General features: G+C 40.4%; 1 protein-coding gene and 2 pseudogenes across 2 annotated transcripts; 2 read left to right on the forward strand and 1 right to left on the reverse strand.

Moving 5' to 3' along the window:
* The first annotated feature begins 21,144 nt into the window (after positions 1 to 21,144).
* On the forward strand, positions 21,145 to 49,548 carry LOC117963007 (PRKCA-binding protein-like; annotated as a pseudogene).
* Positions 49,549 to 51,036: 1,488 nt separating this feature from the next.
* LOC117407897 (uncharacterized) lies at positions 51,037 to 59,954 on the forward strand. 2 transcript variants are annotated; one of them, XM_034013131.3, is made up of 10 exons: positions 51,037 to 53,226; positions 53,620 to 53,838; positions 54,169 to 54,331; positions 54,779 to 55,125; positions 55,272 to 55,373; positions 55,554 to 55,861; positions 55,968 to 56,149; positions 56,405 to 56,577; positions 56,930 to 57,144; positions 57,933 to 59,954. In XM_034013131.3, the coding sequence occupies exons 1-10, from the start codon at positions 52,937 to 52,939 to the stop codon at positions 57,974 to 57,976; spliced, it is 2,043 nt and encodes a 680-aa protein (XP_033869022.3). In that variant the 5' UTR covers positions 51,037 to 52,936; the 3' UTR covers positions 57,977 to 59,954. The 2 variants fall into 2 exon arrangements, with proteins under 2 accessions (XP_033869022.3, XP_058871501.1); XM_059015518.1 differs by having other exon boundaries at positions 53,623 to 53,838.
* Positions 59,955 to 69,525: 9,571 nt separating this feature from the next.
* On the reverse strand, positions 69,526 to 71,654 carry LOC117407875 (monocarboxylate transporter 3-like; annotated as a pseudogene).
* Between the last annotated feature and the right edge of the window lie 435 nt (positions 71,655 to 72,089).

Consider the following 72,089-nt stretch of genomic DNA (forward strand, 5'->3'; position numbering starts at 1 on the left):
ATAAATGGGATGGTTTCTGACAGACCTCTCCAATTGCATGAATCCTTGCTTTAGAAGAAAGAAGGAGTAAGCCCTTTTTTTTTAAACTATTTTCCTTTTGAAGTTTTAACTGTGGGAAAGGAAAGTTTAGCCAAAGGTGTCATTTCCCTAAAACACAGAATAGAGTGCAATCACCTTTCAAGTTATCATGAAATGTATGGTGCACTAAAGCTTTCCTGCCATCTGGTTGCTTCACTAATATTGAAACCAAATTGTCTTCATACTAGCTCAGTCTATGAAACCTAGCTAATTTTTTAGCTATCCAGTTTCTCTAAAGTATATGTTTATCCAACAATGTTTACTATAATGCATTTATTTTACAATTTCACTAATACATTTTAGGACCAAACGGTACTTTAAATGCTGAAACTTGCACAGCACCTGTACTCACACCCTAATAAAAAAAGTTAGCTATACCTTTATTCTTTTACATTCTTTACAAACAGTTCACAAACCACGTTCACTTTTATGTATGAGGCATCTGAACTGAAGAACAGCTCCATATAAGTAGAAGGTTTTGTTTAGGATGTATTATTTAGGCTACTGGAAATACCCACAATGCAGCATTGTCCACCGTTAGGATACTGAAGCCTGAAGGACCACAGATGGAATTCTGAGCAAACCACATTGCTCATAGAATATAGAGGAACCTGTTTGTATTCATTAGTAAAAAAAAACAGAGCTCCATAAAATCACAAAAAACACACACACACACAAAAAAGAAACATTTTCAATGTTATTTTTTTTAAGCCTTCGATGTGGACATTTAACTGCACGAGAAGGGCTTTACCAGGCGGCAAAGCCCTCTTCAGGTTCTATTGCTTAAATAAATTAATTGTGTGGCTTATTTATTAATTGTTAAACCATGTATTTAGTTCTCCAAAATGTATTAGGACAGATGAATACATGCAGAATGACTGTCCTTATAAAAGTTTACAAGAATATTTTTTCAGTTTTCCCCATGGTTTACCCTGGTTATCTATGTTTATTTATATGCTTTACCATAACTTGCTGGTCTTTGCAATGCTTCCCTATGCTTTACCATGATTTCACTGTGTGTTATTATACTTTGCTGTGCTTTTACTATCGGACACTTTTATAAGCGTGGAGGTGGGGCATTTGTTGCACATTTTGGACCTTTAATATACTGGAATTAAATATATAGCCCTTCCATCTTTAAATACATGCACAATAAATATATATATATATATATATATATATATATATATATATATATATATATATATATATATATATATATATATTTTATTTATTTAGAATCTCCAATTATTTTACCCCCGATTTTCTCTGTTCTGAATGCCCCTTTATCTAATCTCCATTTGTGACACCTGGTCCTTGTTTCTATTTTCAGTTCGAAAAAGCCCCTTGGGTCGACATTGTGAATAGCTTTTAGAATTTTGAATGTTTGAATCAGATCGCTGCGTAGTCTTCTTTGTTCAAGACTGAATAGATTCAATTATTTTAGCCTGTCTGCATATGACATGCCTTTTAAACCCGGGGTAATTCTGGTTGCTTTTCTTTGCACTCTTTCTAGAGCAGCAATATCCTTTTTGTAATGAGGTGACCAGAACTGAACACAATATTCTAGGTGAGGTCTTACTAATGCATTGTAAAGTTTTAACATTACTTCCCTTGATTTAAATTCAACACTTCTCACAGTATATCCGAGCATCTTGTTGGCCTTTTTTATAGCTTGTCTAGATGAAGACATTTCTGAGTCAACATAAACTCCTAGGTCTTTTTCATAGTTCCCTTCTTCAATTTCAGTATCTCTGTGGCAGGATGGCTCGCAGTGGTGAGGTGTGGTGACGTTACGGACAAGGAAGTAACTGAAATCAAAACAATGGATGGGCGGGTGAAGTTGAATGCTACAGCACTCGGTTGAATTTATTAACCAAATAAACAAAACAAATGATTTTAACAAAACAACAAAACAAAAGGGCACGAGGGCCAAACGAATCAGACAGACAAACAAGTAAGTGTTGTGCTGGCTAATCCAGCACGTTTTAGCAATTGTTATTTCTGTCTCCTCTCTATCTCCCCGTACCTCCTCTCTGCACCCAACATCCAACCCCTGCAGCACGGACAGCTGCAGGTTCTTATACTCTGGCCGAGGGGTTAACTTAGCAGCAGCTCTAGAAAGAGTGCAAAGAACAGCAACCAGAATTATCCCAGGTTTAAAAGGCATGTCTTATGCAGACAGGCTAAAAGAATTGAATCTATTCAGTCTTGAACAAAGAAGACTACGTGGCGATCTGATTCAAACATTCAAAATCCTAATAGGTATAGATAATGTCAACCCAGGGGACTTCTTTGACCTGAAAAAAGAAACAAGGACCAGGGGTCACAAATGGAGATTAGATAAAGGGGCATTCAGAACAGAAAATAGGAGGCACTTTTTTACACAGAGAATTGTGAGGGTCTGGAACCAACTCCCCAGTAATGTTGTTGAAGCTGACACCCTGGGATCCTTCAAGAAGCTGCTTGATGAGATTCTGGGATCAATAAGCTACTAACAACCAAACGAGCAAGATGGGCTGAATGGCCTCCTCTCGTTTGTAAACTTTCTTATGTTCTTATGTTCTTAACTAGCTGTTAATTATCTTATTACCCCTCGGCCACAGTCTGCACGCGTTTGGTAAGGATGCATGACTATCAGCTAGTTAAATAATCAGAAGCTGATCAGTCATGCATCCTAACGGGGTTTTTAAATATAAATATAAAAAACAATAACAAAAGACGCGGCGCTTCATCCGCGCCGCAAACAAATACAAATAATAATAAATAGGTGCGGGACACTCCGCCACAGGGACCCAATATCAGATACGTAGAAAAAGCACAGATTCCCATAAAAAACTATTAAAAATGAATAAGTTCTTTAATTTCCCATTTGAATTAGGCTGCTATAGGTTTCACATTAAAACAGTGACCGGAGGTGCTGACTTCCTCAGCTGTCCTGACAGGTACCTTTGTAAGCACTGCTTCAAGAAGGCAGGTGTTTCTGTTTCTGCCTTTTTGGTGTATGTGTTCTAATAAAGCTATAATGCAGGGGTCTCCAACCCTGGTCCTGGAGAGCTACTGGGGCTTCTGGTTTTTGTTTCTGTTACTTAATTGAACCAATTGATTAACAGGTGTTCCAGATCTTTAACCATGGTCCTGGTCCATGCCTTGGTACTCTCCCGCCTAGACTACTGCAACTCCCTCCTGGCTGGCCTCCCTGTGTCCGCCACCCGTCCGCTCCACCTCATCCAGAACTCCGCTGCCCGCCTGGTGTTCTCTCTGCTTCGGTTAAGGTTAGGGTTTCAGTGTAGGGAAGGGATTATTCATGGTTTTATTAACAATAATATGATACCCAATCAGAGTGCATTGTCCTGACAGGAGAATTTTGTGTTACCTTTGTAAGGATAGCCTTCTTGAAGCTTTGTTGCCAGTCTCAAATGTTTTGAATTTAAGGGTCCTGATTCTGCCGTTACTTGCTGCAGGTGGTACAGTATAAGAAACGTTGTCAAGGATTCTTATAGACCACAATTCCAAACAGAATTGGAATTATGTATCTTTTTTTTGCTTTGTTATTGAAGGTTTGGATGAAGGTAGGATGTTTAATTCATCTTCTTAAACATAGTCTGTTTAAAAAATACGACGCATGCACACAAAAGCATCTTAATACATTATGTTAGGTTTCGCCTTAAGTATGAATATTAAGATTTTCTTCTATTAAGTTTTATTTAAAAAAAAAAAGTTTTCTATTCGAAACAGTTCTTTATGATTAATCTATCTTTCTCTGTCTGGTTTCGTTGTTCAAACGTGTATAGGTTAATTCTTCACATGATGTGCTTTGGTTGCTTACACTGTATCTTGCAGCAGAGCATTTTTGCTTCTTCGCAGTGACCTGAGAGTTTACATTAAATGTAATTTATAATTGTTTTGCCTTGAAGAAAAAAAAAAATTATATATATAACCATACAACAATCTATCATAAACTTACCAGGCGTGTCAGACTATATACTGAGAATCATATTTCTTAAGCAATTATTACTAATAGAATAACAAGGTTGGTTACTTTAATGTAAATTATTCATTTATCAATGATAAGACGGGCTAATAGACACAGAAGCCTGGCAAGCTGGTTTATAAAGGGCCCAGGTGCCTGGCAGCCAACATTGGTTTTATGTTGGGAAATATTTTTAAGAAAAATAAAAAACTGAAATATCTTGCTTGCATAAGTATTCAACCCCTGTGCTGTGGAAGCTCTCAGTTTACACCGATGAAAGAAATTGCCCCAACGAGGACACAATTACCTTCCCATTGGCCTCCACCTGTGAACCATTAAAGTTGCTGTCACATTTTCTGGATAAAAACCCCACTGTTGAAGGATCATTGGTCAGGCTGTGAATCTGAAGGAAAATGAAGACCAAAGAGCATTCTACAGAAGTTAGAGATAAAGCAATACAAATGCATAGATTAGGGAAAGGGTACAAAATAATATCCAAGTGTTTGGATATCCCAGTGAGCACAGTTGGATCAATAATCAGGAAGTGGAAGCTGCATCACACCACCCAGGCACAGCCAAGAAAAGCTGTCCCTCAAAACTCAGCGCTCAAACAAGAAGGAGACTTGCGAGAGAAGCCACAGAGAGGCCAACAATCACTTTGAAGGAGCTACAGAGTTCAGTGGCTGGGAGTGGAGTAATGGTGCACCAGTCAACCATATCAAGAGCTCTGCATAACACTGGCCTGTATGGGAGGGTGGCAAGAAAGAAGCTGTTACTCAAAAAGTACCATCTGAAAGCACGTCTGGAGTTTGCCAGAAAGCATGAGAGTGACCCAGCTGTGATGTGGGAAAAGGTTTTGTGGTCAGATGAGACCAAGATAGAGCTTTTTGGCCAAAACTCAAAGCGCTATGTGTGGCGCAAACCTAACACTGCCCATGCCTCAAGACACACCATCCCTACAGTGAAGTTTGGTGGTGGCAGCATCATGCTGTGGGGATGCTTCTCATCAGCAGGGACTGGGCATCTTGTTAAAATTGATGGAAGGATGGAGCAAAATACAGGGAAATACTGCAAGAGAACCTGCTTCAGTCCGCTAAAAAACTGAAGCTTGGGAGGAAATTCACCTTTTAGCAGGACAATGATCCCAAGCACAAGGCCAAAGCAACATTGGAGTGGCTCAAGAACAAAAAGGTGAATGTCCTACAGTAGCCCAGTCAAAGTGCTGATCTCAATCCCATTGAGAATCTGTGGCACTATTTGAAAATTGTGGTCCACAAGCGTCGTCCAACCAACCTGAACAACCTGGAGCAAATCTGCCAAGAAGAATGGGCCAAAATCACTCAGACACTGCGTGCAAAGCTGGTACATACTTACCCCAAAAGACTTAAAGCTGTTATTGCAGTGAAAGGTGGCTCTACCAAATATTAATGTGTGGGGGTTGAATACTTATGCAAGCAAGATATTTCAGTTTTTTATTTTTCTTAAAAATATTTCCCAACATAAAACCAATGTCACCTTACAATAATTGATTTTGAGTTTCAGTGTTTTAAAATAAAATATCAAACAGAACAAAATTTCAATGTACCATTTGTAATTCAGTAATATGAGAGAATTGGTCAGGGGTCTGAATACTTTTGCAAGGCACTGTATATATATATATATATATATACACATACACATATACACACACACACTTCAGTTGTTCAGATGTTTATGTGACGTAAACAAATTATATCCAACATTACTTTGTTTCTCCTTTCATTATACGATTTACAGTGTTTTGAATACAGCCGTGTGCCAGTCTGGCTCGCAGTGGTGAAGTGGATGACGTCACGGACCAGGAAGTAACTGACACCAAAACAGTGGATGGGCAGGGGAAGCTGAATGCTATTGCACTCAGCGTATTTAATAACAAACAAAACAAAAGATCTAAACAAAACAACAAAACACAAAACAAAAGTATCTCTGTGGCAGGATGGCTCGCAGTGGTGAGGTGTGGTGACGTTACGGACAAGGAAGTAACTGAAATCAAAACAATGGATGGGCGGGTGAAGTTGAATGCTACAGCACTCGGTTGAATTTATTAACCAAATAAACAAAACAAATGATTTTAACAAAATAACAAAACAAAAGGGCACGAGGGCCAAACGAATAAACAAACAAACAAGTAAGTGTCATGCTGGACAATCCAGCACGTTTTAGCAATTGTTTTTCGAATGTTGCTCGCTCTCTCCGCTCCCCGTACTCTCCTCTGTACACCCAACCTCAAGTGCAGAGAGCTGCAGGTTTATATACTCTGGCCGAGGGATTAACTAGTTGGTAATTATCTCATTATCCCTCGGCCAGAGTCTGCACGCATTTGGTAAGGATGCATGACTGTCAGCTAGTTAAATAATCAGTAGCTGATCAGCCATGCATCCTCACTGGGTTTTTAAATATAAAATAATAAAAGACACGGCGCTTTTACCCGCGCCGTAAACAAAAATACAAATAATAATACATAGGGGCGGGACACTCCGCCACAAGCCGTCAGAAAGATGGCAGCAGGGCTTCTAGGTATGAGTATATCTCTGGTCCTTCTAGTGTTAACCCGCAGTTCTAGAGAAAACCGCATTTTCAACCCCTGAAGGGCTGTTTCATTTTAAAACCATGCTGTTTGGGCTACATGGTGTGCCCACTGCCTTTCAGAGCCTGATGGACCAGGTTTTAAGCCCATATTATGAATATGCAGCAGCGTATATTGATGATGTGGTTATTTACAGCTCCACCTAGCGAGAGCATTTGGCTAGGATTGCAGCCGTCCTTCTGTCTCTAAGGGTAGCCCGGCTCACAGCTAATTTGGGAAAATGTGTTTTTGCCAAAACAGAGACTCGATATTTTGGATTTTTAATGGGGAATAGAAGGGTGAGACCTGTAGTCACTAAAATCCAGGTTGGTAGACGCAGCAATCCCCAAAACCAAGACTGAGGTGAGGTCCTGTGGCAAAGTGGTAAGTGGTAACAGGTGTATGACAGGTGCAGTGCAGACACAGTGATTCCAAGAACGCACAGACAACAAAGTACGGGTGAAAATGTTTTAATGGTGTATAATCCAATGGTCTGATGACCTGCCAGTAAATAATAAAGAGCTGGCAATACACAACAATGTATATTGCGCAGTGATGAAACAAAAGGTTGCAGTCCCGCAAATGAAAAAACACGGTACAAAACACACACAATTAGACACACACGATCACTGTTCCAAAGTGAGTGCTCTCAGTGCTTGTGGTGAAGTACTATATAATACGTGCTTTTAGTGAAACAGGTGCTGCTAACAATGTTTATTCGTGACTGTGGTGCAGTGGTGATTAGGTTTCGTGCTGTCCCTTGGCGACAGCTCCGGATTTGTGTTTAGCCGTCTGGTGATAACAAACACAGACAATTACTAAACAGACAAACAAAGAAAACACTCACAAATTATTTTCTTTTAATTATTTTGGGTAATCTCCCGGTCCTTCCAGTTTCCTCGTCAAAACCCAAGCGAAGGAAAAGACTTACAATTCTCCAGCCCCTTTTATGCGATTATGCATGACCCCTTGGTAAACGATTGCAGCTGACTCTATTGCCTGCAGCTGCTACCTCGTTTACCTTCCAGGTCAATACATTCTCGCACTGGAGACTCGTCTTTTTCCAGGCTGATTGACTTCCCGACCCAGGGAATGAACTGTCAGGACAACCTGTCCAAAGCCTTTCCCTTTCGCTACTATGTATCCTCACAGGTCGAGAGGGAGATTTACGACCAGAACCCATTATATTTCCATCACAGGTCCCTACTGGGATTAGCCGGTTATTACCGCCGCTTTATCCCCGAGTATGCCACAGTGGTTAATCCCTTTAGTCAACCTCACCAAAAAGAGTGCACTAAATTTAATTAAGTGGTCAGGAGAATGTCAGGGAGCATTTGATACTATTAATCGAAGACTCTTCCAGGCCCCCACTCTCATCACTCCAGATTTCATCAAGAGATTCACTCTCCACACCGATGCATCGAATGTTGGTTTGGGTGCGGTCTTGTCCCAAAAGGTAGACAGAGTTGAAATAGAATGATATTTGGTGGTAATCTCCCTCCCGACCTGTGAGGGGGCCAAGTAACGGGAACAGAGTTCCCTGGACTGTTTGGCCTGACAATTAATTCCCAGGGTTAAAAGGAAGTCGGTCATCTAGAAAAGGGGCGGAACTTCAGTGCACTAAGCCGCGGATTGGAGGAGCAGCTGCAATCGTTTACCAAGGGGCCACGTTGTGAGCGGTGATAATAATTGGGCAGACTAAATTGGGGAGAAAACCGGGGGTAAAAAATTGGTGACGACTAAATTTTAATAAAAAACAAACAAACAAACAAAAAAAACATTTCTGAGTGGATTGCAATTGTCTGTCTCTGAAAGCTGGATCACTCCTGCACCTGTACACCGCAAGCCACCAGGTGAAATATATAGTTTGAGTTTTATGTTGACTTGATACTCCACACCTTTTTTTTGTTACCAACTTGGCACCTCTGACTGCAATCCTATCTTTCTCTGGCTGATCCCTCTTTCTACCTTGGTTATTTTGTACATCGGAAACTTTTTGGTCCGATTTTAAGTTTGAGAGGCTCTGTGTAATTTTGTATTTCATATTCATGTTGTATACACTTATTATGACAGTTGTTTTATAGAGATTTTTGTTACAGATTTGATGTAATTTAATGTTTTGGTTACAGGCTTTTTTTTTTTTATTCAACATTTGGTAAGTTTAAAACTGTAAAGAAACTAAAAGTCATGAAGCTTTCCAATGGCAACATCTTTGTTGGCGACTGAGCCCTCCAATACTGTGATCCTGTCAAAAGGGATCATCCTCACTGCCAGCTTGCCGATGCCCACACCTAAATCAAAGGCTTCTCCCGAAGACAAAAAAAAAAGAAAACGCTACTACTGTTGTAACAAGCAACTTTTAACTTACAAAAAGAATGCCATTACATATTTCTATAATCTCAATTAATGGATTTCTTTCACAACAAATACTCTGTATAATGTTATGCATGTAACATGTGAATTTAGCTGATGCCTGAATTCAAGACAACTTAGAATGGAAAAAATAGATAGATAGATAGATAGATAGATAGATTTAAAATTAATCTGTTTATTTTTTTATTACCATTTCATTTTCTTGTTGAAAGAAAGAGGGAGAAGGCTCTCCACTTCAGCAAATACTTCTGGTGTATCCATGTTATTGGGCATTACAGCTGGTTGAGGCATAGACTGTGCTACGGGTGAGTGCTGAACTGACACAGTCACTGTGCTGGAGGAAGGAGGGCATGTCTGTGGCAGTGGGGAAGCAGTCTCTCTTTCTAAAGAAGCTGGTGCACTACATGAGGCATCAAAGGTTGCTGGTGTAGCATGAGCTTTTTCAGCAAGATTTTTCACTGAAGGAAAAAATACAAGACCTTGTAAATAACACTGCTTTACTTGATTTAAATAAAGTATTCAGTAATTTGATCAAACATAATTAATTATTCACAAACAATAATTAATACTTACCAGTGAACGAAGTACACGTCTTACATTTTTTGGGAGGCATTTAATTATGAAATTATGACAATGGTAAGCTAAAAATGACATACTGCTAATTATTTTGATCAATCACAAAGACACCTGCCAACAAACAAAACACTAACACAATATTACAGTTTATTAAAAACGGCATGGTATTCGGCTTTGATGCATTTCAATAGAAAAGCTTTGTTGCATACATTTTATTAATATTGTAGTTAGGAGAGACATTATTATCAACCTGCCAGGCACATGTGTCCTTTATAAACCAGCCTGCCAGGCACTTGTGTCCTTTATAAACCAGCCTGCCAGGCACCTGTGTCCTTTATACACCAGCCTGCCAGGCACCTGTGTCCTTTATACACCAGCCTGCCAGGCACCTGTGTCCTTTATAAACCAGCCTGCCAGGCACCTGTGTCCTTTATACACCAGCCTGCCAGGCACCTGTGTCCTTTATAAACCAGCCTGCCAGGCACCTGTGTCCTTTATACACCAGCCTGCCAGGCACCTGTGTCCTTTATACACCAGCCTGCCAGGCACCTGTGTCCTTTATAATTATTTGTTTATTTAGCAGACACCTTTATCCAAGGAGACTTACAGAGACTAGGGTGTGTGAACTATGCATCAGCTGCAGAGTCACTTACAATTACGTCTCACCTGAAAGACGGAGCACAAGGAGGTGAAGTGACTTGCTCAGGGTCACACAGTGAGTCAGTGGCTGAGGTGGGATTTGAACCGGGAACCTCCTGGTTACAAGCCCATTTTTTTAACCACTGGACCACACAGCCTCTTTATAAACCAGCCTGTAAAGCACCTGTGTCCTTTATAAACCAGCCTGCCAGACACATGTGTCCTTTATAAACCAGCCTGCCAGGCACCTGTGTCCTTTATAAACCAGCCTGTAATGCACCTGTGTCCTGTATAAACCAGCCTGTAAAGCACCTGTGTCCTTTATAAACCAGCCTGCCAGGCACCTGTGTCCTTTATAAACCAGCCTGCCAGGCAACTGTGTCCTTTATAAACCAGCCTGTAATGCACCTGTGTCCTGTATAAACCAGCCTGTAAAGCACCTGTGTCCTTTATAAACCAGCCTGCCAGGCACCTGTGTCCTTTATAAACCAGCCTGTAAAGCACCTGTGTCCTTTATAAACCAGCCTGCCAGGCACCTGTGTCCTTTATAAACCAGCCTGCCAGGCACCTGTGTCCTTTATACACCAGCCTGTAAAGCACCTGTGTCCTTTATAAACCAGCCTGTAAAGCACCTGTGTCCTTTATAAACCAGCCTGTAAAGCACCTGTGTCCTTTATAAACCAGCCTGTAAAGCACCTGTGTCCTTTATAAACCAGCCTGTAAAGCACATGTGTCCTTTATAAACCAGCCTGCCAGGCACCTGTGTCCTTTATAAACCAGCCTGCCAGGCACCTGTGTCCTTTATAAACCAGCCTGCCAGGCACCTGTGTCCTTTATACACCAGCCTGCCAGGCACCTGTGTCCTTTATACACCAGCCTGCCAGGCACCTGTGTCCTTTATAAACCAGCCTGTAAAGCACCTGTGCCCACTATTATAAACCAGCCTGCCAGGCCTCTGTTAGCCCATCTTATCATTGATAAATGAATAATTTGCATTAGAGTAACCAACCTTGTTATTCTATTAGTAATAATTGCTTAAGAAATATGATTCTCAGTATAGAGTCTGACATCCATGGTAAGTTTATGATAGATTTTTCTTCAAGTCAAAACAATTATAAATTACATTTAATGCAAACTCTCATGTCATTGTGAAGAAGCAAAAATGCTATGCTGCAGATACAGTGTAAGCAAACAAAGCACATCATGTGAAGAATTAACCTATACACGTTTGAACAACGAAACCAGACAGAGGAAGATAGATTAAGCATAAAGAACTGTTTCGAATAGAAAACTTTTAAAAAAAAAATAAAACTTAATAGAAGAAAATCTTAATATTCATACTTAAGGCGAAACCCAACATAATGTATTAAATTGCTTTTGTGTGCATGCGTCGTATTTTTTAAACAGGCTATATTTTAAGAAGATGAATTAAACATCCTACCTTCATCCAAACTCTGTTCTATTGCAATACCTTGTCGCGCAGTTTTCACTTTGAAATTGAGTGAGTGGAAACAGGCTGCTTGTGCACTTGTAAGGCGTGTTTCTTTGTGATGTAACTGTGGAGGCGTGTTTTCGCGGAGGGTGTGTTTACTATCATCCTAACAGGCAGACCGAGGTATGACACAGGCCAGGTTTTTGGGATGGAACCACATAACAGTCTCGCGTTTTGATTGGTCCATGTCTGTCACATGAATACGTCGTCACACAAGTGGAAAAGCGTGCAGGCATTTTTAACATTGTGATCAGATAGAGAGAGTGATCTGCTTTCCACAACCTTACCATTAATATATAATGTGGTATTACGCTGTACTGATATAACAAACTATGGGTAATTACTTTATATGAATTATCATGTTATGCACGAATGTAAGAATTGGCTTTCTGTGGTGGTGTACTTTTTTCTTTCAACTAGCATATATCTATAATCGTTTTTGCGATATATTTTAATATAAAACATATACGCTATTGCAGTTTTGTTAGAGGATACATTAGTTTATCTCTAATGTAATCGCAGTTTTACATATAGACTGCCCCTGTTTTCATTTACGTCGCAAATTCTGGGCCGATTTGGTTTGCAGATAACGTCCCAAATTCTGGGCCGCTTTGGTTTTCAGATAATGTCCCAAATTCTGGGACGATTTGATAACATCCCAATTTCTGGGCTGTTCTGGTTTTCAGATAACGTTCCGAATTCTGCATTTTTGAATTCAGGCCAGTTTTTGAGATATTCTGCTTAGCTGACAGACGAGTTTCTAAGTCATGCATGCACAGTTTAGCATAAACTGGACCGTTAATTCATTTAAGAGTACCCCTTAGTACATGAATCAAAGTTAATGTATTTTTTACTCTCCTCAGAAAACATTTAGGGAAAAAAAAAGGACATCTCATTTGCTTATGTAATGTCCATCAATATATAGTGAGGCATAGGGGTTTATCAGAACTTCTGGGTTTAAGAGACCAGTGCCCTTCAACAACTTCAAATAAATCCTATTGTATTGTATTAGTCAGCATTTCCCTTATCAATTCCTGATCATTTATACTGTAGGTCAGGGGTTTTCAACCTTTTTTTGAAAGTGTACCCCTTCTATCTGGAGGTTTCAGCTCGAGTACCCCTTTACAATTTTCGCTCAACTGAACGGTACCTCAGTTACAATAAAATGGAGAATAATCTGATTCCTCCCCCCCCCGCCGTTTATTTAATAAATCTGGGTGACAAACTGCTGGTTTAGGACAAAACAACAGTAGGCTTAATTCTTAAAACTTTTAACTACAAGTATTTGGATGCACAGAATTAAAAAGACAAGTATTGGGTTAGGAGCACACCTATTTTTTGTAACTTTGACGGCCTTTTTTAAATTTTGACAGCCTTTTGTAAAAGTGAAGGCCTTTTGATACCCAGCATACACTGCAATATCACTGATATTCTGATAGGACAGCAATTCAAATGAAGTTTGTAATTAGTTGTGTTCCTCAAATACACAATAAAAAGTGATATTTATAGGGTATACAGTTATACAGCGATACAGTGGTTTCGGACATCTAAGAACAGGTACTGCGAGCATCTGGATTCATACTCAGAGGTACTCTGTAGCCTCCTGGGACATTCACAGCTTGTTTGACACCCTCTTGTAGTTGCCTGTTGCTGCATATAAAGCAAAATGCTGTTTGTCAATCTCTCTTTTTTCTCATAAATCAGTCTTTGCAAGAATCATTCCAAAAACACTTGAATCAGTTAGGCACTACCAGTCTGACACTACAGGCCTTTAACTTGCAGTACCAATTTGCAAGTTGCTAAGTGGTTGCGTTCCTCAAATTGGCACTGCAAAGTGATATCTTAAAGAATAGGGTATATAGTGCTTTTTTTCGCCTCTCATCGCTTTTGGTGCAAAACTGTGCTCCGATACAGTCAAGCTGATACTGTGATCACAAAACACTTGGAATGGACTTAAATTGGTGCTTCTGTACTCTTTTCAGATGCACAACAATCTTAGTTAAAGAAAATGGGTTCCTTCGAGTTCGTAAGACCCACGACCGCCATTAGCTGAGCCTTACCCCAATGGTGTTTTTATAATGGCATTTACCATAGGGAAGGGGGTGGTCTCTTATCGTACCTGTATCTCCATGACCCCTGGGCCAACAAACTCAGAAGGACATTCGTTGCGTGCACAAGAGTCTTAGCTAAAGAAAGACATCGGCCACGGGTTCAAACGCCACCCCACCGCCAGATGGTGGGCATTGCCCCAAAGGGGTTTTATAATAGGATTTCCCATAGACATTTTTCAGGGTGCTATATCTCGGGTTCCGGGGGTCCCCGAGACTTGAAAATCGGTACGGAGGTCCACCTCGGGGCCCCTGTCGATCCCTCCAAGCGACATGTCCCCAGCTAGAAAGGACACCAGTTTAGACTTTTTTTTGCCAACCTGGAGCTCAAAAGCTATTGGAAATGCAACCTTGACATGACATCATGCTGAAAATGTGAAAATTTGTTGAAAATGTAGCATGGCTACAATGTGAAAGAGGGACCCCAGACATGACCCTAGGAAGTTCAACCCAGTTTCTAGGCCCCGGGGTCATGGAGATATGACCCCAAAAAGGGTAGTTTTGGGACATTTTTGATGGGGCATATCTCGGATTCTGTGGGGGTTAGGAACTTGATTTTATTTTGCGTTGGGGCCCCATGGGGCCCCGCACCAGCAATCACTATTTTCATGGTTCAAATGCCAGGACGGCTTGGCAAAGTGAATTTTTTCGTCATGACATGAGTTTTTGGGTGAACCACCACACCGTTTTAGGGGGTGGTTTGGGGTGCTCCCCTGAGTCTATATCACTTTGAATGGTGGTTCTACGTGCTCGGGTTTGAGAGATATGCCTGAAAATGTGTTTTATAACACTGCCATAGACATGAATGGGGCTGAATACCCGAAAATATATTTTGCAAAGAATGGTGGTGTGTGCCTGTAGGGGTTGCATGGTGGTGTGTGCGTGCAGGGGTTGTATGGTGGTGTGTGCGTGTAGGGGTTGCATGGTGGTGTGTGCCTGCAGGGGTTGCATGGTGGTGTGTGCATGTAGGGGTTGCATGGTGGTGTGTGCATGCAGGGGTTGCATGGTGGTGTTGCGTGTAGGGGTTGCATGGTGGTGTGTGCATGTAGGGGTTGCATGGTGGTGTGTGCGTGCAGGGGTCACGTGGTGTGTGCGTGCAGGGGTCACATGGTGGTGTATAAATGTAGGAGTTCAGGTTTTGCGCACAAGAGGGGCGGGGAAAAGACTGGGAAGGGTAGGGTAAAATAAAAATTACTACAATCATTTATTTTCACTTTCGACTCCCAGTCTCCTTTCCCTCACTTTATGATTTTATTTTGTGATTATTTAATTATTGTAAAAATAAACTGCCTTAATCTACTCACAGTTGCAGTCTCATTTCTGTCCAAAAAGAACCTGAAACACTACAATATACTGATGGACGTTACATAAGAAAACGAGATGTCCTTTTTTCGGAATACCACGTTCCTTCACAAAAACGTGTTTTAATATTAGCCTTTAATAAAGGAAAACGACTGCTTTAATTAATTTTCATGTATCTATTTCAGTGCAATGTAGTTTCTTCATGTAATAAGAAATACGTTTTTTTAACAGTTACATTTTTGTTTTTTTCATAAAAAAAAAAAAAAAAGATTTCTGGGGAGAGTAAAAAATACATGAACTTTGATTAATGTACTAAGGGTTACTCTCAAATGAATTCACGATCCATGTGCTGATTCCCCAAAACTGGGCTGAATTCGGAAATGCAAAGCTGCCCAGAATTTGGGACATTATCTGAAAACCAAAGCGACCCAGAATTTGGGACGTTATTTAAAAACCAAAGCGGCCCAGAATTTGGGACGTTATCTGAAAACCAAGGCGACCCAGAATTTGGGACGTTATTTAAAAACCAAAGCGGCCCAGAATTTGGGACGTTATCTGCAAACCAAATCGGCCCAGAATTTGCGACGTAAATGAAAACAGGGGCAGTCTATATGTAAAACTGTGATTACATTAGAGATAAACTAATGGATCCTCGACATATTCATGTGACAGACATGGACCAATCAAAACGCGAGACTGTTATGCGATTCCATCCCAAAAACCGGGCCTGTGTCATACCTCGGCAGAGCTGCCTGTCAGTTACCGTTCGGGGCAAACTTCTCCCTTGTTCATCACTTCCCAGCTCCATATTCTGGGCATTGTATTGTGGGATTAAGGAGGGATGTGTTAGACTGTGTCTTCCGGTGTTTCCCAGGAAATGACGAGCCATTACAAACAGAGTCAACCTGACAGGTGAGTAGGAATGTGGGGGCGATGCAAAAAAACAAAAACAAACAAACTAGAAATTATTAAGACAAAAATATAGATTTTATGAAATAAAAGACATTTATTCTTTCGGTATCTCCCGCGAACGTGTCAACGTATTGCACGAAAGAAAACAACGGTAAGAAAGGTGAAAATAAATAACGATATCTTTCTTTAGTGACACATCAGCTGTGGCAGGTGAATAGGCATCTGTCATTTTTTGGTTAATATCCAAGGCCTGTGGTGCTACAGAAATCTCGTTCTGTTTTCCAAGAAAAGTGCTAAAATAGTAAATACTAGTGTGTTAAATGTGATGCTAATTACACACACACACACACACCTATCTATCTATCTATCTATCTATCTATCTATCTATCTATCTATCTAATTTTTTTAGATTTCAACAACAAACAAAAAAAATAGGTTATTATTAACAGTTTTTACCTAACTTAAACATATCTAAAATTAAAATATATAAAAAATGATTTAAAACGTGTAGAAATGCTTTTTTATGCACCAAATCCTGCTACCCTTTCCTTCTCGGCGGCCATCTTGGATTTAAGTGTTGCACTCTACTGACTTCAGCTTTCTGAATTAAATAAATAAATAAATAAATAAATAAAAATAAAAGAAAAAGTTTATGCTAAGCTTGATCGTGTTTTTAAATTGAAAGTTAGTTTTTCTTTTAATGCAACAGCCTGCCCCTAAAAACGCATCTCTCCCATTTGTCAGGACTGCCCAGAAGGCGTGGCACCTACAGACACGTGTCTGTGCAGTAAATCTGTACTTCAAAAAATGGATAGGGGTCATTTTTAAATGCAAGGTTTTTGTTTATAATGTATCGCAACATAACATATTATAGCTTGTTTAAAAGCGTTTTTATTTGTCTGTTAAGAAATTATAACTATTCCAGTTTTGCAATATGTTATAGTGTTTGTTTAGGGTTCAAAAGTCATCATAACAATGTTTTACATGTTAAGAATTTGTAAAGAGTGCATTTGCCACTGAAAAGGCAGGTAATGTGATTATTTGTATATAAATAAAGGGTTTAGCATTTTTAATTAATATATTAATCTAATTTAAACTTGTGTAAATTGTTACACAATTGCAACTTTGTCATTTCTATAAAGTTGATATATTTAAAGCATAATATATAATTTGGTATCATGGTATTTGTTGCCGTTGAGTAGTTTAAAACAACAATGGTTAAAATAAATAAAATAAGTATTTAATTAATATGCAAATGACCACTTTGAGACGTTTTGTTACATGTTAAAACTACCGAGCCTAAAAATATTCAACCTACACAGGAGATATGAGCTCAAACGGCAGTCTAATGACAAACACACACACAATCATATGTCAGATCTATGTGATATCCCCATTATCAATAGTTTTTAACTGTTTACCTATTATACCAACTACTGTACTAGCGTATTTTAAATGACCTAGTTCATGTTCATCATTGCTGGAGCCGCAGCACTGTTTCACCCCCTCCCCCCTCCCCCAGTACAACGAAAGGCAGTTCGTCTAAGCTTAATTTCACGCATTTTATTTCTATTTTCAATTAATTCCCTTACGTTCTAGACCATTTTTGTTTAAAATTTAAGTTATTGATTTTTAAAATTATGGATGAAGTAGTGATTAAAATATCACAAATCGCATATTTCAAGGGTCGATCATTTTGTCTAGCAACGGCAAATACATATATTTCGTGTATAACTCCATTGCTCAAAATCTGTACATATAAATTATCATTTACATTTTTATAATTTAATAACTTTAATAAATGTAATAACTCTATTCCTAATTCCGTACAATAAAGCATTGCTCTGTTGCTCCCGCATACTACTCGCTGTTAGAACGTTGGTGTCTAACGCTCCCCAGCATAACACTGAGCCTAGTAGTACTGTTCGAAAATTACAGCTCGTCACGAAAGTGCGTACAATGTTAACGCCTTAATATCTAAAATGTCGACCATGATTGGCTCTTGATTTAAATTACGTTTTATTATAGACACATTCAACAACCAATAGTTTAAGTGTCAGCTCGGCCCTGATTGGTTTAGGTTTTGAGATCATCGCGTAAAGGAAAAAAAACGAAAAAAACGCCCTTCTATATGACGTACATTTTAGGGCCTACACTGACAAAAAGTTTAGGCTGTCTACTTTTAATTTATTACACAAACATGAATCAAAATCGACAAGTACTCATCAACCGTGAGTTTAAAAAAGTGTAGAAAAATAAAACTCGGTGCCGCGGACCCGTTCGAAATGCATATTTTGCACTATCAGGAAAACAGGTTGTGCCGTGATGCGTTGTTTTGAGATCACTACGAGAAAGTACTACAAGCAAAAATAAATTACATTGCACATGTTATGTCGTCTTCAGTTACTATACTATACTGAAAATGTGTGTTTTAGATTTAATTTAATGCTTTTATTCATTTTCTACCAGTTTGAATGTGCTTGAGACCGTGTTTTTTTTCAGAAATGGCAGTTTTTAAAGGGAAATAAAACAAAAACCGTCAAAGTATGAGTATGATGAATGTTATTTATGTTTACCGGAGTATTTATACTTCTACAAAATACAGAAAGATGGTGCTTAACTGATTTGTTTTTAATTATACAACGAGTTGAAAACTGCCAAGTTCATGAGTATCACAGAGCGCTCTGAGCAGTGTTGGCCATAGAGGCAGGATCGCCAGGTGCATCTTTGGGCCATTATCTATCTATCTAAACAAACAACGAATGAATACAACATTGTGCCTCCTTTCAGACTGCACAGCTTGCTTGTGTTTGAGCGGTATTGCGCCTCAGCGGTGATGACTGCTGTGTAGTTTGACTGCGTTGTGACAGGTTATCTCATGTTGGGTCCAGCCACAGTGCATACTTGTCTGTGTGTATGTACATTGCTTCAGTTACTGAGACAGGTATCCAGCTGCAGTACCCTGTGCCTGTACGTATTGTACAGTGTATGTGTTGCTGTAAATCTTGTTCGATTATGCACTAAAATGCATGTCCTTTGTTTACTACGTTATCTTGTTGTTTAACCTATTCGAAGTCCTAGGCAGACCAGCTACTGTAGCTTTAGGGACACACACCTTCTAATGCCTTGACAATGTTTTGCTCACATAGAAATGTTACTTAACCAGGATGTAACCCTCTTTCAAAATGGATCCTGGCACATGTTAAAATTATATTGTTTTCAATTAGTATAATTAATATCCAAAATAAATAAATGAATACATGTAACTATAATCACAGCTTAAATTTACAATTTACAAACAGTACATTCAATTGCAATGCAACAGTATTGGTCACTGATAAAGCTAGTTGTTCGAATGCTGTTTTAATAAAGCGAAGAGATTCAGAAGAAAGATCCCTGATGTGCTGAGGCTTGTTTGTCCATGTTTATTCTCGTGTTGGGGTTTAAAGGTACCAAACGTAACTCCATTGTGATTAGTGTGTGTGGTCCAGTGGTTAAAGAAAAGGGCCTGTAACCAGAAGGTCCCCGGTTCAAATCCCACCTCAGCCACTGACTCATTGTGTGACCCTGAGCAAACCACTTAACCTCCTTGTCTTTCGGGTGAGACGTAATTGTAAGTGACTCTGCGGCTGATGCATAGTTCACACACCCTAGTCTCTGTAAGTCGCCTTGGATAAAGGCATCTGCTAAATAAACAAATAATAATAATAATATTTAGAACATAAGAAGAGTTTGAGAACAAGGCCATTTGGCCCACCAAGGCTCATCCCTTGTTAAACTCTGCTCAGATGCCTCATTCTGCCATTAAGACGTGTCCCTTGTTAAACTCTGCTCAGATGCCTCATTCTGCCATTAAGACGTGTCCCTTGTTAAACTCTACTCAGATGCCTCATTCTGCCATTAAGACACGTCCCTTGTTAAACTCTGCTCAGATGCCTCTTATGCCCTCTTGTTCTCCCTGTGCTAAATCTGAAGTAGTGTCTTGGATTAACTTTGTCTGTACCAGAGTCTTTTGAGTTAACTATAACTAAAATATCCATTAATACAAATGAATCATAGTCATAATAGTAACTGTAACTTCAACTAAAAATACTGTCAAATGACAACCAAATAATACCGAAAACATTTTTTTCAAGAAATAATTTAGTTATTTTACAAGCTGGGGCATAAAACTGACATTTCATTTCCAATCCATCCCGTAGAGGGCGCTCACACTCTGAACAGCAGTACAATTCTGTGTTCATTCGTGTGGTAAAAGAAATAGTTGCACACAAGCAGTGGGGTACTTGTGAAAGCATTTGCCCCCCTTTTTTAATTGTTATGTTTTGGTAGAATGCCATGTGTAGCTGAAAATCTAGTTTCTGCACCAGCATCTCAAGCCTATGTGAAGAGAATATTTTACAAACATGCACACCTTTTTTTTTCTTTTTTTAAAGTAGCCTCTTTTAACTATTTCTGTAAGCACATGTTTTTTAGTTCCTAAGCACCGTTCTATTTATTAACTGTAATAAAAACTAAAAGCTAATAGTTAACTGTAAATTTAACTCAAGCAAATTGATAACTATAACTGTAATTGTAACTAAAAAAAAAGAGTATCCATTTATGATTTTAAAGACTTCAAGTTCCCACTTTCACTTTTTATTTTTTTTATAGGCTGAAGAGATTTATTTTAACCTATCCTCATGACATTAAGTCTTGGGATCAGCCTAGTCTTTTTTGTAGTGACGTGACCAAAACTACAACTTCTAGGTGGAGTCTAACTAGGGCATTGATCTTAATATAACCTCTCTAGACTTGTGATACAGTATTGAGAAAAAAAATCATAATTCAAAGGACATCAAATGATAAATGTAGGCTATTTCAGTTGTGTTTCAATAGTATAGTTCTCTATTGTAGTTTTATTATGTCTGTATCATTCACTGGTGGTATGCCATGTGACCCCTGCCCTGGAGAGATCATCCTTTCTCTTTGGGATGATTCACTCTCCATTGCAAATGTGTTCCACACTGTGAAGGTGTCTCAGTCATTTTCTATATTTTTTGCAGAAGGAAGGTTTTTGTATATCAGGGACGAGGAGAATCGCAAGATGTTTACCGATCTGGATTATGAACTAGAGGAAGATAAGCTGTAAGTAACAGGTGCTACAGTAGTGTTAAAAATATAGAACTAAAGAAACACATTGTAATAATGGCACAGAATTGGGTGTAGGGTTAGCAAATTTAATTTTTTAATACGTCATAGAAAGGTGTTCTAAAAATTCAGTTACCATCTTGCCTCAGAAAATAGCCCCATTTTACAAAAACATGATTCATAATATTTAATATGATGATCTTTACCCATGAGTTACAAAAGGAGTGCAACATTGTAACTAGTGCTGGGGAAAAAAAAAAAAAAAACTGTATATTGTACTTCAATTGGGAATATGCAGATATTTGAAAGACACTATAGATGAAAAGTTGCAGCTGCTTCCTGCTCTCTGCTCCCTCATCACTTCATGTGTTGAAGATCAAACTCAAATAGTCCAACTTCAGTCAGACCATGGTGTCTGATCTTAACAGTGGCGGGTATAAACTAGGGTTGAGTTTGAGAACTCGAAACAAAAATCATTGCTGGAGCACTTCATTTACAAGACACTCTGATATATTGTGAGAAGTGTTAAATTTAAATCAAGGGAAGTGATGTTAAAACTTTACAATGCATTAGTAAGACCTCACCTAGAATATTGTGTTCAGTACTGGTCACCTCGTTACAAAAAAGGATATTGCTGCTCTAGAAAGAGTGCAACGAAGAGCAACCAGAATTATCCCGGGTTTAAAAGGCATGTCGTATGCAGACAGACTAAAAGAGTTTAATCTATTCAGTCTTGAACAAAGAAGACTACGCGGCGATCTGATTCAAACATTCAAAATCCTAAACGGTTTAGACAATGTCGACCCAGGGGACTTTTTTGAACTGAAAAAAGAAACAAGGACCAGGGGTCACAAATGGAGATTAGATAAAGGGGCATTCAGAACAGAAAATAGAAGGCACCTTTTTACACAGAGAATTGTGAGGGTCTGGAACCAACTTCCCAGTAATGTTGTTGAAGCTGACACCCTGGGATCCTTCAAGAAGCTGCTTGATGAGATTCTGGGATCAATAATCTACTAACAACCAAACGAGCAAGATGGGCCAAATGGCCTCCTTTCGTTTGTAAACTTTCTTCTTTTTATTTATTTCTTAGCAGGCGCCCTTATCCAGGGCGACTTAAAATTGTTACAAGATATCACATTATTTTTACATACAATTACCCATATATACAGTTGGGTTTTTACTGGAGCAATCTAGGTAAAGTACCTTGCTAGTCTAGCTATACGAGGCATTGAGACAATTATTTCAGTTTTTGCAGCCAGTGCACAGGCATCTTCCCACAGGTTGTTATAAGTGCTGTCTACTCTTTTGTCCCCAAGCAGTGAAATTAAATTGCTGACTTGTTGACTGACTTTCACAAGATCACATGGTGGGTTCTGAAGAGCATTGCTGAATGGAGTGAGATACTGCGGTAATCCTTGGCACACAATAATACAGACCAGAAATTCAAATGACTCCATTGCTCTGGCTATGGGTACAGTGGTGCCACTACACTTGTGTTCTGCGTCTGTTTTTAAATGATCAATGGTGGCAAACACATTTTCATAGTTCATGATGACCTTGGAGAGGCATGCATCATGCTCAGACCAGCGGGTGTCAGAAAACGTCTTTATACGCGGCTTAGGGTCACTTTTATTCAAAAAACACTGCTTTCTTTTTGGAGATGCAGTCACATAAGAACATAAGAAAGTTTACAAACGAGAGGAGGCCATTCAGCCCATCTTGCTCATTTGGTTGTTAATAGCTTATTGATCCCAGAATCTCATCAAGCAGCTTCTTGAAGGATCCCAGGGTGTCAGCTTCAACAACATTACTGGGAAGTTGGATCCAGAACCTCATAATTCTCTGTGTAAAAAAGTACCTCCTATTTTCTGTTCTGAATGCTCCTTTATCTGATCTCCATTTGTGACCCCTGGTCCTTGTTTCTTTTTTCAGGTCAAAAAAGTCCCCTGGGTCGACATTGTCTATACCTTTTAGGATTTTGAATGTTTGAATCAGATCGTCGCGTATTCTTTGTTCAAGACTGAATAGATTCAATTCTTTTAGCCTGTCTGTATACGAAATGCCTTTTAAACCTGGGATATTTCTGGTTGCTCTTCTTTGCACTCTTTCTAGAGCAGCAATATCCTTTTTGTAACAAGGTGACCAGAACTGAACACAATATTCTAGATGAGGTCTAATGCATTGTAAAGTTTTAACATTACTTCCCTTGATTTAAATTCAACACTTCTCACAATATATCCGATAAGTCTTGTTGGCCTTTTTTTATAGCTTACCCACATTGTCTAGATGAAGACATTTTTGAGTCAACATAAACTCCTAGATCGTTTTCATAGATTCCTTCTTCAATTTCAGTATCTCCCATATGGTATTTATAATGCACATTTTTATTGAGAATGTAACAAGTTTGCTTACTATACCAGAATCTAAGTCATTGATGTAGAAAGAGCAGATGACCTATTATTATTATTATTATTATTATTATTATTATTATTATTATTATTATTATTATTATTATTATTATTATTATTATTATTATTTATTTCTTAGCAGACGCCCTTATCCAGGGCGACTTGCAGTCGTAAACAAAAACACTGATCCCTGTGGTACAAAGGAGTCAACGTAAACTCCTAGGTCTTTTTCATAGTTTCCTTCTTCAATTTCAGTATCTCCCATATGATATTTATAATGCACATTTTTGTTGCCTGCATACAATACTTTACAATTTTCTCTATTAAATGTAATTTGCCATGTGACTGTCCAGTTCTGAATGCTGTCTAGATCATTTTGATTGACCTTTGCTGCTGCAACAGTGTTTGCCACTCCTCCTATTTTTGTGTCGTCTGCAAATTTAACAAGTTTGCATACTATACCAGAATCTAAATCATTGATGTAGATTAGGAATAGCAGAGGACCTAATACTGATCCCTGTGGTACACCACTTGTGTTTGCAGTTCCAACTTCTCTTTCTGTGTACTTTGTTTTTGGTCCCTTTTAAAAGCTCTGTAAAGTGACTTTTTTCAATGAATTTTTTTTTTTAATTGATCTATTAAACCATTTTGACCATTTTGTTTTAGATTTAGATTTGTCTACTTTTGGGATGTAATTGTTTTGCGCCTCTTGTACTATATTTTTAAAAAAGCCATCCTTTTTCTGTGGATGTTTTCTCTATTTTACTACAATCTACGTCTGTTAGTCTCTGTTTCAAACATTCATAGTTTGCTTTTCTAAAATTGTAAACCTTAGCTTTAGTTATAACTTTTGGGGTTTTAAAAATACTTCAAACGATACCATGTTGTGATCTGAGTTTGCCAATGGCTCTCTGAACTCTGTCTTCGTTATTTGAAAAGACTAAATCAAGGCATGCCAGCCCTCTAGTCGGTGCCTTGACAAATTGCATGAGGATGCAGTCATTTGTCATTTCCACCATTTCAATTTGGATCCAGACAGATTGACGGCCGTGTATTCCCTCCTCCCTTCTCTAGCCCCACGAAACATTCAGAACATAAACAAATAGACAACGCACAGACAAGTCCTGCTGCAGAGTCCCTTCATATATATAATATCTATTTGTGGATCGCACAAGATTACTGAAATATTAGGAACCAGTGGTACGCACAGCGCGTAGCGTGTGCTCGGCTGCGGGCGCCCATGCAAATAGACTTGCAAACAGTGTCACACATGTTGGTTTCCTCAAAGTACTTTTAATGATTTAAAAAAAGCAGCATCAAATAAACAGACTCCCAAGTGTCCTACAGTAGAGACCAGGAGGCTGCAGGTTATCTACTGTGTTAAAGAAGTAATAAAGCGGTAATAAAGCTAATAGAAAATGTGTTTTAAAGCACCAGTCAACACCCCTTTAACAGCTCAGACTGTGACAAGCTCACTGTATGCGTGTCTCTGAGCTGGGGGCTTCACTGGGGTTTTCTGTTGCTTTGTCAGGGGGATCCCCACAGTCCCTGGGACAGTCACCCTCAAGAAGGACCCTCAGAATCTGATTGGGATCAGCATTGGAGGAGGAGCTCAGTACTGTCCCTGTCTCTACATCATCCAGGTAAGGAGTGTCCCATCATCATCCATCAGGTGAAGCTCAGTCCCTCCCTGCATTTCAAGTGCTTCACTTCCAGGACAGTGGTGTCCATAGTTAAAGTTTAAATGGAAGCCGTATGATTTTTCAAATACGACTGGTAATTATAAGGAGGGCTGTAGATCGCTTATTTACAGTCTTAAAAGGTATTTCAAGGTATTTCACGATTTAAACATGTTGTCACATTGAAAATTGATCATTTTCTCTACAGTTATTATACAACAAATGTTCCTAAATATTTAAATGCATATCTGAAAAACAGTAAATGGTAAATTGTAGAATATGTTATGTACACCATTTCTCACTAGAACCGCTGAGATTTCAGACTGCATACAACCGCCGCACCTGCAAAATGTGCGGCTCCATTTTAAAACAGCTTCGATATGAAAATGAAAAACAAGCAATCCGATACAACTTAATATTTTTATTTATGAACATCATACGTAACATTTTCAGAGCAGAAACACCATATTTACATTGAAAATTAAACATTTTAATTATTTTTTTCAAAAAGAGCACATAAACATGAAAACTGTAATAAAATAAACTTTACGCAAAAAACTTCTGTGTGAACAGGTGTAGAAAACGGTGCACATATAAAATTATAAAACATAAACAACTAGTTATAAAAACAGCATAAAACAAAAATAGAACAGAACTTATGCAATGTGAAAGTGCTTTGAGTGAAACAGAGTTCAAAGGCTCCGTCTGTCTGTTCAAAGTTCTATTGCAGCTTTCTAAGTATAATCTACGCGGAAAACACGCTTTTCAACTGTACCAGTGCATTTGTCACAGACTGCCTTTTCACAACAGGCACAGACATCAAAAGTTCTGTTTTTATTGCATTTAGCAACCTGGCATTGTCTTTTATTCCGTGTGCCAGTGGGCGCAGCGCTGGCTGAAGGTTGAGGGGCATTTGCCAGCCGGCTTTCGTGTCTCTTATTAAAATGTTTCTGCCGTTGCTCCAGGACTAGCTGCAGAATTAAGTTCCTCCGGGATATTGTGTTTCCGGTGCACTCCTTGTACAAAACAAAAGCCAGGTCCAAAACATTATAACAAACAGCCACAGGCCACCTGCGAGAACCACCTTTGACAGAATACTGCCGTGCCATTTGATCAAGTACATCCACACCGTACTTCGTTGCGTTGTAAAATGCAACACTCTCTGGCTTTTGTTTAGCATGAGTCCCGATCTTCACTGATTTGTGCAGAGAGCTTAGAATAAGCATTTTTTATTTTTTTACACCTGTAAGTAGCGTAGCTATATCACACTGTATTGTGATTCAATGTGTAGTTTTTGACAACTGCTAATAAAATAAATAATAATAATATATGATGTGTAGAACTCGACGGGAGTATGTAATACGTTTTTTTCACAATGACTTTGATTTTATTACAAATCCCAGACTAAATTGTCAGCTATATTGTATTGATTTCAATATGCTGCATAAACTGCGGGTCTGCCAGTTGAAGAAGCAAGTGCTTATAACTTATTAATTCTTTATGATTCTGCAGCTGAAACACCGTATGGGTATTTTGTTCAAATATTTAGTAACACTTAAGAACGGACATGTACGAGATATTCACATACACGGAGATATTTAAATTTGAATTGCAAAAGCCGTTCAGAAAGCCGCTATGGTGATGCTAGTGTTAAGAAATTCTAATTTCACCATCAGTGAATTATCAAACAAAATAAAAACATATATACATGTAAAAATAACAGAGAATATTTAGCAGAAATATTTACAGTCTTTGATGCAGCTGGTGTCTTTTCTCTGCAATCGTCTTATGCTGCACCCCTTGTGTCACCAGCGTCCACAGATGAGCCACCCTGGTGCATCCTGCTGTCTCCTGCCATTCGCTAAGCTAAAACCTGTTTAATATGTTCCCTCACTGTGGCAGAATGTGGTGCGTTCATGTTCACAGCACTGTGTTGGAGGGCTTCTTGTCCTAGGTTTACGACTGGTTACAAAGATTTCAAGTACATTACACCCTCGCTATAACAAACCTTTTGGGGTCTGTAACAGGGCAAGGTGCCCTGTACATTGTTTTCTGTATTTTATTTTAGAACAGAGTTCCCCTCCGCCCCTGTGCAGTGTATTTTGTATTTATTTTGTATTGGGATTTAGTATTGTATTTTATATGACGGCCAAGCGCTGCAGGTTTTGTTTTTGTCTTTATTGTTATTATTATGTTTAGATGACGGCGTAGCCGTTTGTTTGTTTTTTGGTGACGTGGATGGGAAGCCCCATCCACATAGTAATTAATAAACTCGTGCAGATTGTGACCGAGGGGTAATAGAATAATTAATTGCAAGCTAGTTAAACCCATCGGCCACGATATAAAAAGGCTGCAGCTCTCCAGCTTCGGGGTGGGTGTTAGGAGCGGAGAGAGCGAGAGTGGAGAGAACGGAGAGAGTAAAAGGAGTTTAAAAAGATACAGGATCAGTGAAGGCTATAGCTCAGCCTGACCTGTGTTTTATTTTGTGTTCGAGATTTGTTTTGTTTAACCTTTTTATTTTGCTCTGTGAGCACACAGTGTGTTTTTGTTTAAATATTTTATTTATTTTAGTTTTGCAAATAAAACGGCAAACGCCACCTTTACCTGCAGTACTCCCTGGTGTCAGTGTTTTCCCATCCCTGCTTCTGCCGTGACGTCACCGCTCAGTCACCCTGTCACAGGGTCCAAGCCTTTTGTTCGTTATATCGAGGGGTTCGTTATAGCGAAAGGACAATTAAAATGAACAAACACTGTTGGAGTAAGTTAATGAGATTATATTGTGAATACAAGTAGAATTACATGTACTTTGTTTGTTTCATGTATGCAGTATTCTGCGTTTGCTTTATCCAATTCGTTAAATAATTAAAATGCCGTACAAAAAGCCTGCGTTACTCCGTTTTTCAAATGATCAACATAAAATTATTTTTGTTTCAGAGGCAGTTGCACAGTGCGCACTTCTTCTAAGATAAGAGTGGACTTCACTGTGAGGTAGCATCCCGTGAGTACAGACTGGGATGTTGACAGTGTGTGTGTTGTAACAACAATCCTTAACCCTGTAAGAATTAGTCTTCAGTCGATTCAGAACCAAACTCGATATTTATTGCACTAATAAATGATCAAAGACAATCTCCTGATTGCTAACTAACAATTAACAGGTCGCTGTGGGCCATGATCTAGGCTGCTAAAACTAATTAATTTTTACATGACATGCCTTTTAAACCTAGAATAATTCTGGTCGCTCTTCTTTGCACTCTTTCTAGAGCAGCAGTATCCTTTTTGTACAAGGTGACCAGAACTGAACACAGTATTCTAGATGAGGTCTTACTAATGCATTGTGAAGTTTTAACATTACTTCCCTTGATTTAAATTCAACACTTTTCACAATATATCTGAGCATCTTGTTGGCCTTTTTTATAGCTTCCCCACATTGTCTAGATGAAGACATTTCTGAGTCAACATAAACTCCCAGGTCTTTTTCATAGATTCCTTCTTCAATTTCAGTATCTCCTGTATGATATTTATAATGCACATTTTTATTGCCTGCGTGCAGCACCTTACACTTTTTTCTATTAAATGTCATTTGCCATGTGTCTGCCCAGTTCTGAATGCTGTCTAGATCATTTTGAGGTACCTTTGCTCTGCAACAGTGTTTGCCACTCCTCCTATTTTTGTGTAGTCTGCAAATTTAACAAGTTTCCTTATTCTCCAGTCTGTCGGTACAACCCCTGTGTCAAGAGACTGTTGCATGAGCTTTCTCTCGAGTGGAAGACAGTGAAGACGTCGTGCGGACAGAAACGCTGGTCTAAGTTAAGACCCCCCAGAAAATTGTTTCGTTAAACAGACTTAAGACTCCGTCATAACAAAGTCTGCAAAAGCGACTTAACCAATTTTTTGGTCTTAGACTTAAGTCAGCTTTGTGAATACGGCCCCAGATTTCTAAGTGATGGCACTGGTGACCTTTTTCACATGTGCGTTACTCATATGCAAGGGTGGGGTCAATGACCGTTACTGACACAGTATCCACAGAGCATTCTCCCAGAATGAAAAGAATGACTGAAAACTTGTCTAATTGCAGACGGGTTAGTGAAGAGGCTGGAAGAGCTGGAGAGAACAGCAGAGCTGTACAAAGGTAGGCAGGAGTTCACTTGTATATGAGAACAGCAGAGCTATACAAAGGTAAGCAGGAGTTCACTTGTATATGAGAACTGCAGAGCTTTACAAAGTATATATATATATATATATATATAAAGAAATACTAAATTAAATTGTATAATGTAGTTTCATTGTGACGACGGAATAGCCCCACCTATAATAATTCAAACTGGAAACAATGCAATGTCAATCAGTTATGTGTGTATGCATGTGTGGAAGGGTTAGGGTATTCACTGACACAGGAGACAGAAGATTTTATTTGGAAACACCGCACAGGTGCCCAGATTTATTTACTTTTCTTATTACTTGTTTTATTTACTTTAGCCCGCAGAGGGCGCTGTTGTCCGTGGTCTGGATACTGCCGACAGTAAACCAGGACCACGGGGTTACCAACACAGGTATCCAACTCCGTGCACCTTCAAGTGCTCAAAAGTAATAATGAAAACAGAAGGCGAAAGAAAAAGGGAAAATAAAACACAGTAATAAAACTACAAACAAAAGTGCTGCTTATGCAGTGCCCCCACTGCCGCTAAGCCGGTCAGCACGGGTCTCCGTCCTACACTCAGCTGTGCCTATACACTGGGGTTGGCCAGGGTTCCCCGTATCTATACACGTCCCCTCGGGTAGGTAATTATTTCTTTTCTTTTTTTTTTTAATTATTTTTTTCAGAAGGCTGTCCCCTCAGTCGGGCTCGCCTGCTCCTTATTTCACGCTGGCCTCTTCCGCCAGCGACACTGTACTTTCCCCAACCCGGCCACCCGAGCGCATAACCAAGCCAGTTCTTATGGGCCGAGCAGTCGCCCAAGGCCCGCCCCTCAGCCACTCAGAGAGAGGGAAAGCACACACACACTCTTCCCCACCTCTCCGTGTCATCGCCATGACCGACAGGCGGATCCCACGAGACTGCTGCCCTCTACCTGCAGTAATACGGATGTGCCAGACAGTCAGTCCAGATCTCCCCTGTTACAGCATGGTATTAATGAAAAATGCTTAAGTTTTTTATTTTTATTGCATTGTTTGTACCTGTGTTTTTCTAAACTTCTGAGATTTGCTAAATTTAATTTATGAATGTGTATTTATGTATGTGTTTGTGTTGCACAGGGCTTATGGAGCACACCAAGAGACTACTGCAGGCTTTCTTTGAACTGTCCCAGACACAACGAGGTAGGATTCATAAGTCATCTTGGATCTAGTGAGGTTTTTTATTGGTTACTGTAGTGGTCTCCGGCTAAGAGAACAACTGTTGGGAAGCAAGCGAAGTGTTCTCTAAGGTTAGCCACCAGACACAATATGAATCATAAGAACATAAGAAAGAACATAAGAAAGTTTACAAATGAGAGGAGGCCATTCAGCCCATCTTGCCTGTTTGGTTGCTAGTAGCTTATTGATCCCAGAATCTCATCAAGCAGCTTCTTGAAGGATCCCAGGGTGTCAGCCTCACAATTCTCCAGAAATGTTGTTGAAGCTGACACCCTCAATCGATCAGTCAATCAATAAATAAATATGTATTACTTGTCATGATGCACATGCATCAGCATAGGAAATGAACTGAATAAGTAAAAGAAAAGCAATAGGCTAGTGTATGTTAATAAACTATAACAATAAAAGTAACTGACAAACTAATGTTTAATAAACTAACTGTCAAACTAAAGTAACACAGCACCCCTACACACGTTAAATGCAGCAGCAGCTCTAGATTAATTTTGAATATATGTACAGGACCAATATTCAAGACATTTAACAAAATGGTGAAGCAACTCGCCAGAATGGGAAACACCAAATTGCTCAGCGACTTGTGTCTGATTTCAGTTTTTTTTCAAGAGCTCGAACAATTTCCAACATTTTGTAGCAAGAGAAACCGCGGCGCATTTTGCCATTTACTTACATGCTATTTTGTAGCGCTGAGGTGCACTCATGAAAATCAGAATACAAAACGAGTCAATGATAGGACGGCGGTTCTGGAAAGATTTAATAAACCAATCGGTGTGCCTCAGACACTCGTGATGACAAGGCATTTTCAAAAAGACTGAATACACCATTTGAATTGAAGTTTGATGATGGTGAGTTATCAGGTTACAAAATAGTACTGTATCAGTTGTGAACAAATCGCTATTGGTGCCATGAAGGTGTTCTTTTAAGCAAAGTTCCTGTTCCTTTAGCCGATGCATTTACAATGGGAACAATCTGTTTCACCACAAGGGTGTTGCTATACGCAGAGACGACTGTATCCTGTAACAATTACCCACTTTTCCTGTCATATATTTATTTTTTTCTTTTGAAGTAAAACACTCCAGCTCAAAACAAACACGTTCTTCCTGGTACTTGTATGTTTGGGTTGTTTCCACAGTGTCCTCTGTTGTTTTTCTGTCAGTTTGATTGAGTCTAGCCTGCGGTTTTGTATAGGTTTTACTTGGAGTTAATGACTGAGTGTTTTGAAGTTGTTGATGAGATGCACTGCTGATCTCTTGTTATGATCTCCAGCGTTTGGAGACGTGTTCTCTGTGATTGGAGTCCGGGAGCCCCAGGCTGCTGCCAGCGAAGCCTTCGTGAAGTTTGCAGAGGCACATCGCAACATTGAGAAGTTCGGGATCCGACTGCTCAAGACACTCAAGCCTGTGAGTAGAGAGACAGGGATACAGGGAGGCACCTGTATGTGTGAGTCTGTGAGTAGAGAGACAGGGATACAGGGAGGCACCTGTATGTGTGAGTCTGTGAGTAGAGAGACCGGGATACAGGGAGGCACCTGTATGTGTGAGTCTGTGAGTAGAGAGACAGGGATACAGGGAGGCACCTGTATGTGTGAGTCTGTGAGTAGAGAGACCGGGATACAGGGAGGCACCTGTATGTGTGAGTCTGTGAGTAAAGAGACAGGGATACAGGGAGGCATCTGTATGTGTGAGTCTGTGAGTATTATTATTTATTTCTTAGCAGACGCCCTTATCCAGGGCGACTTACAATCGCAAGCAAATACAAATACATTCAAGTGTTACAATATAAGTCCTACAATAAGAACAAGAAATACAATAATTCTCAAGTGTGACAAACCACAATTCAATAATACAGCAGATAATAGTGAAAGTTACATCAGGATATGATTAAGTACAAAATACTACAGATTAAACACTTGGCAGATTACAATATTCTGAGGTACAGGATTAAATGCAGTAAAATAGGGGGCAGATAAGAGCAAAATAAAGCATATTTAAATGAAGGGTGATAGTGTCCCAGGATACAACAGAGGAGTTCTACAGGTGCTGTTTGAAGAGGTGAGTCTTAAGGAGGCGCCGGAATGTGGTCAGGGACTGGGCAGTCCTGACATCTGTAGGAAGGTCGTTCCACCACTGCGGAGCAAGGGTGGAGAAGGAGCGGGCTCGGGAGGCAGGGGAGCGTAGCGGAGGTGGAGCCAGTCTTCTAGTGCAGGCGGAGCGGAGAGGTCGAGTGGGGGTGTAGGGAGAGATGAGGGTCTGGAGGTAGCTGGGTGCAGTCTGATCAAGGCATCTGTAGGCTAGTACAAGAGTCTTGAACTGGATGCGAGCGGTGATCGGGAGCCAGTGGAGCGAGCGGAGTAGTGGAGTAGCGTGGGCGAAGCGAGGTAGAGAGAACACCAGGCGAGCAGCAGAGTTCTGGATGAGCTGGAGCGGACGGGTGGCGGACGCAGGGAGGCCAGCCAGGAGGGAGTTGCAGTAGTCTAGGCGGGAGAGTACCAGGGCCTGGACCAGGAGCTGGGTAGCATAGTTGGTGAGGAAGGGTCGGATTCTTCGGATGTTGCTCAGGAAGAATCGGCAAGTGCGTGCCAGAGTGGAGATGTGCTGGGAATAAGAGAGGCAGGGGTCCAGGGTGACTCCAAGGTTCTTAACTGAGGAAGAGGGAGAGAGTGTGGTAGATTCCAGAGGAACAGAGATAGAGAGATCAGAGGAGGGGGAGGAGGAGGGAAAGAAAAGGAGGTCAGATTTAGAGAGGTTGAGTTTGAGGTGATGCAAGTGCATCCAGGAGGAAATAGCAGACAGACAGGTAGAGATACGGGAGGAGATGGTGGAGTCAGAGGTGGGGAAGGAGAGGAAAATCTGAGCATCATCAGCATAGAAATGGTATGAGAAACCATAGGATGCGATGAGGGGGCCCAGGGAGCGGGTGTAGAGAGAGAACAGGAGAGGACCCAAGACTGACCCTTGGGGGACTCCAGTTAAGAGAGGACGAGGTGTGGAGGTTGCTCCACGCCAGGTTACCTGGTAAGTGCGGTTGGAGAGGTAGGAGGAGAACCAGGCCAGAGCAGTGCCAGAGATCCCCAGGTCAGCAAGAGATGATAGTAGAATAGAGTGATCAACAGTGTCAAAGGCAGCAGAGAGGTCGAGGAGAATTAGGACAGAGGAGAGAGAGGCAGCTCGGGCACACTTAAGTGAGTTGGTGACAGACAGGAGGGCGGTTTCAGTGGAGTGAGCAGAGCGGAAGCCAGATTGGAGAGGGTCAAGCAGAGTAAAGATAGGGTGATATTCAAATCACAATGTTCATATTGTTTCCTCATAATTTTTACATGACTGGATTAAAAAAAAAATCTATACATAGTTCCTAACCCTATAGGTTGCAGTGGGATTTTCTGATATATTATGGTGGCAAGCAGGACACATGGAGTCATGTATAGTGATGGTTTATACATCGTTCATAATTCAGCCTCACACTGTGCAGTTGCCCATTGTATTAATAATAATAATAATAATAATAATAATAATAATAATAATAATAATAATAATAATCTTTATTTATAGAGCGCCTTTCATACCACAAGGTTCAAGGCGCTGCACAAAAAACAAAAAAGAAGGTAACAGAACACAAAGATTAAAATCAAAGTTAATAAAACGGCATGAATTGATGAATAAGTTAAACAGGTTAAAAAAATAAATAAAAAAAAAACAACAAAACAAAAACACATCATATATCGCAAAAAGAGAAAAGACACAATTTAAAACAACTAAAAACAACAATATATAAAATCAAAAAGCTAAATTATAAAAATAGGTCTTAAGCCTAGATTTAAAAGTAGCTACTGTAGGTGAACCTCTGACATGGTCGGGGAGAGAGTTCCACAGCTGCGGAGCACGAACACAAAAAGCAACCTCTCCTTTCCTCCTAAGCCTCACCCTCGGAATACAGAGGAGGCCACTATTAGTCGACCTCAATGCACGCCGAGGCTGATAAAGAGACAACAACTCTGAGAGGTAATCTGGTGCCATTCCATTTAGTGCTTTAAATGTAAGCAATAGAATTTTAAAATCAATTCGATATTTCACTGGAAGCCAGTGCAGAGAAGCAAGTATGGGAGTAATATGTGCTCTCCTTTTGGTTTTGGTAAGGACCCTTGCAGCTGCATTTTGCACAAGCTGTAGCCTTAATAAAGCTTGGCTAGTAAGTCCAGAAAAAAGAGCACTACAGTAGTCCAGTCTACATGAAATAAAAGCATGGATTACTTTTTCAGCATCAGATAAAGACAGAAATGATCTAATTTTGGCAATGTTTCTTAGATGATAAAAATATACTTTTGTAATCATTTTAATATGCGACTCGAAACTTAAAGTAGAATCAAAAACACCCACATTTCTCACTTCAGACTTCAAATTAGGAGTTAAGTCCCCCCAAATGTATTTTTGATAAATCAATTTGTTGCTTAGAGCCTACTATCAACACTTCTGTCTTATCAGAGTTTAATTGCAGAAAGTTTAAGGACATCCAAGTTTTGATGTCAGTGATACACTCAAATAAGGCTGATGTTGTGCTAATGTCACCAGGTTTCACAGAGATGTATAACTGTGTATCATCAGCATAGCAGTGGAAATGTACAGCATGTTTATGAATAATCTGGCCTAGAGGTAACATGTATAAAGAGAATAATATTGGACCAAGAATCGAACCCTGAGGGACACCACAGGTAATATTTACTAAACCCGACACAGACTCCCCCAGTGAAACAAAGAACTGTCTGTTTGTAAGGTAGGATCTAAACCAGTTTAGTACTTTACCATCTAGGCCCACCCATCCCTTAAGACGATCAATTAAGACGGAATGATCCACAGTATCAAACGCAGCACTAAGGTCCAAAAGAACAAGAATGGATATAGCATTTGAATCTGCACTCACTAATAAGTCATTTGTTACTCTTACCAGGGCAGTTTCTGATCTAGACCCCTTTGATATTTTGTATGCAGGACACTCGTAGCCCATGTCATTGTCACAATGTTTAACTCTGGTCCCTGTACTTCAGACCATTGATCAATGATCCTGATTGCTCTTTGGACTGCTCCCCCAGAAACCTCTCTTGTTTTGGTTGTTGCAGTACTGTGTTACTGTGCTGCTGCTCAGTGGCACTTCAAAAACTGGCTACTTATTGGGCAGCTGCGGGTGGCTTCATGATTTTGTACCCTGCTGTAGGTCACGGTTCTAATGTTCGTTTATTCTTTATTTCTTTATGTGTAGCAGTGGCGCGGGATATTGTTACTTAGACATATTTATAAACAATTACATATCATACAAAATACAGTTAAGGACAGGAAGACTTCAGCAGACAAATACAACTAAAACGAGAGAGAGAGAAGGAAGGAAGGCATTCTGAGCTGGTCCACATGGGACAGAAATGCTTCAAAGTGTTTTCCGGTAGACTCCCTGAGTACAGTATGTGTAATGCTGTGTTCTCTTCTCCTGTCAGATGCTGCATGACCTGAATACCTACTTGAACAAAGCAATCCCAGACACCAAACTCACCATCCGGAAATACCTGGATGTGAAATTTGAATACCTGGTAAGAAACACAACTCCTGAATCTAACTCCCAGGGTAATTGTAGCATGACTGCGGGTTAAAGTTAAAGACAGCAGATGCACATTAGCAGACAGTAATGCTGGACAGGAACACTGGTGTGGTGTTCCTGTGTGACTGTCAGGGTCAAAGTGCTGGTAATGCGACAGAGCCCTTCATGAGAAGAATCCTGACAGGACTAAGTCCTCTGTGGTTGAGTTCAGAATACCATGTGTTGGCCTGTAGCAGGGCAGGGCCCTGCCTGTAAATAATATTGTTGTGTGGTGATTTGGTGGTGGTTGGCAGGGATGGGGTTAATTTCCTATCCCTGCCAAAATACATGTGAGAATGTGGCTGGAGCTAATTGAGTAATTGATAATTAGGCTCCAGCCACATGGTAAAAAAAAGGTGAAATTCCTTTGTTAGGTGGAGGTGTTTTGGGTGAGATTGTTTGTGTGCTGTTTAGTTTTTGATAAAGAAACTGTAATGAAGGCTAATGCCCAGCCTACATTTCTGTATTTAGTTTAAACCTTTTGTTTGGGCCCTTGTGCCAGTTATTTTGTAAGTGTTTATTGTGTGCGAGATTTGTTTTTGTTTGACCTTTTATTTTTGCTCTGTGAGCAGAGTTTTGTTCCAGTTTTGATTTACTTTTGTTTATTAAACTGCGCAGAAGCGCGTTAACTGCAGTTTCCTTGTCTCTGAGTCTCTCTGCCTGCCGAAATAACATCTGGGCCCGCAACGCTACCCTGTCACATAAGATGTCAGAAGTGGGACCAAAAAAAATGGGAAAGAAGCAGCGGCAGAAGCAGCAGCGCGGGGCTGGTCGCAAGCCCCACCACGCATCTGGCAAGGTGGACATCTGCATGACGTGCTTGAGGGGGGAGGAGTGGTGTTTTGAAGTTGGCAAGGTCGGGCACGTGTCGCCCGACTACTACCATTCCCCACCTCAGGAAGAAGAGGTGGAACCAGAGCCACAGCCACCGGAGCCTCCTCCACAGCATGGGCGTACAATATTGTTGCTTCATCCGTGGGGAGTTGGGCCATTTCCCAGCTAACTGCCCCCTCCCACCAGAAGAATGCCTGCTGCCTCTGCATCCACCACTGCCACCAGCAGAGGGAGAGAGCCTACTGGTTCCCTTTCCACCAGCAGAGGGAGCATGCCTGCTGGTCCCCCCGCTGCAGCCAGAAGGGGAGGAGCCCCTGCCGCCTTCGCAGCCAGAAGGGGAGGAGCCCCTGCCGCCTTCGCAGCCAGAAGGGGAGGAGCCCCTGCCGCCTTCGCAGCCAGAAGGGGAGGAGCCCCTGCCGCCTTCGCAGCCAGAAGGGGAGGAGCCCCTGCCGCCTTCGCAGCCAGAAGGGGAGGAGCCCCTGCCGCCTTCGCAGCCAGAAGGGGAGGAGCCCCTGCCGCCTTCGCAGCCAGAAGGGGAGGAGCCCCTGCCGCCTTCGCAGCCAGAAGGGGAGGAGCCCCTGCCGCCTTCGCAGCCAGAAGGGGAGGAGCCCCTGCCGCCTTCGCAGCCAGAAGGGGAGGAGCCCCTGCCGCCTTCGCAGCCAGAAGGGGAGGAGCCCCTGCCGCCTTCGCAGCCAGAAGGGGAGGAGCCCCTGCCGCCTTCGCAGCCAGAAGGGGAGGAGCCCCTGCCGCCTTCGCAGCCAGAAGGGGAGGAGCCCCTGCCGCCTTCGCAGCCAGAAGGGGAGGAGCCCCTGCCGCCTTCGCAGCCAGAAGGGGAGGAGCCCCTGCCGCCTTTGCCATCAAGAGGAGAGGACAGGAGCAGGAGCTACCTCTGCCTCCAACACCACCATTGGGAGAAGTGGAGCTCCTGCTGCCGCCTTCATGGCCAGGGGCTCCCCTCCCGCCATTGTCTGGGCCTGCCTGCTGCTCTGCATCGCCTGGGGTTGCCTGCGTCTCCCTTGCTTCTCCTAGGGTTGCTCCCGGTCCTGCGTCGCCTCCCGAGGGTCCGCTGCCGCCGTCGCCTCCCGAGGGTCTGCTGCCGCCATTGGCTGGGGTCACTGCAGGCTTCGTTTTGCTTGGGGTCGCTGCCAGCCCTTCATGGCAGCAGGGAATACTGTGGTCGGAGCCGCACAGAGGGGAGCTGCCGGCTACAGAGAAGGGGGGGAGGTGAGGAGACCACCTCCTCCACAGCCCCGACCGCCACCCCTGTGCCATAGCCCGGCGCCTGGGGGTTGGTTCCCTCAACCTGGGCTCCCAGACACCCAGGCTGCGTGTCTGGACCTCTGGTCGCTGGGCCTGACTCCCAGGTCGCAGCACCACCAGGCACATGAGGTCACCTGGTCTCCTGCTCCGCTCCCCCTGGTTGCCCATACGTCGCTCCACAGTCGCCTGGGCTCGCACCTCTGCCTGGGGCTGCATCCGACTGCGCTCCTGACGCCCCATCCACTACGCATGGGTCCCCTGTCACCGGGTCTTGGTCCCGCCAGGAAGGCTTCCGGATTATGGACTAACCCTCCCTCAAGGATGGGAGAGGAAGGACAATAGGGGACTTGAGGGAGGGTGGATGGCTTTCAAAGGGGGGTGAGGTGGCCGTGGGGCCATGTGTGCTGCGCACAAGGGGGGGAAATGTAGCAGGGCAGGGCCCTGCCTGTAAATAATATTGTTGTGTGGTGATTTGGTGGTGGTTGGCAGGGATGGGGTTAATTTCCTATCCCTGCCAAAATACATGTGAGAATGTGGCTGGAGCTAATTGAATCATTGATAATTAGGCTCCAGCCACATGGTATAAAAATGGTGAAATTCGTTTGTTAGGTGGAGGTGTTTTGGGTGAGATTGTTTGTGTGCTGTTTAGTTTTTGAGAAAGAAACTGTGGTGAAGGCTAATGCCCAGCCTACATTTCTGTATTTTGTTTAAACCTTTTGTTTGGGCCCTTGTGCCAGTTATTTTGTAAGTGTTTATTGTGTGCGAGATTTGTTTTTGTTTGACCTTTTATTTTTGCTTGGTGAGCAGAGTTTTGTTCCAGTTTTGATTTACTTTTGTTTATTAAACTGCGCAGAAGCGCGTTAACTGCAGTTTCCTGGTTTCCGAGTCTCTCTGCCTGCCGATTAACATCTGGGCCCACAACGCTACCCTGTCACACGGCCCAATAGCAGAGTTCAGATAGTTCTCTAATAATGTTCTTAATCGACCTGTATGTAATTGAACACTGCAAGGATTCATCAGCATACTATTTTCTGATTTCAGTACTTTTCTTTAGCAGATCTGTATGGTGGAGCCATGGTAGAAATATATATGTGTGTGTGTGTTTCCTTTCCTCACTAATATATATATATATATATATATATATATATATATATATATATATATATATATATATATATATATATATATATATATATATATATAGTGAGGAAAGGATAGCGTCGCCTTTAAGAAATGGCGGCGCTAAGGAAGAAACTACACCACCCAGAAATCTGAGTGCCAATTAATTGGGTGGGGTTTCTGTGTTTAAAAAGGAGCAGGGCAGAGCCATAGGGGAAAGAAGTGTGGGGAACACGGCCCGGTTGTCCTGTAAAGAAGTAGCGTGCAAACTCCAGTGTATTGGAAAAACAACCAAAAAGAAAGAGATCGCAAGGTAAAGGTATCGTTTGTGTTAAAATATAGTCAGCGTTTAGTTTTTACAAAGTGTGATTTTTCCTCTTGTTGAGGTAGCCTTTTGTTTGTTAAAGTTTATTTTTATTTTCTGTTGTCGGGGTGCGACTTGAAGATAGTGTACTCCTTAGCAATTTAAAAGAGACCCGCGGTATTCTGTGCTGTGCGGTTGTGCGCCGCCACAACCATAGTGTGTTGTACTATATGCTTTATAACCCGGAGAGGTATTGGTTATTTACGTGTTGCAGAGACGGTAAATAATAACCAGAAAGAACGGACTTGTGAGACTGGAAGTGCAAGACATTGTTTATTCATAACACAGACACAAGATACTTTGCATATGATTAATACAGGGAAAATGGACACTGGCTTTTAGAAGGAATACAATTTGCTTCTGTGGACGACCGGGAGTTGGCTGCAGGAGTACTTTCTCCACAGCCCGGATATAACTTGTTTTATCTTTGTTCACTTCTTTGGACGTCTGGGGTTACCTCTATTGTGTTCCTGGAAGTCTTCTTTAAAACGGATCCATTCTTGTAATTACCTGTGTTCCAGGACTACTCCAGCAGAGGCAGCCTGTCTTGTACTTACCTGTGTTCCAGGACTACTCCAGCAGAGGGAGCCGGTCTAATACTTACCTGTGTCACAGGACTACTCCAGCAGAGGGAGCCTGTCTTGTTCTTACCTGAGTTACAGGACTACTCCAGCAGAGGGAGCCTGTCTTGTTCTTACCTGAGTTACAGGACTACTCCAGCAGAGGGAGTCTTTTGGATAGTTACCTGTGTGGCGGATCTACTCCAGTAGAGGGAGCCGGTCTTATACTTACCTGGGCAACCGGCATACTCCAGCAGAGGGAGCTCAACCTGCACTTACCGGTGACCCAGGACAGCTCTAGGGAAGAGAGCTGACCCTGTTCTTACCCGCGGACTGACTCGCTTCAGTCGGAGGATCCTTGGACTTCTTTTCTATCTCCATATCCTGATGTAGCTAGAGAGGGTTGAAGAAGTGAGTTAGTCAGTGGCCCATACAGGGCGAGAACTGTGACAGAAACTGCTTATTTGATGTAAATATTGTAAATAAAAGATACTTGCCTGCAAACGTATTGAGTCTGTGCCAGTTGGTGGAACGGGAAAGCAGCAGTGGTTCAGCAGCACGTGTCTACTGGATGTTTTACAATATATATATATATATATATATATATATATATATAATATATATATATATATATATATATATTCATATATATATATATATTCATTATTTTTATTGAGTTTTTACAGTAGTTCACACAACAAACAAAGACAAATGAATAGTATGTAGAACACAGCTACATCTTAAACTTGTTTTAGTTCTGTCTGCTTTTTTAACAATGAAATAAATCCATATATATATAATATATATATATATATATAATCTTTTATCTCCCCCCTTTGCAAGTAAAAAAACATAAACAATAAAATAATAATAATAATAATTGAGGGGGGGGACACACAGAAGGAAAAAGAAAATTTAAAATATAATAACACCAATAATTCTAAAAAAAAAAAGATAAACTGTCATGCGCAGCCAGCATGTCGAGGTTGTTAAAGAGAGAATCTATTAAGGAAGGATCTGAAGGCGATTCAGATGTATAGTGCAGAGTAGAAGTTATAAAACTGATTGTTTATTTCCTTTTGATTGTTTATCAGGCCAGATTGTGATTGAATTCGTGAAATTAAATGGGGAGCAGCCAAAGATGATGGGCGAGCGCTTTACTGGCCATACTCGTATGCTATGTGGCATGCTTTATACAGTAAATGTTCTGCCTGTTTCGTAGACAGAAGATCAGATTCAGTTTGAAAAGCTAGACGCTCCTTGTAAAGTTCCGGTATGGGGGAGTTAGCATAAGTTTGATCTATTTGTGAGAGGAGATTCACCAGTGCTGAAAGTCTCCATGATCTGCATTTATTATTTTGAGCAGTAAATAATATTATTTGCCCTCGTAGGTAAGCCTTATGTGTCTCCCAAAAAATGGAGGGAGAAATCTCTGGGGTGGTGTTTGTTTCCAAAAAAAGATCTATCTGAGAGGCGATAAATTGAACAAGGTAACAACAGGTTCACTCTCCAAGGGTGGGGTGTAGCAGAATAGTTGGGAAAAGTTATCTCTAAGGTAAGAGGAGCATGGTCTGAAATGACAATACTGTCATATGTGCATGAACAGATGAAGGGAGTAAATTTACTGTCCAAAAATAAATACTCAATCCGGGAGTAAGTATGGTGGACATGGGAGAAGAATGAATACTGCCTTGTAGAGGGAAATAGGAAATGCCAGGTGTCAGAGATTGCATAGGAATCAAGGAAATATTTAATAGCTAAAGCGGTTTTAGAAACAGAGGCAGACTTACTGGAAGAGCGGTCAAGAGCAGGGTTGAGGGAGCAGTTAAAATCCCCCCCCCCCCAAGAATCAGGTGGTGGGAGTCAAGGGAAGGTAGGGAGGAAAAAAAATAGCAATGAAAATGCTGCCATCCCAGTTACGGGCATAGACCTTAGCCAAAATTACAGGAGTATTGAAAAGTTTGCCAGTGACCATAATGTATCTTACATTCGGATCAGAGGTAATTTGGGATGCTTCAAAAGGAATCGTTTTGTGCACTAAATTGCCACTCCCATGAAAATTTGAATGAAATCACTGCCCCACCCAGCCCCTCTGAATCCTGAAGTGGTCAGAAGTGCGAAAATGGGTTTCCTGTAGAAATGCAATGTCTGTCTTAAGTTGTTGTAGATGGGTAAAGACTCTATTACGTTTCACAGGGTGATTAAGCCCCTTGACATTCCAGCTAGTGAAGTTTACAGAACACCCACCAGCCCCAGACCTTTGATTAATCATAATAAAAAGATTTTATAAAACTGGAGTGATTGAAGGGAACAATCACAGAATAACAAATAAATACATACATAGGTAAGTGTTACTAATAATGTGCTGCTTGGCCGAGCACAACTTAGTTACAATGACAAAAAGTGAAGTGAAAAAAACAAGAAAAGAGCAAGGGTACAATTCCCACCCCCCACCCCCAAACGCTTCCCCAAACGAAGCCTAATTTACTTTCAAGAGCACAAAGCTTGCTAGTAGCCCACATATACAAATTCCTTGGTTCTATAGCTCTGCAAACACATTTTGCGAGAACAAAACAAAACTACATATAATTATTTATCCCCATAAGTCTAAAGAGAGAGAGCGAAAGGGGGGGGGGGGGGAAAGGGTAATGATAAAAATACATAATATTAATAGTGGTAATACTGGAAATTGCAATGTCAAAAGTGAGAAAATAATATATAAGAAAGCAATGGTATATGCACTGGGGAAAAGTCAGAAGGGAGAAAAAGAAACAAATAAGTGAATGGGGAAAAAAACTATAAAATAGGAAAGCATTAACAAAAACCCACTGATTTCATAAATATAGACAATAATAATAGCAGTGATAATAATGGCACAACATTTATTTTAAAAGCAAATTTTAAAAAGTATTTGAATAGTATAATGGCGGTACATACAGCAGCCACCAAGTCAAATAAACAGGAGAAATCCCCCCACCCAGTGGAGGAAAATCTGCACTACATTGTACAATATTTGAGCACATCTAAAAGGCATCCAGTAATACTGAATGGACAAATGCTGGCGCCCACGTAAATACACACAATACAGGGACAGACATGAAAGTTCGACAGTAGTTCATGTTTAACCAGAAAAGAAGGCACTAGTTAGGGTTATGCCCTGGTGTCACTGCAGCACCGCCAACATTATAGAGTAGTGACTACTTTCAAATAGCAATATGATTTCGAAACTAGAGTCCCCCTCTAAATTCTAACAGTAAACCTGCTACATATTTTAGAAACATAGCTTAGTAGACGTTAAAAGGAGAGAAAAGGGGGGTTGCAATTAAATGTAATTTTTGCAAGTTTGTAAATATGTAAACATGTTAGGCAGCATTGAAATCGGATTATAAAAGACAGCGTCGAAACATTGCAACACTGCCTATAGCAAGGCAGAGGGAGAAAGAGAGAATTAAAAAAAAGAGAGACAAAAAATAACCTTTTCTCCTCTTCCTCCCTCTTAGTACAAACAAGTTTTCTGCCCGGCTCAAGAACAACAACAGTTCACTAGATTTAAACTCTGTTAAGTTACCTGGCACGCTGATCAAGCAGATGAGGAACCTTTTGTAGGCAGAATATTCTGTTTGACAAAGGTCATGACGTCCTCAGGATTTTCAAAGATGTTCTGGTTTCCATTAAACGAAATCTTGAAACGAGCAGGGAAAAACAAGCCATGCCTTACATCAGGGAAATTGTTTAAAATGCGCTTAACTTTCTATAAGCAGATCGCTTCCTTGCGATTTCGGGTGCGAAATCTGGGAAGCAAACACATTTTTTCCTGAAATCGGAGCTGGTTGCTCTGTCTAGCAAGGCAGAGAATCTTCTCTTTCACATCAAAACGGTGGATTCGTATGATGAAAGGCAGCGGTCTCTGTCGAAGAGTTGAGGTCAGTAAATCAGTTTTTGAGTGGAGGCCTGCTTCCAGAGATTTTATGGCAGCCATAGAGCTGCGCCGCTCGCAGCGTCCCGTTCAGCTGAACCGCCGCTCGACCCACTTGCAGACGGGGAGTTGGTAGCAAGAGAATGCGAGGGCCCACGGGCCTCCACATGTGGATCCCATTGTTATGCGAGCCTGGCATTTCAGCGAGTTGAATATATTTTAAAATAAAAAAAATTAAGTCCCAAATAAACAGAAAACTAAATAAAAGGTAAGATGAGAAATGTGTTAGCTGTTTTTTTAAAAAAATAATAAATATAAGGATATGGTCTGCGGAGCTCGAGAGAATTGCTTCTTCACATACCTGTGCTCAACAGCGCCCGTGGTAGAAATATTTCCAAGGCATATTAAAAATCTTGGTAAACCTTGAGGGATGTCAAGTCCATGGTGTAATTACCATACTGATCACAAACTTTTTTGTGTGTGTTTCAGTCTTACTGCTTGAAGGTCAAAGAAATGGACGACGAGGAATACAGCTGTATAGTAAGTGCTCCTTCCTGCTATCACAGAATGAGTTTTTGGTCTCACAATCCACCAGTGTACAACAGTGTAATGTGGAATGTCTCAGATCTGTTCTAACAGACTGCTATACCACATAATGTGATATATGTTACTGTATATAAAAACTTGCTGCAAAGAAGTTGGGGTTAGCAAGTAAATGAAGCTTCACCCCGAGGTAGAATATGAGCGTGTGTGATTCAAAATAACTCCCACAAAAACTCACATAGCCTGCTTGTCTATAAACCCTCGCTCAACAAGTGCATAGAAGTTATATTGGCTGTTTTTGGACGCTATTAAAATTAATACAACTTCCCTCTTCTGGTCTCCTGTTTCAGACAAATACACCAGAACCAACCTCACTAGAATGCAGGATTTTAAATACTACTTGTCTGGCTATCTAAACCAAGACAAACATTTATATCTAGATCATCTACAGATTGAGCACTTAATATAAATATGAAGTAGACTGAGCTACTTTGGCTGCTTTTCTTTATCAACCCATTGAATGGCATGTTTTGCCAATAATTGAAGGGTGTGGACAAATCCTTCAGGCAACACCAAGTGGTCCTGAGTACAAGATTTAACTCTGATTCATTCAGAGTGGTGCAGGGGGCTTGCTTTGAATGAATCAGTTACATCTAAAACACAGCAAAGTAAGCCTTCTGCACCCCTCAATGAACCAGAGCTACCTCTAAAACACAGCAAAGCAAGCCTCAAGCACCCCTCAATGAACCAGAGCTACCTCTAAAACACAGCAAAGCAAGCCTCCTGCACCCCTCAATGAACCAGAGCTACCTCTAAAACACAGCAAAGCAAGCCTCCTACACCCCTCAATGAACCAGAGCTACCTCTAAAACACAGCAAAGCAAGCCTCCAGCACCCCTCAATGAACCAGAGCTACCTCTAAAACACAGCAAAGCAAGCCTCCAGCACCCCTCAATGAACCAGAGCTACCTCTAAAACACAGCAAAGCAAGCCTCCTGCACCCCTCAATGAACCAGAGCTACCTCTAAAACACAGCAAAGCAAGCCTCCTACACCCCTCAATGAACCAGAGCTACCTCTAAAACACAGCAAAGCAAGCCTCCAGCACCCCTCAATGAACCAGAGCTACCTCTAAAACACAGCAAAGCAAGCCTCCAGCACCCCTCAATGAACCAGAGCTACCTCTAAAACACAACAAAGGAAGCCTCCTGCACCCCTCAATGAACCAGAGCTACCTCTAAAACAAAGCAAAGCAAGCCTCCTGCACCCCTCAATGAACCAGAGCTACCTCTAAAACACAGCAAAGCAAGCCTCCTACACCCCTCAATGAACCAGAGTTACATCTAAAACACAGCAAAACAAGCCTGCAGCACCCCTCAATGAACCAGAGCTACCTCTAAAACACAACAAAGGAAGCCTCCTGCACCCCTCAATGAACCAGAGCTACCTCTAAAACACAGCAAAGCAAGCCTCCTGCACCCCTCAATGAACCAGAGCTACCTCTAAAACACAGCAAAGCAAGCCTCCTACACCCCTCAATGAACCAGAGTTACATCTAAAACACAGCAAAACAAGCCTGCAGCACCCCTCAATGAACCAGAGCTACCTCTAAAACACAACAAAGGAAGCCTCCTGCACCCCTCAATGAACCAGAGCTACCTCTAAAACACAGCAAAACAAGCCTCCAGCACCCCTCAATGAACCAGAGCTACCTCTAAAACACAGGGATTTAGATGTAACTGGTTCATTGAGGCTTGCTTTGCTGTGTTTTAGAGGTAACTCTGATTCATTGAGGGGTGCTGGAGGCTTGCTTTGCTGTGTTTTAACCCTTTGCGGTCCATTTATTAATCGCGCGTCAGGCACGTCAGGTCTAATTAATTTTCACACGCGCAGTTAATTTTAGACGCGCTGTTTAAAAGTATTTTTTTCCACAGTCAAATGGGTTTAAATGGCCCTGCATATCAACAAAGCACTCACTAGGCATCTCCAGCCCCGCCCCACCCTTTCGTTTGCTATAGCGTTCACCTATGTAAGAAATAAATAATAATAATAACATACTGATCGATCATCTCCGGATCACTCGTTTTATCACCAAACTCCTCAATAATGTGATCCAAGTCATTATTTTATTACTATAACATCTCAAAAAAGCTCTGCAAATGTCTGTGTTTTCTGTGCGCTGATTCAGTCAGCCAACTTGTTTACTTACGACCCGCCCCGTTATCTGATACCAGATACCATGTATGCCTATTCATGAGATATGCCATTTTTTTTTTTTTTTTTTTCCACTTGTCTCGGCTCCTGTCGCTCCCACTCAGCAATTAAATGGTTTTCTCTGCTTTTTCAGGAGAAAAAACGACTAGAAACCCGTTTTTTGCGTTGCTTTAATGATGTCGGACCCAGTCTGACAAAGGACCTGTGAGGAATAATTGCAATGTCGGACCCAGTCCGACAATGGTATGCAAAGGGTTAGAGGTAGCTCTGGTTCATTGAGGGGTGCAGGAGGCTTGCTTTGCTGTGTTTCAGAGGTAGCTCTGGTTCATTGAGGGGTGCAGGAGGCTTGCTTTGCTGTGTTTTAGAGGTAGCTCTGGTTCATTGAGGGGTGCTGGAGGCTTGCTTTGCTGTGTTTCAGAGGTAGCTCTGGTTCATTGAGGGGTGCAGGAGGCTTGCTTTACTGTGTTTTAGAGGTAGCTCTGGTTCATTGAGGGGTGCTGGAGGCTTGCTTTGCTGTGTTTCAGAGGTAGCTCTGGTTCATTGAGGGGTGCAGGAGGCTTGCTTTGCTGTGTTTTAGAGGTAGCTCTGGTTCATTGAGGGGTGCAGGAGGCTTGCTTTGCTGTGTTTTAGAGGTAGCTCTGGTTCATTGAGGGGTGCAGGAGGCTTGCTTTGCTGTGTTTTAGAGGTAGCTCTGGTTCATTGAGGGGTGCAGGAGGCTTGCTTTGCTGTGTTTTAGAGGTAGCTCTGGTTCATTGAGGGGTGCAGGAGGCTTGCTTTGCTGTGTTTTAGAGGTAGCTCTGGTTCATTGAGGGGTGCAGGAGGCTTGCTTTGCTGTGTTTTAGAGGTAGCTCTAGTTCAGTGAGGGGTGCTGCAGGCTTGTTTTGCTGTGTTTTAGAGGTAGCTCTGGTTCATTGAGGGGTGCAGGAGGCTTCCTTTGCTGTGTTTTAGATGTAACTCTGGTTCACTTGAGTCGCTGTGGGAGCCATGCTAGTTCTGATTTACCCTGCTTGTCGTTCCCAGGCTCTGGGAGAGCTGTTGTACCGGGTTTGAATACCGGCTGGTCCTGCGCTGCCGGCAGGAGGTCCGGTGCGCGATTTGCCAAGATGAGGAAAGATGTGCTGGAAACGATTGAACTACTGGACCAGAAGCACGGTGAGACAGTTGACACGGGGAACCAGCCTATAACCCAAGTCTATTCGGATATGGCAACAGGGGCAGTGATACTCAGTTAGATTTTGCGATGGGCCACCCCATATCCTAGTCTGGGATCAGCGATTTGTTTGTGCTTTATATGCATTGAAGCCATTTGGATTTTACAGTGGTTCTCAACTCATTATGTACGGTAGGGGTTCTCAAACTGGGGGCTGGGGGCCGCGGGATGGTTTCAGGGCTGTAGCACATACAGGAAAGTTTGGGAACCCCTGCTCTACTCCTAGCAGTCTGGGGGTTTGTTTCAAATTTGCATTGCTTTCCAGTTTACACATGAAATGGCACCTAGACAGCTTAAACTGAGACTTTTAATAACTGTGGAACTGCAGCAGTGCACCGCAATAGAAAGTAGGGATTCCTGAGGACTGGGGTTCAGAACCACTTCATATTGAAATGTAATAAAAAATACTTTTTAGAAGTTCACTTTATTATTACTACCCCACAATGTACTGTTTTCTAGTGAAAGATTAGTCATAGAAGGGGGTGGGATTTGAATTAAGACAATCTCACCCTGCTGCCTCTCCTCTCTCTGCAGTCCAGGACATTGTGTTCCAGCTGCAGCACTTCGTGTCGGGGATGTCCCGGTACTATGACGAGTGCTTTGCAGTGTTGAAGGACGCCGACGTGTTCCCTATTGAGGTGGACCTGTCCCGCACCATGCTGAACTATGGGGGACAGAGAGAGCTGTATTCTGAGGATGAGGACGAGGGGGATGAAGAACAGCCTGAGGAGGGACAAGGGGAACTGGGGGACGGAGATGCCAGGAAGGAGGAGAACGGAGAAAAACTCATCGATGATGACTAGAACAGAGCATCTTTATATAAATACAACAATCTCATTATTATTATCCTCTCCTGCTCACAGCTTTATTTATTTATTGGAATGGAAGGCAGGGAGGGAATTATTTGGGGAAACGTTATACACGCAATCATCTTGTACCTTGTTTCAAATGATTGGGTCTCAGATTCATTTTGACTCCAAATCTGTACGTTACCAAAACACATACCATTTTATATATTTATGAACCAATTCATTTGGAAACAAGGCATCTTTTGAACACATTATGCTATTTCAATTTAACTTAACTTGGGTTAATGCAATTTTGTATTTAGACTACAGTACAACTATTTTACCATTTAATGATATACAGTGCCTTGCGAAAGTATTCGGCCCCCTTGAACTTTGCGACCTTTTGCCACATTTCAGGCTTCAAACATAAAGATATGAAACTGTAATTTTTTGTGAAGAATCAACAACAAGTGGGACACAATCATGAAGTGGAACGAAATTTATTGGATATTTCAAACTTTTTTAACAAATAAAAAACTGAAAAATTGGGCGTGCAAAATTATTCAGCCCCTTTACTTTCAGTGCAGCAAACTCTCTCCAGAAGTTCAGTGAGGATCTCTGAATGATCCAATGTTGACCTAAATGACTAATGATGATAAATAGAATCCACCTGTGTGTAATCAAGTCTCCGTATAAATGCACCTGCACTGTGATAGTCTCAGAGGTCCATTTAAAGCGCAGAGAGCATCATGAAGAACAAGGAACACACCAGGCAGGTCCGAGATACTGTTGTGGAGAAGTTTAAAGCCGGATTTGGATACAAAAAGATTTCCCAAGCTTTAAACATCCCAAGGAGCACTGTGCAAGCGATAATATTGAAATGGAAGGAGTATCAGACCACTGCAAATCTACCAAGACCTGGCCGTCCCTCTAAACTTTCAGCTCATACAAGGAGAAGACTGATCAGAGATGCAGCCAAGAGGCCCATGATCACTCTGGATGAACTGCAGAGATCTACAGCTGAGGTGGGAGACTCTGTCCATAGGACAACAATCAGTCGTATACTGCACAAATCTGGCCTTTATGGAAGAGTGGCAAGAAGAAAGCCATTTCTTAAAGATATCCATAAAAAGTGTCGTTTACAGTTTGCCACAAGCCACCTGGGAGACACACCAAACATGTGGAAGAAGGTGCTCTGGTCAGATGAAACCAAAATCGAACTTTTTGGCAACAATGCAAAACGTTATGTTTGGCGTAAAAGCAACACAGCTCATCACCCTGAACACACCATCCCCACTGTCAAACATGGTGGTGGCAGCATCATGGTTTGGGCCTGCTTTTCTTCAGCAGGGACAGGGAAGATGGTTAAAATTGATGGGAAGATGGATGGAGCCAAATACAGGACCATTCTGGAAGAAAACCTGATGGAGTCTGCAAAAGACCTGAGACTGGGACGGAGATTTGTCTTCCAACAAGACAATGATCCAAAACATAAAGCAAAATCTACAATGGAATGGTTCACAAATAAACATATCCAGGTGTTAGAATGGCCAAGTCAAAGTCCAGACCTGAATCCAATCGAGAATCTGTGGAAAGAACTGAAAACTGCTGTTCACAAATGCTCTCCATCCAACCTCACTGAGCTCGAGCTGTTTTGCAAGGAGGAATGGGCAAAAATTTCAGTCTCTCGATGTGCAAAACTGATAGAGACATACCCCAAGCGACTTATAGCTGTAATCGCAGCAAAAGGTGGCGCTACAAAGTATTAACTTAAGGGGGCTGAATAATTTTGCACGGCCAATTTTTCAGTTTTTTATTTGTTAAAAAAGTTTGAAATATCCAATAAATTTCGTTCCACTTCATGATTGTGTCCCACTTGTTGTTGATTCTTCACAAAAAATTACAGTTTCATATCTTTATGTTTGAAGCCTGAAATGTGGCAAAAGGTCGCAAAGTTCAAGGGGGCCGAATACTTTCGCAAGGCACTGTAAAGCTGATATGGGGGGGGGTTACAGATGTATTTATTTTTCTGTTCTATGAGAGTTGTACTTGTAGGATAAACAGGATGTACTCTGCCCAAGGGCGTAGGTTTGGTTTGAACATTGGTGGGGACACAATTTTTTAGGGGGGCGGAGTCACGGTCGCTAGGGGGGGTTCTGGGGCATGCTCCCCTGGGAAGAAATTTTTTAGGAGACAGCTGTTAAATGGTAACTTCTGGTGGCTTGAAATGAATGCTGGACGTGAATCGAGGACAATCTGATTGACATGAAGTTGGCTGGTATACACTTAAAACACTAGGATAAAGTGGCCGTCCTGGGAGCTGGTTTGACATCCCTGCTATAGAATTACTAATAACCTGAATTATAACCTATCCCAGCCTTACTGTAAGCTACCAATACCCCTGGCGCTACAAGCATGAGCACATGCACGCTCACGTGCTCTGCCTGCCTCTCCTGTGTCTGTGCTGCTGCTCGTACCTGGGTGCATTGCTTCATTCACCTGATAAAATAATAAATTGATGCATGCCATATAGAGAGAAAATATATGGCTATGCTAACTTTATTTGCTGAGTATTACTATACAGCATTAGCCTACTATCATATCACAATGTGCCTCAAACAATAATATATCCTGAGTCTAATACTTTCACTATTATAATCACTAAGCCATTACAGACCTCACCTGCGACCCCGTTGCTCCACCTGCCTCTGTACTGCTTTTACCAGGTTGCACTGCTTCACTCGCCTGATAAAATGATAAATTGATGCATGCTGTTTAGAGAGAAAGTATGACTCTGCTAAATTCATTAGTAAATTATTTTTACATTTGCTATGAGAATCATTATCAATTGTGTTTATTACTTTAATAACATCTTCCTACTTACACTTTGACTTTTTGTAAAAAAAAAAACTTCCTTATGTCCATCTTTCTTTTTTTGGCTGCTATTATGCTTTAGTCACCTAAAGCCAAATTGAAGTGATTAGCTAACGTTAGTTGGTTGACGATATCAAAACATGCTCACGCACATTCACACTCTCTCTCTGTCACACACACACACACACACACACACACACACACACAATGATTAGCTGTGAAACAAGCTAGCTAGCCACCAAGGACGTGGGGTTAGCAGCTAGCAATGGGTCGCTAACATAATAAACCTACTTACCTACCCATTAGGTAGGTAGGTAGGTTTATTCACTCAAACTATGTTGCTGACGAGCTGACAATACCTTCAGCCCCGGCACCTGGCTTTCATTCAGTCAGTGGCTCACACTCATATCAGACTGACCGGCAAGCGGCAACTTCAGATGAGCGTCTTTCCAGAGTCCAGCCTAAGCCAGCGGTTCTCTATGAGGGGCCGTTCAATTCAAAATTTCAACTTTTTGGCTATAACATATATCAGAACGGGTGTAACATATGTTAGAATGGGTATAGCATATATCAGAACGGGTATAGCATATATCAGAATGGATATAGCATATATCAGAATGGATATAACATATATCAGAATGGATATAGCATATATCAGAATGGATATAACATATATCAGAATGGGTATAACATATACCAAACTTGTGTGGATATACAGCAAACTGAATACATCAAACTTGTGTGGATATACAGCAAACTGAATACATCAAACTTGTGTGGATATACAGCAAACTGAATACATCAAACTTGTGTGGATATACAGCAAACTGAATACATCAAACTTGTGTGGATATACAGCAAACTGAATACACCAAACTTGTGTGGATATACAGCAAACTGAATACATCAAACTTTTTTTTTTTTAAGAATTGACACGTGACACAGCAACAAATGTGCTTCTGTGACCGTCATTTCATAATTATCTTCAATAATGGCAGAGTCCGCGAAATCTGTAATTGATTTAGTCGACAAACTGGCAGGTGATAGGAGCCTGTTAACAACTTTAGCAAATGTTTTAGAAAACGGGGGTCGCAGGATGCACGAATTCGTAAATGAAAATAATGTGGAAAAAGAATTAAAAACTATTTTTTTGAGACCAGCTTCATCAGTTGCCGCCGGGCCTACACATTCCGAAATCAGTAACACGTCAAGTCTTGCATCATCTTATTTCACGAGGTCAACGATACGACCACCACAAAGATTAACCCAACCAACCAAAAAGTAAGCATTACCTAGTTATATTTATTATTTTCAAGTGTGTTTTAAATTTTAATAACACGCATTTTGTGTGTAGGCCACACGGTAGTGTCCTATACACCTAGGCACGATAAACCAAATACGTGCATGCACGCCAAAAGAAGTGGTAATTCATAAATTCATAACAGGCTTTTGTAACGGGAAAAAAAGTTAAGTTTAGTTTATATGTGAGCTACGTTGTTATATTATTGTTATTATTTTAAGTAATTTGTATTTGTATACATTAATGGATGCTTGAAACAGCCATACTGAAATGTAACTTGAACGAGTACTACATTTTCACAAAAGTAAGCCTATATACATGAATGAATAAATGCACATGTTATGAAAATAATGTGATATATTTCTTTGTTTAAGAAGGCGACCAACTTTCAAAGGTCCTGCTACTTTTACAAAGGAGGTAGTATTGCTGGGCGGACCTCACAACAATGTAGTTGTAAAACACAGAACCAAGCAATTACTCTATGAAAGTGGGCATGTGATGAATGCCTTTGAATTCCACAAGGATTGGTCGGCTGAAGAACTTCTAGAGAATATTAGATCAGCTTTCAGCAGTCATCTTCCTCCAGGAGCTAAGTATGCATGTTTATTATTACTAATGCTACAGGGCAGATATACGTTAAGATGTACTATAGATGTTCTGCAGTTTAGTGCTGTATAGGTAAAGTGTTGTGCTGTGGATTTTTACAATAGTTATACTATTAATATTAAAATCCACTGTGTATTTGTTACACTTGTATTATGTGTGAAAAATAAATACAAAAAGTGCCACACTGCTTGCACTTTACAAGTGTTTTAAAACATGTTTTGCTTTAATTATTTATTGGTGGTTGTTGAAAAACGTTTTGCAAGAACGCTATCCAAATATCTTAGATTTAATGCAAGAAAAACCTTATTTAATTACAGTTTGGAAATACTCATGGCTTACCACAATAAACTGATAGCTCCTTCTCTAATGAGGAACCAAACTCTCAATGGTTGGATGATGAACAAAATATTTAAGCAACGCTCTGTCTATATTCGCCCCTCGGTTGAAATCTTGGATCTGCAAAGGCTGGACCAACAACCTGTAAGTTTTATTTTTCTTGTTTTGTGAAATATTTGCCTCATGTCTATTTTAGGATTAAGTTACTAGGGTTTAGAAGTTTTGCTGTGTTACTTCTAGGTAGATGACATGCAAATCATATATTATACTTTTCTATAATTTGTCAGGGACAGTAATAAGTTATCTGTTCATCTGAAATTGTGTATTTGAGGAATTGTCAGAGAAACAGTATCCATCTTTATTAATAAATTAAGCATTCTTTGGCATCATCTGTCATCGTAATGCAGTTACACAATTCTGTTTCAGGAATAATTTTTATCCTGTTTAAAGAAAATAATACCACAGATTTTTTACTTTTAAAAATAAGTATGCTTTTGATGTAATGTATAATAAAACAAATAGATTTTCTATTTTGAATATTCATACATTATTAAGTTTTTATTCATTTATTTCATTACTTTGCCATTTTAGGAAGACTGGGATCAAACTAATGTGCCAGATAATTCTCAGGATCCTAACTGTATTCGTGAAGAGACACTAGTTGCAGATGAAATACTTGGATGTTCCTCTGAACCTGTGACATCCAATCCAGATGGTCTGCATAATGCTGGAATCGCATTTCCAAACTATCTAGGCTTGGACAGTAATGATCTTCATGCAGTACAGGATGTTTGTGTTTCTGCAGACTCTGTACTAACACAGACACCAGTGTCATTTGGTGTAGAGGCATCTAAAATACACACTACACTGTTTCAGTCTACATCTGCCATGACTTTGGAAACTAATGTTCTGGAGAAAAAAGGATCAGATTGTTACAAGTAAGATATTGCTTCATTTTTCTCAGTTTGTCACCATAAATGTAACACCAGTGTAACACCAGCTTTGTTACCATTGAATTTAGGAGGAACGTGTATGTAAGCAGAAGAGTTTCAATAAAATATCTTTTTATTTATTTTTATTTTAGGCAGTATACATCGCTTATCTATGATTGTATTGAGCTTAATTCTTCAAGTGATGAAGAAGGAGTACAGTTTGCTGAGAATTCATCTGTCCGCTTACATGATGGGTATTTTTTTCAAAATATTTATAATGTGTCAAAATGATTGCATTTCTCCCACTAATATTTTTGCAATGCTCAAGTGAACCCTATCGCATACAGACAAAAAATATAGTGTTTTATATTTTTAGCAAAAGTTGTGTTCACAGCACAATGTATTAACTACCTAAATGTTCTTTTCTTTTATAGAGATCAAGTAACTCTTCATGATGTTATCACAAATCTTGCCCTACAAATAGATGAAGATGCAGTTTCAAAGTTCCATATTGATAGAATAAATATATGGGATGGTGCACTTCGTGGATTTAAGCGCAAAACATACAAGCCAGAAAATAGAATGTCTGTAATGTTTACTGACTCAGATGGCAACTCGGAAGGAGCTGTGGACAGAGGTGGTCCTACAAGGGAATTTCTAACTTTATTAATGCAGACACTACAGAACAGTAAAATATTTGAAGGTTCAGAAGACTGGAAAAATTTGACCTGCGATTCCCAAGGTAATTGTAGTTTTAGGTATTTAATTTGTTTTTTAATCTTAATTTTCTTGCAATACACCCATCTATAATTTTTTCACATGCTTCATTCTTTTATGTATTTCAATAGCATTACGTGATGATGATTACTTTCTGGCTGGAAGAATTATAGCCATATCTTTGGTGCATGGCGGACCATCCCCCAACTTTTTTTCTCGGACATTATATGACAGTCTAGCCTATGACCCTCAGCAGGTCACACCTTCTGTGAAAGACATCTGTGATTGTGATATTGCAGAGATAATTTGGGAGGTGCGTTCAATGTTTTAACTTGAATACATTTAATGAGAATCTGTGTACCACTATTAATAATAATACTAATGTATTATTGGAAAATATTCCTCTTTACATAGATTTGTTGTGTGTTAGCAGTTTGTGACTATTGCCATGCTTCATGTTATTCTCATACACTCCCCCCACACACTAGTTTTTATAAAGGTTTGGCTGGTATGATGTTGTCATACCAATTCTGAGTTAAGTTTTATACTTATGTTTGGACTTTTTCAGATGGAGAATGTGTCAACACTAGAGGGGCTTAAAGATGTTGCAGCCAAGCACTGCAACCTTCTGCATGTGGCAGGATGTTACCGCTATTTACAAAATCTGCAAGACAGAGATGTACTTGTACAAGACTTCATGAAGTGGTATGTTTGTGGCCGAACAAGAAATTCCCTGGAAAGGTACATTTATTTTGTCATGCATTTCAGTAGATTACTATATTTATACTTGTCAGTTGAAAACATGAGTATATTAAATATGGAGTGAGAGTGTAGCAAATACCTGTTCAACCATTTAATTAATGCTTACATTAGCAATATTGACATTGAACTGTGAGTAATAGTTTGTTTAGATTTATAAAACATGTTACGTACACTGTCACAGTAAAGGTAGAAAATATTCTGTGTAGTTTTGTAAGAAATATCTGAACTGATGTCCAACTTTATTTATTAGTACGGTATGTGTTGACTGGTCACTAACATGAAGAAAGAAGCAGGCATTCTGTTTTTCATGTACTTTAAATATGTTTCCTAGGTTAAAAGAGGGATTGAAGACACTTGGTGTGCTTGACGCCATTGTTGCACATCCTGTTCTTTTTGCCAATTCATTTTGCTGGAGGGAGGAAGTGCTCACATCTGAACAGTTTTCAGAATTGTTCAAAATATCATTCAGCACTGCTGGAAGTAATAAAAGAAGTGAGGAACAAAGAATTGTGGGCTATTGGAGAGATTACCTACAGGATGTGGAAGGTAAAGATAATGTACTTGCAGCAATGTGGAAGGGCTGCTGGGTCATTGCAGCTGACAAAGTGGATATGGTTTAAATGTAATATGTACTTTTTCTGCAAGAAAGTGTAAGGTTACCTTCACCCAAAATCCCTGTATACAGCTAGGTTGAGTCACTTGTCACCTGAAGCTGTCCTAGGAACCAAATTTTCATACCAAAATCGTAATCCCCAAAACTGTAATAAGCCAAACACAATAAAATGCTTGCAGTCAAACATGCAGCCCAATAATATACACCTGCTAATAAGCAAGTAATTACTTTCATATTGAAGGGATCAAGTTTGTTGCACCTAAGGTGACTAGCCATGGCCATCAATTGCAGACTTGCCATTCTGAGATATATACTTTGGCTCAGACCTATATGAAAGACATTTACTATATTATGGTATTCATAAAGGTGACAGTTGCGGGGCTGGGACAAGACCTAAAGCATCGTCAATTTTCACTACATTAATTGTTTTCTGTACCACAGCCACCAGCAAGCTTTGGGGGGAAAAAATGTAGGAATATTTAACGTTTAAAAATAAATACACATTTTTCATATTTAGATAGTGTTGGAATATAAAAATACCACAAATGCCTTAATATCCCTTTTTACAGTGTGGTAATTGTTTGAATGTAAAATGATTTTAAAGAATATGATGTAATCCATGTGTATAATTTTGCAAAAGAAAGTTTAACTTTGATGCACAACACTTGTTTATGCATTTATATAATTATTTACTTTTATTTTTCACTATTTTTATTTTCAGATGCGGATTCCAGCGTGTCATTAAGACTTCTATTGTGTCATTAAGATTCTAGCATTCATTACAGGAGCAGACAAAGAGCCACCTCTTGGTTTTCAACCACAACCGTCTGTTGAGTTCCTGCATGAGAATAATGAAGGATATATCTCCAACTTTCCACAAGCTAACACATGCTGCAATATTTTAAAGCTACCAATTTTGAAGTCCTTTGATGAATTTAAGAAGCAGATGGATTTTGCTATTCTCAACTCTCCAGGCTTTGGTCACCCCTGAGGCAGTCCTTCATACTCTTACCAACTCCATGTTCAGTTGGACAGTTTGGGACAGTTCAGGCTTTTTAACTCGCATCTCAATGCATTTAGGTATGTTTTACTCGGGTACCTCATTACTTGTTTAAGAGAAGTAGTACTGCACTTAACAGAATGCAATGAAGTGTGAGTTAAAAAGCCTGAACTGTCCCACTGAACATGGAGTCATATGGTCACCTTAAGTATAAAACAGTTCAGTGCAAATGTTTGGGACAACCACACTATTGTACAATTCTTTTTGTTTTGGTTAATTTAACAAGATGTGGTTGTAAACCAGTTTTTGAACACATGGTTGTTTAGTCTAAGTGCAAGTTAATAAGCATCTTCATTGATTTTATAAGGCACCTGCAGCCAGAAAGCAGTTGCATATTTATAGAAAGGGTTGCCATTGTTCTCATGTCCTCAGTGAGCCACCATAGAAATGTTTGTGTAGTAGCAGCTATTTGTTTGCAAAATGTAATTGTGTCAACAATGTAATTCACACATTTTTAGTTAATGAAAGATACGTTTTCATAATTATAGATGTGGGTATGCAAACTTTTCTTAACAAAAAGGAATGTAATGTGACTGTTTGCCAAATTTGCTTATAGACAAATGGTCTCAAAAGACAAATTCATTTTATTACAATTTCTTCATAGATAGTCAATATCAATCATATTATTTACCTTTTCTGCAAATGGATTTCAAATGTTTGCCCGCGATTGCAGTTTAACAAAAACAGGAAGTGCACAGAAATGTATTGTTTTATTTTAAAATAATTGTTTCACACTGAATTTAGTTACCTAAACAATTTGCTCATACTCCAGAAGCTTACATGTGTATACATGGTGTCCTGCTATAATAATTTGGCCATCCCGATAAATTGTTAGTTAATGTTAGTTTGGTTCTGAAATTGACTAATAAAAACAAAAGCGATATACTTTATTGTAGCGCTTGGTTGAGCCACCTTTTGCAGTGCAAAGAGCCTCTAACCTGCATTGAATCTACTAGGTGTTGCGTCATTCTTTGGTCCAGGTTTCTCCAGATCGGTGCGAGTCTCCTTTAGTTCCAACATATTGGTGTATGGGATGTGGATGGGTTTATCTCCACTGACGAGCCAGGCACTTACAAAGGTGCTCAATTGGATTTGTGTCTGGGCTGTGGGGCACCCATGGATGAAGTTCAATGCCTTCATTCCTTTTCAGACTGTGGCCACACAAGACACACTACTAGATGTTTATTGAAGGATATCTCAATTCTGCAGGGTGCATTAACATTTGAAAGAAAAATCTACTGCTGTGCCAAGATTTGATGCCCATACTCTTCAGAAGGATAGCTCTACATACCACTCCTTACATGTGACCAGTCCGGAAGAGAAATCAAATCAAAGCATTCCACTTTTTTCCCCTCGGTGCTCCAAAGCCCAGACATCAGTCCGATTGAGCACCTGTGGCAGTATCTGGATTGTGAGCAGCGAGCTACCAATCCCAAGCCCCCCCCCCCCCCCAATCTATTGCAACTAAAGGAAACTCAAAGATGGGTATGGAGAAACCTGAAGCACAGCATGGAACACTAGGTACTGTAGATTACAAAAACAGTAGAAACAACTGGTAAAATGTTGTGTTTTAACTTGTCAACACAGTTATAGTTATTATAAAGAGGTTACTTGATTATTACAAAAACTGGAAAGTATAACAATTGTAGATGTTGAATGAGAATTAAAAGCAACAATTTTGATCACATACTTTGACAGGTTCTTTTGTTAAGTGCATGAATATTTGAAAATTAATAATTTGAAATAAAATGACTAGTTGATTTATTATATTTTTAAAGTAAATGTTTTTGCATTACAATATTTGTTTTCTATCATTTTATTTAGCAATTCACTTTGTAGGTATTACTGAGCCCATTGGCATCTTATAAGTAAGATGTGAATGTTATTACATTTAAAAATAATGCTTGTCTGTTTCTGAAGAAAATGTGTAATATTTAAAATGAAATGGTTACAGTGGAAATAAACAGGCAAACTGAAGATAAAAAGCAAGGTATAGAGGATTACATGGAAATTTTTAACATGCACAAAAATAAAACCAAGGCATATTTTATTCTATGATATAGATGACTTAGAAAAGAAAAAAGCATGTTTTCAAAAAATAATTTTATTTCTCTTCCATACTTACATTGTCTCTGGCTAGATTTGCACCTTTAAACTTTTACAATTACTTTCAGAAAATCTGGAAGCTTTTGCTGTGGAGCAAAAACCTTTAAAAATCACCCTGAAAATCTCCCATCTATCTGAGGTGCATTCTGTGTGACCATATACAGTTCAATTTGATGAACAGTCTTACACTCAGGAATCCTGAGTGTGTGACTGTTGGGCCACTCTTTAAATGTAATATTTGATGAGCAGTAGAAAGATTTTTTTGTACTTCTATGTGACTTCAAACATCACGCTTCATAACCAAAAACGCTCTGTAAAATATGACACGTGAACATATAATGATCTATTCCATAATTTAAATCATCAGTGCTCGGATCTACCATTGACTGGAGGTAGTTTATTTGCTCTTCAGACAGCAGTGTATTTTCATGCAATATATGGTCATTGGTATCATAGTCTGGATTTTGAGCACCATTGATATAATATTCTGATACAGGCACATCATGAAGAACAGTACTGTTCTGCAACATTCCTTCAGTCCACAACTGGTAAGGAGAACGATGTCCTTCAGTACTCAAGGTGTGGTTATTCCACTGGTGCACGAATTCTGTGACAGATCTATTGATCTTGCCCAAATAAACATAATGAAGAGCATAAATGTGGTACCCTCTTATAGATTCTAATATTCCCTGATTTTCCATCCAGTGAAACAAGTCACTGTAGTAGTGTATGACCACTCTGTTGAGCTCTGCCCACAGCCGCTCAATTCGTTGGTTATGAACACTCCTTCCCGCTATGAAGCTACCTCTATTTACACCCCTCATAGTAATCATAAAGCGGGCAACTCGAATATTCTCTCCCCCTAGATCCCCCCTAACTCGGTATGGTAGTCCAAATTTAGATACTCCATCTTCAAACAGTGTTAAAACTGTTTGGGACAAATTATTTGTGCAACATTTTAAGTAGATGAGAAGTCGACTGAAGCCATCCACACATCCATGGAAAATAAATCTCCATGACACTAGCTTGTGGTTACCATCAATATGCCTGTGGAAACAATAGAAACTCAATTTAATTACAAATACAAGCTTCAACGTGGATATTTATAATTATGCATGCATGTTGCTGAGATCGGTATTTTCCATCTCTTGTGGCTCCAATAATACAAATGTCCTCCTTGGGTTGTGCTATATTGTAAAATAATAAAATGCCAACTTGAATTATAACTGACAACTGAAAGGAAAACAATTATGAAGTTATTTTTCGTAAGGATAAGGTGGTCAGTAACAAACTTCTTACCTGTAAACTACTGTACGTCTATGCAGATATTTGTGGCATTTTTAACCTGTCCTTGACCATTAGGTGGTCTTTTATCACATACAAGCTTGCAGAGGTGGGCCAAAATAAATAATCTACATAAAAAGATATGAATTTAAATAACTATGCAGCACAGGTTGTGTTACATATCTTGTTTGGTAGTATTTGATTAAACTCCTGCGAGCAGCAAGCTTTCTATATGACATATTAGGGCGAGACAATGTCAGGAAATGGTTTAAAAAGAATATGCATACCATAAGTGATTTGGCCCGGGCACATTGTAAACTCTGCGTCTAATTGCTCTTCGTTTTCTTACAGCTCTTCCAACTGGATCTAAAATAGAAAGCCGCTCCAGAACCCTCCACCTTTGCACTCTCACTCCTCTCTGCACAAGACTGCCCCTGACATAGCTTTCTCCAGCATTGGGAGTAAGAGACAAAAACGGGTTGTATTTCATCATCAAGAATGTGATTACTCATGTCAGAAAATCTGTTGTGATGGGAGGTATCCATTCCCATTTCTTTTCTTCTGCGATACACAGTAGAAACGGAGACTCCCAGGCATTTTGCAATTGCTTTCCATGAAAATCCAATTTTCCGAAGAAAATCGATCTGGTTACTTCTGATTGAAAATCTAAACACACAATAGGAATTCAATATTGTCAGCGGGTCGCTGTACTAATGTTAGTGTGGCAGTATAACACATGGCCATTAAGATCAAAGTGTATGGATAATTTGTATGTAGCCTGTATAGGCAGGTCTACTTAGGCATTCATATAACAAACATACTTATCTTAATACATACGTCCTTATTACACCTACATAATGTATTACAAGAAAACCTGTAGCCTATAAGAATATTTTTATGTTTTACAGAAATAAGTAGTGTTCAGATTAGAGTGATATGTCTACAAAAGATAGATTTGTGAGGAAATACATTCGGATTAAAAAAAATGCAATTTTGAGACAATACAATACAAATCGGGGCAGGGACAAAACCTACCACACGCTGGTCTATATAGTAAAGTAAAGTGTAAGGGTAAGGGCAAGTGCACATTGGCCCTAATCTTAAAAATGATGCCGATGGATATATTTATATTTTCCCATCCCAATACATTCGTATTTATATAATGGCGTGTACTATTCAAAAAGTGTATGTGAATTCTGAACACGATAGAATTATAAAGAGTTAAAAAAAACAACTTTTTGAAATGTCCCGATAACCCTAAACACGAATACCGGGCATTGTCAACATGTAACTCCACAGCACTTCATTGTTTAAATAAGTACATTCATATATGTGTGCAGTAAAGAAAGCTGTACTTTTTACCTTGGTATTCCCACGTGTCCTTGTCTCGCTGCCACGGTTCTGTAGGTAGAGTCGCAAGTATTTACTTGCATAGAGTCAATATTAATGCGTAAAGATTCAACTGCACATTTCAGATCTGTGTGAATTTGTTCAAAGATGGAAATCAAACTTGGATGTTGGATCAGCGTAGAAAAAATAAATAAGAATTGCTGCTATAATTTCGAGATGACTCTCTAGTTTAAGAAACAGTGTCACGTGTCAATTTAAAAAAAAAAAAAAAAGTTTGATGTATTCAGTTTGCTGTATATCCACACAAGTTTGATGTATTCAGGTTGCTGTATATCCACACAAGTTTGATATATGTTATACCCATTCTGATATATGCTATATCCATTCTGATATGTTATACCCATTCTGATATGTGCTATATTCATTCTGATATGTGCTATATCCATTCTGATATATGTTATATCCATTCTGATATATGCTATATCCATTCTGATATATGTTATACCCATTCTGATATGTGCTATATCCATTCTGATATATGTTATACCCATTCTGATATGTGCTATATCCATTCTGATATATGTTATACACATTCTAACATATGCTATATCCATTCTGATATATGCTATACCCGTTCTGATATATGCTATACCCATTCTAACATATGTTACACCCGTTCTGATATATGTTATAGCCAAAAAGTTGAAATTTTGAATTGAACGGCCCCTCATAGTTCTCAACCTTTTTTTACTCACGCCCCACTGGAATTTATTTGTATATCTGTCGTCCCCCCCGCCCCCGTTTAATTTGACTTTTTAATATATATTTTTTATTACTGCCTACATAATATAGTGCATTTATTTAGCCGCCTGGATAGTCACACTGTCCATTCAATCAAATACATATGTTCGTGTTCGCTTTTTACACACACGATACAAAAATATCAAGCAAGGAGTAAGTTATTTACAAAGGGAGGAAGGAGGAGGATAGAAATAATGTGACAACGCATTAACCAACAAACACAAACTAGATATCGAATTAAACTGATTATATTTATTCTTATTTTTTAAAATAAATGTGAAAATTGTGGCACGATATACACCATTGAAGAATGACTAGAATTTTTTTTATTTTAAACCCGGAGATTTACCTTTCAAATTAGCGGGTTTTTTTTTTGTTTGTTTGTTTTTTTGGAGGAGGGAGGAGTAACGAGGGGAGCTTGAGAGAGTTAACCCTTTGTGGAGCGGATAAAATGACTTGACAAAAGACGTTTCAGATTTATCAAAATTATTGGTAGGGACAATTCAACGGTCCCTTGACATTGGTAGGGACATGTCCCTACCGTCCCTAGCTAAATCTACGCCGGTGACTCTGCCAGTAGCCGGTAAATATGACCTTTCAGTTTTCAAAAGTGGATCTCGAACTGCAACTTCAGTAACAAGCTGCAACACTCCTGCCATTCTGAAGCGGAGACATTCAGATTATTTCTTCTTTTAAAAACATTCTGTTTTAGTGTAGTAATATATTATTTATCCTTTGATACAGCAGTCCGTGTTTAACTGCAGTCTTCAAGCGTTTGCACTGGGGATGCCCTTTTCCCACTTGAATTTAGGTTTGCATCTCTGTCAGCACTAACTGTAGCCTGTTCCACATCTTTAATGAACACCCAAAATAAATGATCTCTGATCCCAGGTGAGCATTCAGATTGTTATGTGATTTTTAGCCTCTCTTTATATTTAGTATTTGCTTGTTTTTCTTCCAAGCTTTAAGATTTCAGTAACATACTTTTATTTGTGTAAATACTCTCAAGGGTAACGGGAGCACTGTATATATTTCTCTCTCTATATAGTATATATCATTGTCTGCCTGGCTGTGTGAATGGATTTCATGTGGGGTTGATTGGGGAACAATAATGTCATGTTTTTCTTTATTTTGTGTTGAAGTTGGTTTTTAGTTTGTATAAACATCTTTTTTAGTGATATTTTAAAACACAGGTGAATAAAATACTGCTGAATAAATTCACGTTTATGTGTGTAGTTGCTGTACGAGGCTCCTCTAACCCCAGTAGACTTTCTTTACAGATTTTTATACATTTTATTTCAGCAGCATAATCTAGCTGAGCAAAACAGAATCTATATTTTAAACTCGAAGCAGAGCAGATTTTTTATTTGCCATGTTTTGAAACAGTTCTCTTTGAATTGCTGTCTTTATATTCACCCCTATTGTAATACTTTGTATATCTTCTCACAATTTGTGTAGTTTTGGTCACTGGATTAGTTTTGTTGAAGGCACGTGTCAAGAAAGTGCTGTGAAGACATGACTTAGCACAGTAGTTGTACTATGTTGACCTCTTCTGTACATTTCTGGTAGATCAACAACATGAATGACCAAGGAAGAGCAGTAGGATGTAGCATAGGTAGTGGTTCTCCAGGTGAGACTAAAGCTAAAGTAACATGAAACCATTTTTTCAGGAACAGTGGCTTGAAACTTGGAGACAGTTTGAGTTGCTGTATTGAAAGTCTCGCTTGGTGTGCCATGCAATGGGCTGAAACCAAGTTCCAAGCTACAAAGCAGCTTACTGTTCCCTCAGCATGATGAACTGGGATTGTTAAAGAAGTAATGACCTTAGACTAGCACAAGGTTTTTGTCCACAGGTACTTTTTTTTTCAAGGTTGAAGCCATGGTCACTTTTCTCTTGATATTAAGAGCATGGTGTAGTACATTGTAATCACTTCAGTTCCCCAGTCAAGTGCAGTACAACAGTATTTCAGACGATGGCAGCTGCTGTCACGGCACTTGCAGTTTAGATGCTCTTTTGACAGGAGAGAATTACAACACACGGGTAGAAATGTGTCCATTAAAAGTGTGTTTATGAAAAATGCTGAGCAGCATAATACTTTACAATGACAATACGTTTCATACCGAACAGTTTCAGCGCAATCATCAGCAACTTAACAGTTTAGAACATGGCATATAATGTATTTCCTAACCTAACAACTGTCTTTGACATCTGTTAAATTTGCATGCTTACAACTGACTAACCTTCACGCACAGTGTCATACACTTTACACTTTACTGAAGAATGTGACCAATCTTTTACAAAGGATGCCTTTTATTGTCAAGATATTTGACATCTTACCTGTTTAATATAGAATTTTGTGTGTTCCATAGTTCTATATTGTTGTTTCAGTTTTGATCATAATCTATCATGCTAACAGCTGAATTGCTGAAACGAGGTTGTTTGAAACAAACATGCAGCTGTAGTTCCTTCCCTCTGTAAAACTGTTGTATTGATGGACTGGGAACTACAGTTACAAACCCAGAAGGAGTTTTAAACATAATTTAGCAATCTCAGAATAAACAGCAACAGGAAATTATGCATTAAACAGGTAATACAATGCAAATACAAATATTTTGAAAATACAGGTTGTATAAATGTCCCTCTTTACAGATGTTCCCAAGAAACTACATTTAAAAAGGTAAACTAACTTGTTATATAAATGCTAACATCTATTGTATGGCCAAGACTTAAAATTAAAAAAAAGGTAAATTACATACCTAAGAGTCATATTGTTTTGCTGTGAATTGCATCATCCTACATGTTTCATCATCCTAACACGTTTTATCAATAAAATACAGGGTGCTTAAAGCAAGCAGACTAACTTAGGTACTAGAAAATCCCAGGGAACTCAAATGAGTTCCAATTCCTGCATACTCAGCAGAAGATCCAGTGAACACATTTAAATGACCTGAACAAATTGGACTGATCACTACCCTGTGTGCTGAGAGGGAGTGAGAAAAGAAATGGGAATGAGGGATAAAGGAAGGGGTAAAGGTTGAAGTAGGCAGGGGGATACAAGTAGCCCAATTCACGGGGAGTCCGCTGGGCTGTAAGGATAGAGCAGAGGAAACAAATGAGCTGTTAGTAAGATGGGGGCCAAGGATAGAGGCTTAGATGGGCCAGATAGGGCCCCACTTAAATTAGGATAGAAAGAGATCCCGACTGCTGATCCCTCCTTTTGCCGAGGATGGAGCTTGGTCGAAGGTAACGTTCCTGAGGATCTGAAAACATATAAATGAGGCGCCCGATCGTGGGGGTTGAAAGGAGAATATAAAAGGATTCCTTTACTGGTCTGGTGCTGCCCTTGCATGAGGTGAGGCTCGGTCCTCCAAAGCCGGAAAAAAACTCCCGCAAGGAATCTGGGTCAGAAAGATGGGTTAGTCTGTGACTGGGCACTGAGAGCTTAAAATGGGCCATGTCCCTAGCGAATGAAAGACCTCGCCTCACATGGCGAGGTAGAAAAAGCGCATGAGCTGTGAAAGAATAATGTGGCCGGGGGTCCCCTCTGACTCACTCGGTGAGAACCCCCATAGAGCGAGGTCAAGGTATTGTAGTGACATGAGGTCAGGGGAGTGAATCCGCACTTACCCTCCCAAAGGATGGACCCCCGTCTTCCCCTGCAGAGATGCTCACCGTGGGACAAACAATAGAGTTGCGCCAGTGCATAACATCAAAGAAACAGCTGGAAAAGATGGGACAGGAAGGGACATACAAGACAAACTGGAGAGGTTAAAATAGTGTGGTATGGTTATGTGATTACCTGCCGCTCAGTCGAGAGGAAAAAAACCCTTCCTAGAGGGGAAAACCTCTGGTAGCCTTTGCGGTCAGGTAGCCCCAACTCCGGGCATGCGAGCTGATGGATTTTGCTATGTCGGTAGGGGATGAACGGATATATGAATCAACTGCTGCAGAGGACCAGCGTCCCACGCTTCACGACCGGATGAATATCGATGTTGGCTCTGGTTGCGGAAGTACCTGCTCGATCGGAAATGATTGGGGAGAAAGCCGGTTCTGGAGACGACAGTGGCAATACCATCTGTGACAGGATTGACCGAGGTTTGAGACTCAGAGACAGTTTGAAAGTTCAAAAATAAGGTTTTTAATTCACAAAAATCCAAAATAAACAGGCACAAGGGCCAAACAAAAAGGTTTTAAACATAAAATAAACACAAAACAAAAAGCAAAACTTACAAAAATAAAGGTTTCCGGGCTGGGCGTTGCCTTCACTGGATTCAAGCACAAACCAACAGAAAAAACAGCACACACAAAACACTGGTTCCTTCTCCTTCCAGAACTCTCTCCTCCTAGCCAGGGCCTCTCCCCTGGCTTTTATCCCCTGTGGCTGGAGCTCAATTAATCAATAATTGCTGATTATTCAATTAGGGCTCCAGCCACATTCTTACATGTTTTCCTGGCAGGGAGGAATTTTAACCCCCTCCCTGCCAGTCCCAACCACGTTCATAAAGATGGGGCAGTCCCCCGTCACACCATCCTATGTGTTACTTAATTTGGGATTGATCAGCGGTTTGCTACCATCATGTCTGCTTGGAATGGAAAAGGTGAACTCACATTTCTGAGATTTGGTTTTCATAGCTCCAGTCATTCTCCTAATAGTTGAACTCCTTAACACATAATCGACAGATTTCCAGTCTCGTACCATGCCTCTCACCATGTATTAATGTTTGTAGTATTTGAAAGGATGAGCGGACATATGACTAGATTGCTGAGGAAGTCAAGCGGAAATGGCTATCATGACCCGAGTATTGGAGGTAAGCTGGAGCGTGGGAGGAGGACAGTTTTTGTAGATTTAAGCTGTAAACTAAAGTAACTTTTGCGTGCTGCAACAGTGAGCAGATCTGAAGAGGAAGCTGAGATCTGCTGTAGTGAGGAGCTGAGTGCTGTCGGTAGAGTGCAGTGGCCCAGCTGTAGAAAGCAGAGATCTGCTGAAGCAGTTATCTGTACTAGTGAATGGTGGACTGACAATTGGTAGAGTGCAGTGGGCTGCTGTAGAGCGCAGAGATCTGCTGAATGTGGATATTGGTCTTTGAGTGTTAAAGTGGTTTAGATGGAGCCGAAGATGGGGCTGGCTTCGGGCAGAAATAAAGAATGCAAAGATCTGAGGACGCTGCATAACCTGAGGATGAAGAATGCATTGCTTTGAGGCTGCTGTGAAACCTATTGATTTGATCACCATTGCAGGGTAGGAGGGCGCCATGACAGAAACGTTGATAATAGTAAGACATGGTTTCCATATCCGTCACGTGTCTCATATCGAATGAAATAGTAACTCTGAAACCGATCCCGATTTGAAAATACATGACTTTCTCAATGAAAGAGGACCCGCTAAAATGTATAGAACTTGTGGTGTTATACTGCCATCTGGAGGTTATGATTAGAATAAACCGCTAACCTTAGAAAGTGATGCAGGGTAGAATATTGGATTATTGTGATTAATAGTCTTTGTGGTTGGAATGTTTATCCTAAATGCTCTGATGCTGTATCGTGATTGTATTTTGACAGACGAAGATAGAATATGCTTGAGAAACAGGCAGCCTGGTGTAGCAGATATAAAAGGTACAATAAATATTGAACAATGCCATACTATCGCTTCCAGACGGGAATTTGATATTGTTGTCATGCAGGGTTTTTAAAAGTTAGGCGAGTAGCCAATCCTTATAAAATAGCTGCTCTGAAGACTGAGCCTGCTGGCGGGGTGTTTTCATCTCCATAATGCCGGGACAGCAGGTCTGGTTGCTGGGAGAAGTCTGCATTAGAAGTAGACGGTACTGAGTTTCCATCGGAGTAATAAATGAGATATTGTTGTGGAGAATCCGACAGAGTTTTCCTGATCTGAATTGGACTTGGTTCATGCTGAAAATTAAGAGTTTGAAATTTTGCGCAGAGAACAGGTCGCAGTGTATGCAAGAAAGCAAAACACTAGACAGAGAAGGAGTGTGAGATTGGGGTTTAAATATGAGGTTAATGATGATCAACGTTAATTTATTAAGCTGCCCAGATACCACCCCCCGAATTTTGCCCTAAGGCTAACATTAAAAGCACTAGCCTAAAGTGTTAAGCAACACAAGGACATATTTCTAAAAACAAATCTTAAATTCCCAAAACGATATCAGTGAAGCACATGCCACTTTTTGCTCTCTCTCTTAATTATAATCATATTTGATTTCTAATTCATGTTCAAAATGACTGAACAGTGCAAGACCACTTGATTCAGCCGCATTTCCTCTTCCTGCAAAACCACGCCCTCATCCATCATCTGAGCATCGCTATTGGCAGGGCGAGGATTCGAAGAGTCACCCAATGGGTACGCTGCCTCACCATCTGATCCCACCCCTGGAGGCGGATCTGCGGTCCGCTGATCCCGACTAATGCAGCAAAAGGAAGCCAAGCACAGGAAGACAGCGGCAACTCTGAGCCTGCCATGTAGAAAATCAGCTCGTAGTTCTTAAAGGCACACGAGAGGAACATTATTAAAGGAGTGCTCTACCAGGTGTCCTGCTATCAGAGAATAAAAACACGAGAGGAACATTATTAAAAGAGTGCTCTACCAGGCGTCCTGTGATCAGGGAATAAAAACACAAGAGGAACATTTTTAAAAGAGTGCTCTACCAGGAGTCCTGCGATCAGGGATTAAAAACATGAGGAACATTATTAAAGGAGTGCTCTACCAGGTGTCCTGCGATCAGGGAATAAAAACACGAGAGGAACATTATTAAAAGAGTGCTCTACCAGGAGTCCTGCGATCAGGGAATAAAAACACAAGAGGAACATTATTAAAAGAGTGCTCTACCAGGAGTCCTGCGATCAGGGAATAAAAACACAAGAGGGACATTTTTAAAAGAGTGCTCTACCAGGAGTCCTGCGATCAGGGATTAAAAACATGAGGAACATTATTAAAGGAGTGCTCTACCAGGTGTCCTGCGATCAGGGAATAAAAACACGAGAGGAACATTATTAAAAGAGTGCTCTACCAGGAGTCCTGCGATCAGGGAATAAAAACACAAGAGGAACATTATTAAAAGAGTGCTCTACTAGGCATCCTGCGATCAGGGAATAAAAACATGAGGAATTATTATTGCATTTTCATCAGGTGAAACTGGAGAAAGAACGAATATGAAACTAACACAAAGAGGTTTCAAGAGAACCATGGTGCTGTCCTCATGAGACATTGCATAGCTCAATGAGACGAGTAAGAGGACAATCCCTGCCATTGTGGAATAAGAATTAATAAGCATTACCTGCAGAGGGAGGCCCAATCAGCACCGCAAACGCTTCTATCAGGAGCACCAGACCCAGAGCGCTGGAGAACTTCTGAGATCCGACGATCCCCATGAGAACCTCGAACTGCAGGGCCCCAACCATGTCATACGAGACCCCGAAGAACACACCGAACACCACCAGCCCCATGTAGCTCGACGCCTTGGCCGAACAAACATCGGTGAGCCTGTTAAAGAGCAGAGCAAAACTGAAGAAGTAGGCAACCTAGGGTCTGACCCACTTCAGGCCAGCAATGACCCCGCAGGTGGGCCGGGTGAAGATATCAATGAACCCGATGATGGAAAGCAGGAAGGCAGCCTCGCGGTCGGGGACCCCCATATCCTTGGCGTAGTTCACCAAGAGGATTGTGGGATTCTGAAGACGATGATGAATTTTGTTACAGTGTATATCACAAACGCTCGGTCACGGAAGACGCTGAAATCCAAGAGCTTCTTCTTCTGCTTCTTGACCTTGTTCTTTCCAACCCTCTCTTCCTCTGCCGTTCTCCCCTCTTTCATGGGCAGCATCTCCCTCAGCTCCTGTGGATCCCCCGGGGATCCCCTCTATAGCACAAACAGGATCCTTGCAGGTTTCATTCACTTTATTTTCAGTGGAAAGGAGTGCCAAAATATTATATAACAAAAGGTTTACTTCAAGATGTATTAATTGTCCCAAGGACAGGATTTTATAAATGAAGTGTTTTTTTCAGTTAAAAAATCTATTAGTATGGTACCGAATTTGTTTACTCCAGGCTTTTCTATTATTCATTTACAATTACCAATGCCTGCTCAGTACACCCCTTATATAAAACAGAGCACACCTTTGTTTTTATTACGGGATAACATCCTCCCACAACACTAAGAACACAAGAACATAAGAAAGTTTACAAATGAGAGGAGGCCATTCAGCCCATCTTGCTTGTTTGGTTGATAGTAGCTTATTGATCCCAGAATCTCATCAAG

Source organism: Acipenser ruthenus, chromosome 50 (assembly GCF_902713425.1).
Source record: "Acipenser ruthenus chromosome 50, fAciRut3.2 maternal haplotype, whole genome shotgun sequence".
Lineage (NCBI taxonomy): Eukaryota > Metazoa > Chordata > Actinopteri > Acipenseriformes > Acipenseridae > Acipenser > Acipenser ruthenus.

Excerpts from the sequence above, each read along its gene's own strand:
- LOC117407897 (XM_034013131.3), top strand. The coding sequence starts at position 52,937 with ATGGCAGAGTCCGCGAAATCTGTAATTGATTTAGTCGACAAACTGGCA. Across the intron at positions 56,150-56,404 it reads TTGCAGAGATAATTTGGGAG|ATGGAGAATGTGTCAACACT; the intron begins GTGCGTTCAATG and ends GGACTTTTTCAG. Across the intron at positions 57,145-57,932 it reads TTACCTACAGGATGTGGAAG|ATGCGGATTCCAGCGTGTCA; the intron begins GTAAAGATAATG and ends TTTTATTTTCAG.